The sequence below is a fragment of the Antedon bifida genome, chromosome 4 (assembly GCF_963402885.1).
Source record: "Antedon bifida chromosome 4, ecAntBifi1.1, whole genome shotgun sequence".
Taxonomy (NCBI): domain Eukaryota; kingdom Metazoa; phylum Echinodermata; class Crinoidea; order Comatulida; family Antedonidae; genus Antedon; species Antedon bifida.
Genome location: NC_136229.1, coordinates 23,880,494 through 23,934,810, shown reverse-complemented (window position 1 = coordinate 23,934,810; position 54,317 = coordinate 23,880,494). Strand labels below are relative to the sequence as shown.

The following is a 54,317-nucleotide window of genomic DNA, read 5'->3' as shown; positions in this document are numbered from 1 at the left end:
TGTTTAGTGGACGATTTGTCATTCATGTTGTACTCTATACCCCCAAGGTTATTTTTAGAAAAACCGGAAGTTACATATAGCTAAAATTAATAATCGAGCAGAATGATAAAGTGTCTATTATTACGAATTACAATGAAACACCATTTAATTAATACAAAGGAATTATTCAATGATATAAAAAAAACAACAGTCAGCACATATTAACATTGTTTCAAACAAAAGTGAATAAACCTCTCATCCGATCTCCACTTTCCAAAAAGTTTAAGTTACTGTTTTAATATAAACATTTTTAATATTTCAAAATAAACGGTGGGTCTTCGTCGTCGTCGTCAACCAGGAGGACTGTTCGAGTTATTTACCATGCATAAAAGTGTAATATTTTACATTTTACTGAACAAGAGACATGATGCTGCAACATACAATGGACACGCAACTTGCCACTTCTCTAAGACCAAAAAACCCTAAACATGTTTGAAAAGTAAACTTAGTCAAACTAGCTTACAAGGTAACAGTTATAAAGTCAGCATCGAACAATCTAAACTAAAAGATGAAAAATGAATATTAATAAATCAGACTTTGAATATAATACAAAGGAATCATTCAATGATATAAAAAAAACAACAGTCAGCACACATTGTTTTAAAACAAAAGTGAATAAACCTCTCATCCAATCTCCACTTTCCAAAAAGTTTAAGTTATTGTTTTATAATATAAACATTTTTAATACACGCAAAAAAATAAACGGAACAAGAGACATGGTGTTGCAACATATTATAATGGACACGCAACTTTCTCTAAAACCAAAAAATCCTAAACATGTTTGAAAAGTAAACTTAGTCAAACTAGCTTACAAGGTAACAGTTATAAAGTCAGCATCGAACAATCAAAACTTATATATTTATATATTAATAAATCAGACTTTGAATATAGGCCATTAACAAAAATAATTTTAACTTCTAAAAAGACAAAATAAATGGTTAAATTTAACCAAAAATCTGACAGACAATTTGACTATATTGTTGCTTTAAACTACAGTTTATCAGGTAAATAATTGTCAATCTTTGGTAAAAGTGAATAATGCCTAATATCTTTAAACGGCGGAATGTCCAAAATAATGATATCAATTAGACTTATCAGAATGGTATAGTTTTGGGTACGACAGAGCATATTAATTGGCAGAGAAAGAACCAATTAATGTACCTTAAAATAGCTACAATAAACCTATGATTAAAAATAGTCACCAACATAAAGTACAGTACAGGATGCTTAAGAAACCAGTCTATTCTGTTATTGTATACTTCTTTCAATAGCCCATGGCCACGTCAATCATTACTAAAAATATATCATATTTTATACGTTTATTCGTCAAATGTTTTAAAATCATATGATACGCTATAATTTAAAAGACTCAATTATTTGATGGCCGCCAGGCCTGACCTCTCTCCAGGACAAGACAAACACTATTTTCCTGCATAGAACGTCCAGGCCTACCTAAAGCTTGACAAACGTGATTTTGAAATCGTTTTTATTAATCAATATAATCAACTGTTACAAAAAATCTGGGTATAATTGGTTATTTCAACTTCTGAAATGGTAAGATTTGGTCAATAATTAGGCCAATACTTATTAGATTTAATTGTATTTCTTGGAAGTGGCCTTAAACACACACGATGTACAATTTGTATGAAAATATACTGGATGTTGACGTTTTGTGTTTAAATCGAGTGTGAATACCATTCCTCTTCGAAAAGGTAAACAAATTATCTATATAAATATTGAAAATTCAAGACCTTAAAATATTTTTTCCATGGTTATATATATATATAGGTCTATAATACGGCAATAATAAGTGAGGTTTGATAATAGTCCAGTTATATAAGTTGTTATTATGATCAGTTTTGTTGAGGCAGGCAGCGCGGTGAAAAGTTTCGTTGTTTCGACACAATCCGCAGTCACGGAGGATGTGTTTTGGAACTGATAATAGAGGCCTATATCGTACTTCAAAAAATTATAGAAATTAAAAGCATTTATGCCATGAAATTGTGGGAAATGCCTGAGTAAAATTATTTTCTTAATTTTACTCAATAATGTGTTTGTATGTTATAGAGTACCATATAGGCCATAAATTGGTTTTCTTTTTAAAAGTTTTATTTGATCATACTTTTTTTTTTAGGTTACCAACCTGTAGCCTACACTGTATTATCCGAAACGAATATTACAATTTAACTTAATTTATCAATATAAGCCTAAACAATAATAAATACACAATAACATAATATGTAATTTCATTTAAAAACAATGAAATAACATTATGTTCTTGTTTTTAAATAAAAAAATAATTTAAGCGATGGAATTAATGCATTAGTAACTTTTTTCCCGATAAGATGTTTTATGTGTTGCCGATTTCTGTCGCAAAATGTTTATATTTTCCGTTTCTTATTTATTCACGTCAATTTGAAACTTTACAATCAGAAACTTTGAGACTAAAATATTTCTATGTAGGCATAGGTTCAAGATTTTCAGTTGTTCTGTTCTTATTTTTTCCCATTTTTTATACTTGAAACGAGGTCCTTTGAATATCATGATATTGATAGCCCACTGGGCTAAACTGGAAGGGTTACCTCATTGATGATTAAAATAAAATGAATATTTTTAAAATAGCTGGTATTAACAAACTACGATTACATAAAGCAAATGAGAGACAAACGACGGTTTAGTAAATTATAATATACGAATTATTATTAAGTGTCAATTATAAACATTTGATAAAGCGCATATAACTGAAGTGTGCTTAATGAAATAATAATATAAATATTATACTAAAAGCAATAGGCCTAACAATTTTCTTTTGTCATTGACAGGAAGTGGGCATTATTAGCTATTGTATAGAGGTATAGTCTCAATAATAATACTCATTAAAAACGCGGGAAATTCATTTTAATAAAAACGATAAAAAGCGATAAAAGATTTTTTTCGTAGGCTATTTTTATTAAGGTGAAAACAATATTTTTTTAACTTAGGCCTTTTCGGCGAGATCTGTTAATAAAATATGACTCTCTCGATATTATTATTGATTTCAATCTAAAAGTGTTATTGTATACAGTAGTATATATAAAGTATACTTACAAGGCCAACTTATAACGTATAGCACTTCAACGTCCCGAGCGGCATCGCCTTTCGGCGGGTAACAACTTGCTTCTATCCTGGTACGAGTAGCGAAGAATGGCCTAGGAACTCGTAAAATTCAGTAATTCCGATCCTTCGAAAAAGAAGAAATCAGGCCCGTTAGAGTCTGTTAATTTGAATTTATATATATGTCAATCAGTACAGTTACATAACATTACACATTTGATATAGCACTCTTGGAATGAACCATTATCAAAAACGCTGTACATCGCAATTAGCCTATGTTCCATAAACTTGTTGAAAAAAAACGTTGATGAAAAAAAGGTTTCATATCAGTTTATATCAATTTAGATTTAGTTTGAATGTCATTGTTTATTGGACATCCAATCCTACATAAACAAAAATAAAGAATAAGAATAATTATTAAATAATTACATTTCAACGTTATAAATTATATAAGGAATGGCCTATATAGCATGGCCACTTTATGTCATTTCCAGAAAAATAATAAATATACTAAATTGATTTTTACAATATTGGAAACACATTTTAAATAAAGATGTATTTTCCCCCAAAAAAATGATAATAAAATCGGACTTTGAATAGGCCATTTTGTAGTTTTAATCAAGTTATTCACTTCTATTATTATAAATAATATTATTTAATGGTTTCACTTATAAAAAGACAAAAAATAAATAAATTTAACCAAAACTGACTACTTTTTGCTTTAAATTACAATTTTTTCAGGTAAATAATTTTTGTTTACGATTCAATTTTTGGTTAAATGTAATAACTAATTAATTAATATAGCATATTTATCAAAAAAACAGTATTATTGTATATATATAAGTATCAGTAGGCCCTACTCTGAAACCAAGTAGGCCTCCGAACGAATATCGGGCTTCGTGAATCAAAAAGATTTTCTGACACTTTCAGTAAGCTTATCAGAGGGGGAGTGTGGCACTGCACTGTAATCACAATGATTGCAGTTTACCGCCCTCTATAGTATTACTTTTCCAAACTTTAAAAGTTATTGTCGTTGGTGGTAGACTGTTGCTGCGAGGTACGGCGACCTTTCATCTTAAAAGGGCAAATGTATCCTGTCCAGTCATATTGTTAACGTTCGCAAAACACGTGATTATTTTCTAATTTGCTTATCGTCGATGCAAATCTAAAAGTTTGTTCGAAATCATGCTCGAACTGAAGAGGATGCTGGGAAACCAAATATGACACGTCAAAAAATTCGAATTAATTCTCAAGGAAGTTATCAATTGCTTTTTCTTTTCTATTTTTCTCTTTCATTTTAAAGGATCAAAAACAACAAAACAAACAGGAAAACGGCCACTTTCTTATATTACAGGAAATTCAACAATACATTCCTTTTGCTGACTAAATACAATTCGTTTTTACTAAATTAAGTTGGATTACATTTAAAAATAAGATTTGAAAACCATGTGATCTGCGCGATAAAAGTATAAAAACGGCTTAAGAACTGTCACTATAGGATGGATGCAACGCAATAACGCGCAAGGCGTTATATTTTGACCAATCAAACCCGATGGACCATCCGAACTTTCACTTGTGATTGGTCAAATACTCTCGTTGCGCGTATCAAGAATCAAGAAGCAGCATTTCATTATTATCATACACCAAACCATTTAGTTCTGTATTTTATCATTTTATTTTTGGGACTACGAAATATTTCTTGTCTTAAACCGTTTATTTATTTCTTTATGTTTAAATATTGGGTCTTAAAAAATATCGATTGCTTTACTTTAAATAACACTCAACATTGTATGTTTCACAATACCGTATTGGCATACTTTTGGTACAATACTTATCTTAGTGACCACTGACCTAGGCACATCGCTTTTGTAGTATATAGCTCTATTAAAAGTATTATTAATTTGTCTAATGCGTCATGGGTTGTTATATTAAATACACTGTACATACGGTCAACGACTTAACAATCTCTACGGAATATTCTCACTTTTAGCTTGTACTTTCTTTAGTTTCTGAATAAAACTAGTATTCCTATCCAAACTATACTAAACTCGTTTGAAGAACACATATGGCTAATGATAATATGGAATAATTCGGAGAGAACAAAAAAGTGATAAAAAAACCAATTGAAGTTTCCATACTTTCAGAAAAGATCCCTCCATTTTAAAACAAAAAAATTTCAAAATCGTTAATCATTTTACTGTTTATAACTGTACTGTATAATAGGTACTCTAGGCTAAAGATAATACGGAATAATTTGGGGGTTTTTAAATATTATTTTTATATTGAACCAAAACGTACAGTAATGCAACAAGAAAATGATTAGAGAACAATTGAAGTTTCTAGACTTTCAGAAAAAAATCCGTTACTCATTTACTGTTTATAACTATACTGTATAACTGTTTAGTTAAATTAACTCTTTCCTGGTAATAGGTACTCTAGGGTAAAGATAGCATCAATAATTTCGGTTTTTTTTAAAGATTATTTTTATAGTGAACCAAAACGTACAGAAATGCAAGAAAGTGATCAGAGAACAATGGAAGTTTCCAGACAAAAATGGTCAAAATTATTTTCTGTTTATAACTACTGTATAGGCCTAAGTGTTTAGTTTGTAATAGGTACTATTATTATTAATAATAGACCATATAATGTTTTCACAAACACCGATGGGGATCCTAAGCTTACAGGCATCCAGCTATTAATAACGATTTCTAATTTTGATAATTCAAAATGATACTGCTATTAAAAGCAATTGTGGTTAAAATATTAATCTGATCTAAATCCAATTGTCGTCAAAGCTCCTATCAGTGTTTTTACAGGTGTAATAAGAACAACGGTGTGTTAAATAGTGGCTAGCGTTACAGCTTGTTCGTGGGATGTTGGGATAACGCTAGGTTTGGAAAGGATCAAGAAAAACAGTGGACGGAAGGAACAATTGGGATTGAATGATCAAGTTGAACACTTACAAACGGTTTTGATTGTAAAATAATAACTGTTATTGAACTCTTGACATAGATTAAATGTAAATAACCTAAGAAAGATTAAACTTAGAGAAGTATTTGATTTTTTACAAATGTGATCATTGAATAGAACATTTTATTGTCAGATAATAGTTACATTCAAAATAGTTAAATGATAAAATAATAATTATAATAACAATGGTAGTCTTATATAGCGCCTAATACAATGTTTCTTTTTTACACACAAATAAATGATCCATCAAATATCCTAAGATAACCAAAAAGGAAAAATAGTACATGTCTGGAAGTAAATGGGTGTCTGGTTATATTATGTACCATACCCCTTTATCTTGTCTTTTTAGGCTATAAGTCAAATCTGTGAAATTTGTGTTGGTTTTTTTTTTCGGCGAAAGTGAATATTTTTTTAATGACTTACTAAAAGACTTTATTCATCCTTATAATTTCACGTTTTGAGGGAAAACCATTTTAAATGAATGATTTTTGATTTCTAAACTATCGCTTGTGATTGGTCAACTAACTCGCGTTGTGTCTATGTTGCGTTGCGTCCAACAACCAGTGGAAACCAAACTTTAAGAATATCAAAAAATATGTACGTTACAGAACTGTCTCATGCAACTAATCCAAATGAATGGCATTGATTTATATAGTGATTCATAGAGACAAACTCGTTTTAAATAACTTAATTTTAATTAGAGTTAATTTCAATGATGGCCAAAGTAAGTGCTAAAGGGGCGTCACTTGAGTTAGTTCTTACAGTATTTTCTATCATTGCTTTGTCAGTTACACAATCAATATAAGTTGGCAACTACTGGTACATGAGACAGTTTGAGAAAACTTAAGACTCAATCTCCCAGCCTCTTCCTTCCTTCATTCAAACGTGTTCCTGAAATTAGTCTTTCGGAAGATTTTAACTGCCATCTTTAATTTTAATATCCAGGTCTTTCATGTAAACTGACCTAGTTTAAAGAAACATATAACAGACATCTCTTTTTACTAGTCTCTCTCTATCCAGTGTGTGTAATTAAGTGTAATTACACATTTCAACAGTATCGGAGTTTTGTTGGAGAAGTTAATATAGACAGATAATAGCCAACAGTAATAATATTCAACCGTTAATAGTATTAATGTGATTTGATTGGGATTCATTTAAAATATCATATAAAAAATACAGTATATAAAGTACTTTAAACTACTAAATGAAATTTAGGAAGATTTTCCATGATAGCCCAAAACTTAGGAGTTATTTCCATCGGGATTAATGGGCTTGCCTTGCAATTCCAAGGTTCGATCCTGCTGACGTACCTGGTGCCAACTTTGACTTTTCCATTCCGCCCTTAAACCTCAAATCATTTATAAGCACGGTTTTAGATGTATGTATGTATCTTTCAATTGGCGAGTTATTTATTTTAAAAGAGGATAACCCGTCCAGTTATTTTAATTAAAAATATTAAATAAATAAACAATGATATTAAATAATAAATATTACTAATTCTGATATTAAACGTCAGTATTTTCCTTATATTTTGTATAAGATTTGTAACCTCGATATTATAACTCAACACATTTAAAAGTTTTGATTGAATGTTAATTATTAAAGCCATTCTCGGATTATCTAGGCCTAATAATGTTTAAAGAAAGTTAAAAGGACTTAATTCTCTATGGTTAAAATGTGTGGGAGAATGTTGTTATTACATTATTGCTTCGTAATTGTATCTCCATTAATATATACGTTTGACAGATGTTGTACTATCAAACAAAATTACATTTGAAAGATTTCGTTTGCGAAAATATTATGTTGACTGTTAAGTTGATTCACTATAAGAAGATGAAATATTAGTCTTGTTCGCTTTCTGTTGACTTAAATATTTAGTGAAAATGAAAAATATTGTTTTCAACACATGGGAGTTATATAATATATTAGTCATTTATGATCGTCAAATTAATAATCTGGTTTTTACAGATATCAATAGTGAGCAGCAAAACAACAAAATGGTAGGGCTTCAAAACAAAGGAAATAGCCCTCAGGGGAGATTTAAGTGAGTTAAAATCAGGAAATGATTCAGGTTTCTGCTGTTCTGAGAGCTAACCTGGCTTGCTAGACAGCCTGGCGCCACGTCAGCCATTGACGTTACCTCGGCTGTCAAGCACAAGTGAAGAGGTACCCTAAGCCAATCTAGGCCAATCATGACACGAATAGCACAAGTTGTCTTAAGGCGGGTATTTCCTGCAATTGAGATCATAGGAAGGCTATTGTTCGGGATTACCTGGGTGATATTTATATGGCTTATGTGAAAGGTTGTTAAGGATTGTCCCTAGAGAGGGGACATGACTAAGGGATTTCCTGCTGGTTCGGGTCGTAGGAGCAGTCAGATACCTGAACCCAGGCCAGGACACCGATCATTAATGATTACGTCAAAATGTATTGTAATGACATCCCAGTTCAAATTTTGAACCATTCTGATTAGAAATCAATGAGGGCTACCAACAGCTGGTATCATTTGCATAATTTCTAATTCAAAGCAAAATTGTTAAATACTATTTGTAACGTTCAAGTATAATGCAAAATTCAATTATAATAAACGTAATAAATTATATTTGTAACAGAACAAAACACAGAAAAATAAAGTTGGGTACACTTAAAAAACAACTCTAACTTTTCCCTTGTCGAAGAAATTACCGGTTACACAAACTCCATTGTTATTAGAAAGATTTCCTTGGTGGAAATACCATGTTTATTACTTCTTATTACATGGCCAAGTTAATAGTTGTTGCGCTACACTAACTTCCGCGAACAATTTTGTTTTTGTGATTTTATCTTACCCTTGCCGATTGAATCTTACTACCTACAGCAAGAAAAAAAACACATACTTCGACAGCCTCATCGGTAATACATATAAATGTTTTATATCTTTGTACGAATAAATGTAGTAGGCCTGCTTATTTCAACGACCCAAAAAAATAGGATGCACTATAGTAACAGCGTCTACAATATCACCTTTTAAAATCATAATTGGTATTTTTCCATTTCATTTATGTGAACATACCTTTGGAAAATATAATTAGGAGGTGGAGACGTATATTGCAAAAGACAGACATTTTCAAGCTACTGAAAATATGTTTTAAAGAGTAATTGACAGATTTTGAAGCTACTGAAAATATGTTAATTTAAAATAACTGATTTTGAACAAAAATTTCTTTTTGTTTTTAGGCCTATTTATATTCGTTACCATACATTGTATTCAATCAAACCAGGGAGCTGAACAACTTTGAAACCACTGATGTATAATGTTCTTAGTAAAAGATTTATTCAACAGTTGGAATATTAATCTGTCAATAAATCATTGTACACCTGAGAAACTCAGGTGAATAAAACCAATAAATCGGCTGAATGATCGCCGTTTACAAGGACAATTGAGTAATCCTCAATATAAGGTATTTAATGATGATGTAGCTAGCAGACGATGTAGTGGGTGCATGGTGGTGGGTGTGTGGCCCATGATTAAGCCACCAGCTATCCACCATCTTAAATGATTAAACTGATAATTAAAAGACAAGAGGTCCTACTGTTTCTTGAACAGGATTTTGAACATTCAGATTCACTTACTCATCATGTTTCAGGATTTGTGGTCGAAGACAATTTCAAAATAATTTAGATCTTTCAATCTATCATACAAAATATATGTACTGTATATGCTTTGTTGCAAACTTAGCTAAACCAGGGAAGAGTGAACATACATCCAAATGCTATTCTGCTTTTGTTTTAATGTCATTTTACGCTTCAACCTTAGCGAACTTTTTGTTATAAAGTTGTATGCAAAATAATGTGTAAAAAAATCTCGAAAAAACTCGGTTTCGTTATTTTGTTATGTTTAGTCAGATATATTAAAATTATAGTAATGGCATAAAATGTTTACTATTGGGTGGTATTTATAAATCTGCAAAATAGGTTTTGTGTTTTTTCATCAACTCTATTTTTTACTCTGTATTATGCTTAATTAAATTCAAATAAAATAATTCATTTCACAGGAACAACATAATGACTTAAGCATGTGTTACTAAGAATGTTTCAAAACGTCACAAAATGGGCGAGGCATGTTTTGAACTTTAATGTTCATTAATAGGTACAGGTAGATGTAGCCATCAATCACCTGCCGCTATCTTTTCATAGCAACGAGCATAACATGACAACACGAATCAACGTTAAATTCCCATTACCTCATTTTAGATTAAGAATAAGAAAAAAAATCAAAAAGGTTCACGTTTGTTTAAAAACAAAAATAGAAAATATGGCCTATAACAATGTCAACTATTCAAATCAACTTGGTTGACGAATCATCCGACTATCGAATGTGATTGGTTGAATATTTGAGTTTCGCGTATCATAGGCCTATCTTTTCTTATCTTATGTTGGATCGATACAGTGAATAAAGGTGGTTGGACTGCGAGGAGGGGGAGGGATAAAAATGTGGCCCACCCAAGCAGAATAGCTAATCTCCTTGTCCACGGAGGTCCTGTTTTACCAACATGCTCTGACTAACTGACCACAAACGACAAAAATCACTTTCGATGATCTGACTTTAGTTCTTCTTACAAATGGTAATCGATTTACTTGTAAATATTGGGATTTTTTGTACTCACTACAAAGCAAAAACTGACCGCCGGTTCATCATCCGGTCCATCATTTTCCGTCATCAAAGTACCTGCCGATCACCTGTATTCAAACCTGTTCACCATAATGTCTTAATTGCTTCAATGTGTTCATTGCAACCTTTCAATATTTTATCCTAACTTTATACTTGGAGCTATTTATTACACCGTAGAACTTTATCTTGATCATGATACAATTAATAACGACTATTTTGTATTAATAAGTCATTCATGTTTCTATTGAAAACATTGTAATAACAAATATTGTTACATTTTACGTCGGGGATCTGAATTTTGTAATAAGGCCGCGGTTGATCATCAAACTTCAATTCAGTTTTTAGTTGTTTTTTGTATTGTGTTATATTATATGTGAATTAAGACAAGAATGCTCATTATGAAACTACGATTAAAAGTTAATGATTATATCATTTTTCCCCTGAATATGACCGTTTTTTTAAGGGCATGTGGCCCTAAAATTTGATGAGAGGGAACACTTTTTATTTGGCCCTAATTTGCAAATTATTCATATGCTATTTGTATGTGATTCCTGAAGTCATTCTGCTCCCTATGTTACTTGTTGTGAATGTACAGCAAATAAAATTAACTAAAATACAGTATATCATATTAAGATGATTTTTTAAGGGCATGTGGCTAAAAAGAAAAACAATTATTTTTTTTTCATTCTGCTCCCTATGTTACTTGTTGTGAATGTACAACAAATGAAATGAACTATAAATACAGTAGGCCTACATTATATTAAGAAAAACTAAATTCCATAAGATATTGCAAACCAATAATAACCAATAATTCTCAATGTAGTTATGAATATGCCATAGTTTATGACGGATTACTGTTTACCAGTGAACCAATAAATTTAATTTGATTCCGTTTTTACATGACCTAATTTCAGATAGGCCTAAGATTGCTGTGTGCAATGAACCATTACGACTCTTAAAACAATAAATAAAAATGTATTATTAGATTGTTGATGATGTCTGATTATTAGGTTGATAACCTTGTCTGGGATATTATTTTTATCAACGCTCATTTGAATTGAACATTAAAAAGTAAATCACTTTTTAACATCCATATGAAGACGTCACTATGAACGTGCTAAAGTGAACTCATCAGCCTTAATTGCACTGTCATCATGTGGTATCAATTGTAATCAAAGACTTCTACAAGGCCTAGAAATATTTTGAATGTCATATCATAGAAATAATATTATAGAGTGTTAGACGAAACGCTGCTGCAACGCCAAATTTAGATGAAATACGACTTGGAACAAGATCTTATATGAAATGAATATTGTAATTGTTTTGTCTTTTTTGTGTTTAATATCAATCAGTCAATCATTTTGCATTATATTCATGTGATTTTGATAAAATGACAACAAATGGTTTACATTAACATAAAAAGTGATTCTTTTTATTTGTTGGGCTTGTTTTTTTAATTATGTTTTGGTCAACATTTTATAAAACATGATATACGACGAAACAAAGCTCTTGGAATAGTGCTATGTTACGTTTTAATTTTAGTCGTAAGCAAATTAAATTGTTTAACATTTTTCTCTCCTGTGTGGTATATCAAAGTATTAGAAAGTGAGTGTTTTTTACAGCGAGATTTTCTATTTTCTAAATGTTTTATCGCAATAATCCATTTCAATAAAACGAAATGCGTTCGTGTTTCAAAGGTGAACGATTACATTGCAAAACTGATGAACTCCTTGTACGGTCCAGAGAAGGAGTCAATCATGACATTTTAATTTTGAAATTTGTTGGTAACTAGACACTCCTAGTAGCCTCTTGATACCAGGTAACGACTAGCTTAAATCGAAGGTAGTTCAATGATCCGAAAAACCTAATTGCTCAGAAATAATTGCAGCGATCATAATTTTTTTATTTTCTTGGTTGTAGTGATTGACTTGGCCGTCCCTCGAGTAAATTCCTTACAAGCCTAGCCTTTGATGATGAGATATCGCGATGACTATTCGCCCCTGAAGCGTCGATGACCACTAATAACTGAAGCTTTTGATCATGATTTAATGTTTCAATCCTGCCGTCTTGCTTTAAAGTTTGTAGCTTTTATCATGCAGTCATACCAGGAGGTACCTCCCTCATACCGTATGACATAATTTACGGTGTGATTATCTAAAATCAATCGATAACTGTATATATTGTCAAATAAAACTCTTTATGTAGGCCTATTGTTGCTTGTTAATTGCTTAGCCTACAACATGCAAATAAACAAGCAAGTAACAACAACAAATCGGCGATACCATGTGAACAAATAATGTCTTCTCTCTGGTGGTACAACAATCAATGCTAGAAATATTTGAAAGAAAAAAAATCGAGGAATATACTCTGGCCTGACTATGACAAACCCATGATAGACATCCACGATTGTTTCCGTTGTCACTGCGGGTGTAAATGTGTTATTTCCCATTACATTATATCTCAGGAACAATTGTGTTTCGTTTGTCGATTTCGGTAAATGAACTTCTACAGAAATTGACAGCTGCGGAAAAAACGAAACCCATGTAAAGGGCAGGTTGATAATCTTTGTAAGAACAATAGTTGTTTGCTCGATGATATACAAAAAAATAGATTAGAAAGGATAAATCATAGTTTAGTTTTGTATGAGGCGCAACTTAATCAAATATTACTGATAGATTATTTGCTAAAACGTGGCGCCTCGTAGTTCTATCATCTAGAAATTTCAGAAAACATAACTGAATATGTGATGGGAATTTTTTAGAGATGCAAACTTAACGGTCTTAAGGATAGTCTACACTAGCACACAATTGTTTGTGAAGTTACCTATAGTGTAGACTCTCATATCATTTACCAAACTTTATCAAACTTTGGTTTGAGAATTTTCAAAGTGCAGACTAATAGACTTTCCAAAACTTTACCAAACTTTTGTCTGCAAAGCGGCGAGTTCGTTCGTGTTTTGCAAATAAAAGTTTTCTAGTTTTCTAAATATGTTAAAATATATCAAATTGTTAATGAATGAATTGCCACTTTTAAATACAATGGCGTTTAATTTGATTATTATACTCAGCTGTGATTGGTATAAACTGTCTAAAGTTAAAAGAACTTTTGCAATATCAGATCCAGTATAATTAGCCTTTATTCGAAACCGTTTTCCGGTGTTTTTGATATGAACCTTTAATGAACTCTCTGCATTTGACAAATTAAAACTTGCTGCTAAATACAGTGTTATAAACAAATTGTGTAACAAAATGTATGGCAAAAACTAAATAAAGTGTTTATTTCTACACACGTGGTTTTATTGACATTTTGTAGTATGACGTTTATAAAAGAGGCGCCAAGCAGTCTAGAGGCAGCTTTCGGGTTTTCCCTTTCAATGGTCTTCCCCAAAACGGATGGAGATTACAAGACTAATTGATTTCTGGTTGTATGTCATGCGTTAACCTCTATCGGTAATTACTTACATATCGTTGAATGTAGAAGCAGTTCTGTGGATTGGCAAGCAATGGAAATGAAATGCACATGTTTTACTTTCCCAGAGGACAAGTTCTATGACTTGAGTACTAACGACCTACGTACAATAATATAAAAATAGTGAAGTTGTCACTATTCTAAACGAAAAATGCACGTCATCATTGCTGCTTTTACTGCGTATACATTGCTACGCGTGATGAGCGCTCCTAATGCAAGGGAGTGAAATGCGGTTTTATAGTTAATAAACGCGTTAAACGCGTTTAAGCTCGGATAGTCACGGATAAACATAAATGCATTGATTTGACAGGACGTAGAAGCTAAACAGGACTTGAATCAATAAATTACAATAACAATGACAAGTTCGGGGATGCAAGTGTGTGTGATTGTGAATACGTTTTCAAATAATATGATTATGGTTACTGTAACAGCTTTGAAACTTTTTGTTTGTGTCAAACTTGAATAAAGATAGATAGAGTTCAGACCCTGAAATTATATTTGAGCGGGGCAAACAATTTTAACGAAAACGACACCTATTTTTAGAAATATTGAAAAATATTACATATGGTTTCAATAAAATTCTGTGTCATTCTTGAAATCTGTAATTACAAGATATTCACCGGATAAAAGTTAGTCGCTTGATTAATTTCATAACTCGTTTATGTCACAAAATCAAATGAATTGCTTAAAAACAAAAAACAGCCATATTGTGCATTGAAATAGAAGTACTATTCTTGAGCATAGGACTACAACAATATAACTTGTTTAATGATTATGATTATTATAGGTCATGATAACTGTGATACGTATCTGTTTGAAGATGACATCATGAATGAATAATTTAAATAGTGATATCAATGCCCACACAGCAAAATTTCAAATTCTTAGCAAGAAAAAAAAATCTTGTTTTAAGATTTATTTCTTGAAATAAGTAATTTTCTTCTTGTCAAGATTTAAAATTACTTAAAACAAGAAAAATTTTACTAAGACAGACAAAGTTTCTCGAATTAAGTCTTGCAATTTTACTTATTTTAAGAAATATTTTACTTAAATTAAGAAGTCATTATAAAACTATCCTTATTAAGATTGTTTTTGCTTAAAACAAGTTGTGCAAATTCTTGAAAATACTTATTTTCAGAAATATTTTACTTAAAATAAGAAAAAATATTGTACTATTTCTATCAAAAATATTTTTGCTTGAATCAAGAATCACGATATTCTTATAAATGCTAATTTTGAGAAATAATTTACTTAAAATAAGATGTCAATATCGTATACTATCCTTATCAAGAATATTTTTGCTTGAATCAAGAATATTTTTGCTTGAATCAAGAATCGCGATATTCTTGTAATACTTATTTTGAGAAATATTTTACTTAAAATAAGAGGTCAATATCATACTATCCTTATCAAGACTATTTTTCTTAAAACAAGAATCGAAATATTCTTGTAAATACTTATTTTGAGAAATATTTTTCTTAAAATAAGATGTTAATATTATACTATCCTTATCAAGAATATTTTTCTTAAATCAAGAATCGCAATATTCTTGAAAATACTTGTTTTGAGAAATATTTTACTTAAAATAAGAAGTCAATTTCACACTACCCTTATCAAGATAATTTTTACTTGAATCAAGATTCGCAATATTCTTTAAAATACTTATTTTGAGAAATGTTTCACTTAAAATAAGAAGTCAATATCATACTATCTTATCAAGACTATTTTTACTTGAATCAAGATTCGCAATATTCTTAAAAATACTTATTTTGAGAAATGTTTCACTTAAAATAAGAAGTCAATATCATACTATCCTATCAAGACTATTTTTGCTTGAATTGAGATTCGCAATATTCTCAAAAATACTTATTTTGAGAAATGTTTCACTTAAAATAAGAAGTCAATATCATACTATCTTATCAAGACTATTTTTGCTTGAATTCAGATTCGCAATAATTTTTAAAATACTTATTTTGAGAAATGCTTTACTTAAAATAGATTGTCAATATCATACTATCTTATCAAGACTATTTTTGCTTGAATTCAGATTCGCAATAATTTTAAAATACTTATTTTGAGAAATGTTTTACTTAAAATAGATTGTCAATATCATACTATCTTATCAAGACTATTTTTGCTTAAATTGAGATTCGCAATATTTAAAAAAAAACTTATTTTGAGAAATGTTTTACTCAACATAAGAAGTCAATATCATACTATCCTATCAAGACTATTTTTGCTTGAATTGAGATTCGCAATATTTAAAAAAATACTTATTTTGAGAAATGTTTTACTTAAAATAGATTGTCAATATCATACTATCTTATCAAGACTGTTTTTGCTTAAATTGAGATTCGCAATATTTTAAAAAATACTTATTTTGAGAAATGTTTTACTCAACATAAGAAGTCATAATAATACTATCCTATCAAGACTATTTTTGCTTGAATCAAGATTTGCAATATTCTTAAAAATACTTATTTTGAGAATGTTTTACTTAAAATAGATTGTCAATATCCTTATATACACACAACTGTAGAGCAGTTAGCACTTCAGTTTCAACTGATGAAAGAATCTGGGTAATCAAGCTGTGCTTTGAATAATGATTGCACTGCAACCTAAAGAAAATAATATTGATTTAATATTTTTTTATAAATATTCAAGTTAATATGCTTAAAAACTAAGTTGTGCTTTAGTTGGGGAGCTATGCAATGTAACAATGAAATTGGTCCAAAAAAATGCAACATAAACTTTTAGAGTGTATAATGCCGGGGGCCTAGAATAGTACCCAAAGTCCTATAGTTACTATAGGTAATAGTCTTGTATAACAGTACCAGCTAGGCCTAGGAAATAGACGTACGTATTTCTCTAATAAAAAATAGTTTAAAATGCATAATTGTTGTAATTTTGAAGTAAAATAGCTTACCTGTGGAATCTTGTTTCTTTCCTTTAATTTTAGTAGAAAGAAAGCAGTATTTTTTTTATACTATTATCTGCTTGTTCATCCTCTAGTTAGTAGGCCTTCTTGCTGAACATCAACAAGATCATTATATTAAATAATCATTAACAGTGAGTAACAATACTAGAATTATCGGTACTATCGTCAGTTGATAAATCATCCCTTTTTTAATTGTTGTTTTCTTCATTAACTTCGTCAGTCTCCGGGTCTAGCTAGGCCTAGTTCTACTTCATCCTCAATTGGCATCCTCGTTTTCTCCAGGCATACTGATGTTACCATCGTCAACTGCAGGAGGTTGCCGATTGTTATACTCGTCTTTAAAATGGCGTCTTATGACATGCTTGTAAAACGAATTGTAAATTCCAAAGCTTGCCGGGCAACCACCAATTCCATATGTTATTCGAAAATTCGGAATATTTCCATGAATTGAATTATAATGCCTTAGCAATAAATATAGAGTAGGCCTAGATAGGCGCGTTAAACGTACAATTCAGCGTACAACAAGTTGAACAAGACCACATTTTCTTCAATGAGGGCTAAGCAACCAGGCTTAGGCCTAGCCTAGCCTAGACCTGTTGTGATTGTATATACAGATTGGGAAATGTGTCATCATGATGGATGGGGAAAATTCCTCCATTATTCATAAATCAACAATCACAATACTGTACCTACTTCGGTTTACTGGCACCAACTTGTCGCATTTTTCGGACTGCCACAAACATGTGTCATTATTTATGTATGTCGTATTACTGTTTGTCCAGACGTTTTATAGATTTGCTTTAACGTTGAGCAGTATAATGACCTTATACATTCTGGGGTAAAGGCCAGCGATAACTTTTTGGATAGTTGAAACAACACTGTGTGGGGTCGATGACCCAGCTAGCTCCCGGATCATGGCCAACGGTTTTTTTTTAAGTAATCATTCAAAATCTAGAGTTTATAAGTAAAAGACACCTTTCATCGCAATTTATATATTCAATGCTTCAATAGTAAGATTAGTCTAATATAATGTCGAAGGAAGACGTTTTGTCGAAGATCCGAGAAATAGATGATGAAGTGGCCAACATTTTAACAGGTTCGTCAATAATAATTAGGCCTAGGCCTAGGCCTATATTTTAATAATATTTTTTTTTAATCTACCACTGCCAGCAGTCTAGGCCTAACCTAGGCCTAGGCGGCTAGGCTCCCTTCCTAGTTAGTTGGTCTAGCCTACTATGCCTGTACTGACAGGAGGTGTATAGGTATAGCTTAGCATTTTAGTTCAGACATTGACAGAGAGGACAAATATTGTCGGACCTAGGCTATTTCAGCTAGGTATATGGCCTAATATTAATAATAAATAATAGACTATAATGTAACAGTTATTTTGTAATGTAGCCATGAAATATCTACGAAGGATTTGTTTTAAGGTAGATGTATATGAATAACTAAGTGTTTAATTATATTGTATTTGTTTTGCCATTATTTCAATTAATGCCCTCATATTTATATACACATATTCCAATGAGAAATATAATGACATTTAAAAAAACCATTGTACTGCATAACTAAAATTGTTATATCAAATTTCTTTTTAAAAAAAACGTTATTTAAATTATTTTTTAGATAATTGAAGAAGTTCGAGGAACCAAAAACAAAAGAAAGCTTTTTAAAAAAGTGCTTAGCAAATTTGTCCGAAGAAGTGAATAATATAGTTTATTTTGGTATTTCAAAAAGAAACACCAGTCCTCCATCTGGTAAGTACAGTGTATGTTGTTATGCCTTTATCTATTCATAAATAGTTTTATAATGGTAATGAGGAAAATACGTGTACATATTGTGTACGTATTTAACAGCTTGGTTTCACCGTTCAAGCTAGTGTCATGCACTCCTCCCTTTAACAACTAAAATTAAATAAATGACTTATGAATAATAATTTTTGACAGATTAATGCTCTCCTGGCCAGCCCACCCTTTCCCCTTCCTTTTACCTTGACTACCTACAAAACTGTAGGCTACATTAACAATTTGAGCTATATCAAGTTTATGTCCGTACATTATTCCACTCATTTATTAATTTAAATAAATTTATATAATGTTTTCAATTTGTTATTTTTGTTTAGGTTCAAAGATAACCCATATATTGTCAAATCTGTCAAACATATTTGTTGGGAAAAAATCGTCAAAAAAAGTCTGCCGACCTTGTAGACAACCTGAAGGTATTTAGTGTTTTTAAAATTTAAAATAATATTATGTACATTAAAAAAAAAGTTGTCTTTAGTTGAAAAGTGTTTTTTAAAAATCAAATTTATCGTAGCTTAAAATTTGAGGTATATGTTTACAATAATTTATTAAAATCAAACAATTAAACAAAATTTACATTTAATTGTATGATTGTTATTATAAACATATTGATACGGAATAAAAGCATCAATCAGGATTGAGCACCGTTTTGCATATTGTCTTCCTAAATAGTAATATTAAAAATAAATTTAGACCCTAATTATTTAACTAAAAATAAGAATAATAGATATACAGCCAGGCCTTTCTTTGGGATCGGTATAAACAGGCAACGTTTGTAATTAAAAAATTCAAATGCATATTCCACCCACCCTTATGTCTTATAATGTAAAATTCTTCTTACCACTGTTCTAATATTGCGTCATGTTTTTGTGTTTACCGCCCCAGATATAGGACTCTAAAAACCATACCGTACCCAATTACAGTAATAGTTTTATAAATACTAAAACTATTATTAATCTCTTTTCATGTTTAGGAACATGAATGAAGATCCAGCAACCTGGTCTTCACGCCGATCAGGCAATATGCCGGTATTGCTTTTGGACACAGAAATGGCCTACATTAAAGTTGAGCAAACAATTCTAACTACAATGGAGAAAGCAAAATTAGATGAGGCTCTAGTTACTCTCCTCTCCACTTTTTACCTTCTGGATTTCGATTATCCAAAATGACAAGAAGTAGGCCTCACTATCCTTCAACAGTTAGTGATTGGTGATGAAGAGACACCTGTACACTTGGCAAAGGCTGTTGAAGCATCATTAATAGACATTAGTAAATTTAAAGACACCTAATAGTTTAAAGCCCAGGTGCGGGAGAAGAATTTTACGAAATTTGTATTTGACCATTTTAATGTTTTTAAGTTTTCTTTTGATGGCATTTAATTATTAATAAAAACAAGTTTTTTTTAAAGAAGTTGTATATATTATTGTACCTAATGTCATATTTGTACGTAAATTGTAGTTCTTAATGAAAATAACAGTATTGTTAATATTATGTTTTATAACATTCTTGAATTTATTTGTTTAAGTAAAATATTACTTAAAATGAGTATTCATTTATCGTTCTTAAATTAATTTTTAATGATTTATATTTTATAGAATTCTTGTTTCAGGCAATTTTTTTCCCAATATAAGTAAGAATTTATGAATTTTAAACAAGAATTCTACAAATAAAAATCGGAATATTCTTACTTATTTTAAGAAATATCTTGCTTTAAACAAGAATTCAACAAATAAAAATCGGAATATTCTTACTTATTTTAAGAAATATCTTGCTTGAAACAAGAATTCTACAAATAAAAATCGGAATATTCTTACTTATTTTAAGAAATATCTTGCTTGAAACAAGAATTCAACAAATAAAAATCGGAATATTCTTACTTATTTTAAGAAATATCTTGCTTAAAACAAGAATTCTAAAAAATACAAATCGGAATATTCTTACTTATTTTAAGAAATATCTTGCTTAAAACAAGAATTCTAAAAAATACAAATCGGAATATTCTTACTTATTTTAAGAAATATATTGCTTGAAACAAGAATTCTACAAATAAAAATCGGAACATTCTTACTTATTTTAAGAAATATATTGCTTGAAACAAGAATACTAAAAATACAAATCGGAATATTCTTACTTATTTTAAGAAAAATATTGCTTGAAACAAGAATTCTACAAATAAAAATCGGAATATTCTTACTTATTTTAAGAAATATATTGCTTGAAACAAGAATACTAAAAATAAAAATCGGAATATTCTTACTTATTTTAAGGAAAATTTTGCTTAAAACAAGAATTCTAGAAAATACAAATCGGAATATTCTTGCTTATTTTAAGAAATATACTGCTTGAAACAAGAATTCAAAAAATACAAATCGGAATATTCTTACTTATTTTAAGAATAATATTGCTTGAAACAAGAATTCAAAAAATACAAATCGGAATATTCTTACTTATTTTAAGAAAAATATTGCTTGAAATAAGAATTAAAAAAATACAAATGGGAATATTCTTACTTATTTTAAGAAATATATTGCTTGAAACAAGAATTCTATAAAATACAAATCGGAATATTCTTACTTATTTTAAGACAAATATTGCTTGAAACAAGAACTCTATAAAATAAAATTCGGTAAATTCTTACTTATTTCAAGAAAAATATTACTGGAAACAAGAATTCTGTAAAAAAAAAATCGGAATATTCTTACCTACTTTAAGAAAAATATTGCTTGAATCAAGAATTCTATCAAATAAATTGAGAAAAATATTGCTTGAAACAAGAATTCTATTTTAAAAAGTCGGTAAATTGTTACTTATTTTAAGACAGATACTGCTTAAAACAAGAATGAAAAAACAATTAAATTCTTGGTAAGAATATTGTTCTTAAAGTATTATTTCTTGGTAAGAATAATTTTCTTGATAAGAATTTGTGTGATTCTTGTTAAGAATTTTACGATTCTTGGTAAGTAAAAAAGTATTGAAATACGGACAAGTCAAAATTTACTTGTTTCAAGAAATATTTTGCTTGAAACAAGTTTTTTTTTTCTTAAAACAAGAATCAGAATTTTGCTGTGCAATAGTGACGGTGATAATGATAATGCAATTTACGACCGGGTATTGTTGACGATGACGACCGGGTATATGATATTGACGATGACGACAATGATGTTTTCTTTTACAATGCTTTTGACCAAATCATTGAATAAATGAATGAATATGCATGAATGAATGAAATTAATATGAATGAACGAACGAACGAACGAACGAACGAACGAACAAACGAACGAAAGAACGAACGAACGAACGAACGAACGAACGAACGAAAGAAAGAAATAAAGAAAGAAAGAAAGACAGAAAGAAAGAAAGAAAGAAAGAAAGAAATGACTGAATGAACGAATGACAAAATGTTATAAATGTAAAACTATTTTGTGGTTGGATTAGAAATATAATATGGTGTAGACATTACAATTATTTTTTTATTGACTTTAAACCTTAGGATTACTGTAGCAACGATGTTCTTAGAATTCTAAATAACTAGGAAGAAAAAGTCACAAGGTGACGTCAGTCAAGACGTTTTGCAACAACATAGGCTTCTTAATGTTCTACGCACTTTGACCCGTGCGTTCAAACCCTGATGAAATGGGACGGTTTTAGTACGCGCGCGTACACGTTGTGTCGACTACAGGTAATAGTGATGTTTTTAACTCGTGTAATCAAAAGCAATTTCGTTATTAAATTTAGATTTCAGACATTTTAGAATAATGTCTACATGTTTCCATGGCCTCTATTCATGTTCAGAATTCCCACGTCTATACCGACAAAACACTACGTGCTCTAACAGATGTGATTATGAAATTGAGATATCATACTTTTATGCAGTTCTTCGCAAACCTTAACATCTTTTAACACAGTTGTTAAGGGTATTAAAAACCATTAATATTCCAGTCGGTAGACATGTTGGCCTAAAAAGAGCGTGATCGCTACGTGTGATCACAAACATGAAAACATGTTGGCTCCTTAAGCTTAGTCGAGTTCAGAACTACTGTACGAGTAAAAAGATTTAACATTTAGTCCTATAGTTGATAGATGCATACGCAAGTCAACAGATAGCGAACCAAGAATAAATAGCGGAGCGAGAAAAATTGATCGTATACTGATCAGCAGGGAATCTAGATTGCTGAAACTAGTTTAAATCGAGATACTTTTTTCTTCGGCAGACGTTTGATTTGAAACGACAGGTTAAAGTAAACATTGAATACATATACCAACCTATTTGTCGAAGAGGCGCTTGATTTTGATTGCAAAGAGGCTGTATACATGCTAATATTATTGCTGAAAGTGTATAGGCTACAGCTAATATTATTGCTTGTCCGAAGTAATTACTAGACTGTTCTTACATCATTTCAACACCGTTCTCGACAACGGAAACTATGTAACTTCTCATTAAAATCAATAAATCATTTAAAATCAACATTATACAGAAATATTGGTAGGCCATGAGTTCACTATTAATCGGCGTAATCTGTCAGCTTGGCGGATGAACCGTTTAAAGACAGGCCTGTAATAAAAAAGAGAAATCTACTTTCTTATAGAAAATGGTACTTATACGCGCAAAGTTTCCCTAAATTAGGTCATGACACATAATTGTAATTTGAACTACTGCACATTTATTTGATAGTCCAAATTTTACGAGTGACTACTTTCTTTGAAAGCGGGACGATTCGGCCCGGGACAATTCGGTCCAAAAGTGGGCCGAGTCGTCCCCCAAAAGCTGGGCCGAATCTTTTGTGGGCCGAAACGTCCCAGATTCCTTTCTTTGCTACCGAAAGTTAAAAGATATTCAGCAAAAGGGCTTAACCTATTTAATTATTTCAGTGAGCAACATAACATGGTACTGTTACATGAGAAAATAAATAACGTATTCATTGTTAAAGGGACATTCGAGGCCAAAGTGCCATGCTGATCAGGTGTGCCTTAGATTTCTAATACTACGGTGTTGTATCAACATTAGGGAATTTCTTTTAAACATTATTATGCTAGTATATTCCAAGATTCTAATAAAAAGTCACATCAAGCATGGAGCAATTTGTTCTAAACTAATTCCTGTATATATCCATGTTGTGAGAGTTCAAAGGAAATTCAGTACTCCGGTTATTCCACTTTTATATCAAGGATTTATGAGTAACGCCATCAGGGACTTAAGATTGTATAAGCGAATAGAATCGTGATTTATAAGGTAACTATGATTTCCCAGTGTGATTAAGTCAATTAAACGATTACTTTTCAACAACAAACAGGTAAACAATTTCACATTGGCTGCTTTTTAGCAATGTGTTACAATTTCATATTTTATTATAGTTAACGGCACGATAGGCGCAAAGTTGAAGAACGCGTACAAAAGTCGTCATCATCATCATCACCATCACCATCATTTCTTCACAATACAACTTGGAGTGGAGCTGTGGCTTGGTGGTTATGATGCTTGGCTACCAATCTAAGGGTCCTGGGTTCAAGTCCTGTCATATTATGTCAGGGTTTTTTTCTCATGACAATTTACAACTCCACTCCCAAAGACTTAATAATAAGTCTTTGTCTATGTAGAGCATCTTGTGTATATGTTTGTCTTATATGTTCTAGTGCAGTATATGGAGAGCCATCTCGATAGTGCTTTGCACTCATGGCAATCCTCAGGGTGCTGCACCGCTGTGTTGTCATGTATGTGTGCCTGAAAATTGAATAAAATAAAAAATAAAAAAATAAACAGGGAGCTTTCGGTTGACGACCAGGATCGTACCTCATATTGTTGTGTCGTGCGTTAATCGTTGCCTTATCTTTCGCCAAAAGCCCCATTTTATACTACACTCGACGCAGAAATCGATTCGTCAAACCTTTATTTCTTAAGCTGAATGCACAGATTTACTCGCGTTAAGCTCTGTCTACACTATCAAATTAGTTTGACAAAAAAGTGTGATGTGCCCAAATATGGTAGTGATATGCCCCAATATGGTAGTGATATCATCATGTCCATATGAGCACATCACATTTTTTGTCACATAAAGTTTGATAGTGTAGACAAGCCTTTAGAGCGTATTCAACCGCTGCATTGACCACACTCTTCGCGATGACACGTGACGCTCTGTTTAGATCACAATAGTTTCATTACATCTGTATCATCTTTATAATCATAAACTGACAACCGGAACGCGCTAGCTTGATCAGATTAGATTGTTAAGAAATGTTTTATGAAATGTTATTAAATGTATCCTTCTTTCTGATTGTTATCATGACTTGACTCCAAGCTCAATCATGGTTATTGCTTTGTCATTTAGCTTTTACACTTTCAGTTTTCTTTTTATCCTGGGTGTGTTAAGATGATTATCCTCTTCACATAACTCTTCCATTAAGAAATAATTTGCATAATTCGTCAGTGACCAAGAAGAGGCACACTTGACGGTTACGTTCACACGATCGACCGATTCATCCGTAGTGTATCTTATTTTTTTCAGTATCTTTAGGATATATTTCCACGATACATCGGTATTTATTCATCACATGTTACCACTGAGGAACAATTGATAACGTTGGTTAAGGGTTGTGTAAAACGCTATATTGTTTTAGAAAATTGTATATGATACTGTGTCACACATTTGCCTGATACACCACTATCTTTCACATCGCCTATAGCAAAAATCCATTTACACACAAAACACGTAGGTGTTTCCCTATAGGTACGCACATGCGTGGTAAATAGAAGTGCTAACATATTGATCAATCGATTGTGGGCCTAAAAATGCTCAAAGTTATAGCTTTATGCGAAAACCTACTACAGGTGATGGGAGTGATGATACCATGATGGTACTGTAGGCCTAGCATTCTTAGACATGCCAAGTATGATACATGCCAAGTATATTTAATATACACACGTGGTAAATAGAAGTGGTAGTGACATATTATTGATTAATAATGTATCGATTGTGGGCCTAACAATGCTCAAAGCTCACAGATACAGAAAACCCACTGCAAATGATGAGAGTTATGATACCATGATACTATGATGATAGGCCTAACATTCTTAATCCTATAGGCCAACCAAGTAGGATGATCGATCATAGATTCATCAAGAACAGTTACTCGTCACTTAAATAAAGATCAGTGTGTCTATTTCTGTATTAAGATTAGTCATGGTTTAAAATCCCAAGACAAGGTTTGGAGGTACTGTATCTGCCTGAGGGAGAAAAAAGAATTTGCGGTACGAAACGATCTGAGAAGAATCGGTAAGATAATAATCAGCATTCCAATGGTTGTTAAGACCGGGTGTGCGAATACAATTCCAATCATTATGATTTAATAATTTTAAATACTATTAGTACCTGGATATACTTAAGCTCTGTCTACACTATCAAACTAGTTTGACAAACAAGTGTGATGTGCCCAAATATGGTTGTGATATACCCAAATATGGTAGTGATATGACATCATCATGTCCATTGTCACATCACATTTGTTTGTCACATAAAGTTTGATAGTATATATAGACAGAGCTAGAGATTTACAGAAACAGTTTTGACTAAAAGTTCAAATAAATTTTAAAAGGGTATGTAACAAATATTACCTTGAAGAATTTTACATTCTAACTATTAATTTCTATGGAGATTGTCTGGAAATTCTTTTTTTCTTACGGAAATTTTTTAAAATCTTTATTAGAGTTTTGTGGTTAATTTTTAAAATCAGTACTGAGAGTGATTTTTCATATTAAAATTAATGAGGAATTAAATAAAATAAATAAATGACTTGTTAATGAAAATACTACGGTACAATTCACACGTATGGTTCTACAAATAAAACAAAACATTGGTTACTTAAAGTGTTCGAACGATAGAGTGCGTCAATTGATACCTGGCATGGTTGGTAACTTAAACAAAAGTAAAGTAGAACACAAGAAATCTATCACGTATTCCGTGTGATAGTAACATATCAGTGTATCACTTGTTCATTAGGAAACGTTGATTGAATGTCATTAAAGAAACTGGCTGATGCGCAATTTCAGTTAGGTATGCAAGAAAGAATGTTAAAGGTGGCGATAAGAGGTGTGTTTCTTGGTGGATTTAGAAGATGAGAGCACACAACAATGAGAGAATCTTGTCTTTGAGTTTATGTACTATCAAGTTAAATCTTTGTTTACACATGGTACGTAATACGGGTGCGCGCGTAGACGCAACACCTGTGAGTTGACCAATGGGAAGCGCCGGCTCATCCAAGATTAACCAACGAGGCTCTCTCATTATTTTATCATTTTGTGGGCACTTTCTTTCTTGTACAATTTTAATAAATGCAAACGAAGCAACGTTTTTACTTTTAAATCTCATTTGCTTTTTGGGGTTTTTTTTTTCATTGTTTATATTTCAGAAGAAAGAATGTGTAGGCCTATGTTTGTTGAAATTCCTATAATTGCCGGCCACAGGTACACTTAAGTAATACTTTCTTAGCAATTGGCTAATACAACAATTATGACTTGTACTACGATTATTCCTAATTTCCGTTTAAAACCGACCTCGGTTTTAGAAACGAGGTAAAGCTGTACTCAGCAATAACATTATTAAACATTCATTGTCATGATTTTTGCAGCGGATTTTCTTCTAGATTATCTTTGCTAAGTTTAGCAAGTTTTCCTGAAGACGTACGTGATAGAACTAATTCAAAAACTTGGCATCACACAGAAGGTCAGGATAAATAAGATTATAACCAATGAGAAGTCGTTGTTTTATGATTAATAATGATCATGTTGTTTATTCCATCTAATCATTTTGATATGATCATTCAAACATCCTTCTCATTTCTTGAATAACTTGAAATAATCTATAAAACAAGAATGTGGCGTTACAACAATACTCTCGATTATGATAAGTCTTTTAAATAGAAAAAATATTTCACATGACTACATAATAAATTATATGTAAAATATAATATAATACAGACTTATACTGACTTAGTGTTTATAAAAGTTGGCGTTTAATTGAAAACAATGTTCAAGATTTGCTTCGTAAAAAATACACACTGTTAATATTATAAACATTTGTAAGTAAGATAATACAGTCTTTTCGATTTCACGACGCGCTACTGGACTACGCAGCTATCTATTTGAAAAGTCATTCTGTGCAGGTGTTCTGTGTATGCTTATGCTGACAATTATTAAGCGACAGTTTGAATAATATATCGCTTGTGATTGGTCAAATCACTTACGGTGCGTCTCTAGTGAGAATAAGCATCATATACTATTAAATATGAAGAAGTTTTAAAGAAAGAATCACAAACTCATGACTGATAATTTGCAAAAATATGATGTTTATTGAAAACTATCATCATTAATAAGCAATAGAAACTGTTCAATACTGTACTATATATTTACAATTATAAAGTCGACTAATTTTAACACGATATGTATATTTAATAAACGTTTTTTTTATGAATAATTCATAAGCATATCATAAATATTCAAATAGGAATAACAGATATTCAGCCTTTTTAAAAAGAATGTTGGGGAATATTTTAACTTTGGTCATTTCGGATTTGTGAATTTGTTTACAGATGAGGTAAACACTGAAAGACCTTTTTTAGAACGAAAACTTATTATTAAACTTTAAAGTGAAAAACCGGGTTTAGTAATATACAACTTGGAAGAAATAATTTATCCTCTATACACTTTTATCATTCACATAAATAAATTCTTACACTATTACGGATAAATGTAAAACCACTAATTGGCTTCAGGAAAAAGTGTTTTGATAACAACACTACGTCATCAAGGGTCTTCACCTTCGCTATGGAACGCGGATTACGCATTAAACTTAATCCCTGTGAAATTAACATAACATCAACTTGGGAACAGGTGTTCAAATGCGATTTTAATAATATATAAATAATATAAGATTGTTTAATAACATCGTATGATTCATCAAAGTCGGGGTTTATCCATTTTGTGGTGACTATTGTCTTCTTTTAATCGATAACTCGGAATGCAACATAAATCGATAAAACACTTTTTATTTGTTTTTGAAATCGACGAAGATTTTAACCATACCTGGTCAACCGTTGATTTCACAAATACAGTATTTCATACAATCATACCATCTACAATATGAAGATTCGTTTCCCAGTTGAGAAAATTAGACACTTTTTCGAGTCGAGCAAAATGAACTGCACCTCAGTGTATTAACGTCTAATTTTTGTTACTGGGAACCAAACAAACATAGTTCTTAATATCACTGTCAAATCTTTCTATAATACTTTAATCTTGTCCACAAATAATCTAACTCACTCACTTAAAAGTACACCAACAATATTCTTGAAAGAATTTGCATTGAATTTTCTAAAAGTGCATAATATGGTTCTGTATTTAAAATCTAATTGGTACTTTTACATAACGTAACATAATAAATAATTTATGATTCATATTTAGTTCATCAACCACGGCAAACATGTGGAGAGCAAGTGGTGAAGCCAACTGCAGTAATTTGAATAATTTGCAATGTATCAAAGTCCAAAGATACGGAAGAAGTTGGTCATCTTAAACCTTCTCGCTCGTTTGGTCTTCTTTTTACCTGATGTTCGTCTATATGGGAAAGCCCGGAAAACCAGAACCATTGTTTGGTTCCCACAGAGACGTAAGCGCAACGTAGGAATTTGACCAATCACAAGCAATAGATTATTCAAACTGTCGCTTGTCATTGGTTAACTCACTTGCGTTGCGTCTCTAGTTGGGAACCACGCTTAAACAAGGTTCTAAAACACCTTAGGCCAAACTGTGGAATAACTTGATTGTCCTTCTCCAGGGAGCAGAGATTATGATTTGACTATGAAAGCACGATTCTGATGGGCTTGCAGGTCCCGCTGCTGAAGCCTCAAAGCACATCACCGACAACTGAGGTAAACAACACGTCCACGTTTAGCTCTGACGTCACACCTGTAAACAAACAAAACAAAATTGTTACGTAACATTACAAAAAATTACTTCTGTACACATTTTTAAATAATTAAACAGTGGTTTGGATTATCACAAAACAAGTTTAGTTATTTTGTTTCAATAAATGTTCTAGTAAAGTATTTATTATGGAAAAATAATTTATATTAAAGATATTGTCTCCCTGAAAAACAAATTGTTTTAAAATATTTTTGTTGAATATGCTTGATGATGATGATTAATTTGTCATGTTTTGGGGGCCAATCGTAAATTGAGACGAACAGTTCTTAAAAGTTTGTGTTCCCGAGGAGCTGAGCCGAGGAGCAATTCCAATCAAAGATTTGACTATTTCAAATCGAGCGATTGTTTTCGAGGAAAATATCTGCTATAAGGAAACTTTTCATTACGACCAAACATGCTAAAAATGAACAGTTGGGAATAAAGTATCTTTATTTTTACTAAAACAATTCATTTGTTTAATCTTATTTTGTTATCACAGCGTTACATATAGTTGTTTTTAGTGGCCGATCGTTTCGATCTAACTGTCAAAACAACATTCAAAATGTACAGTCATACTAGCTGGCTTATCAACATCAATTTACTCAATAAATTGATCGCTTCTCGTTATAAACCCACGCAGTTATAGTTGTACATGCCTAGCACATTTCTTGATTTTCCCAGGGAAGAGGGGGCTTTTCCAAGGGGGCCTTATACTGAGCACCGTGGCAGTTACTTTTAATTTAATAATATTTAAATATAATTTATTTAATGTACCAGTGTTCAAATATCGCAGGTCTAAAGAAGATAAAATAAAGCGACGAACAGTCAGCTCAGCGCCTGAAGCAGTTTACGTTTAAACATTAACGCAAGCTATAAGAGGCCTAGCTTATTTCATAAACATTAGTGAATTAGTGAACATTTTTGGTCGAATCAAGGAAACAGTTCAGAAAGATCGAAACTGAACTTGCTGGGCAATCCTAAACCCATTTCCTATTTTTTACTGGGAAATAACTTATTCCCACGAATATGAACGTAGCTAGCCATATATACAACCGATGGAAAAACTGAAATCCACTTGTTTGTACTAGCAGAAGTAGTTCTTCCAAATAAACAAAACGGAAAATCAATCGAGATGCCAAAGTGATTAGATCACAGATGTAAGCAAGGCGTTGCTGTGTCTGGTGCATTATTTTTTAGCCAAGCTCGATAAACGCACTTCACTGCGATTATTAGTCTAGTACTTTTAATAGGCCCATATAGAAGTAATTTGTCTAGACAAACAAACTTGTCGCACCATGATTTTTAATTAAGGATGTTTTTATTTTATCTTGTAGTACAGTAGTAGGCCTACAGTACTACACCGAAGTAAACCATGTAGGGCCATTGTGTAAAATCGAAAGTTAAAAGCTTACTCTATCTAGGCCTACTTTTAAATCAAAAGGGTAAACAAAAATCGTCCAATTCGAACCAAAACATGTTTTGATTCTTGGCAAAATTCTTTGGCATTCCCAGTATAAGGAATTTATTGGATTTACAGTAGTCTCCTAATCTCATAATTATAGTTTGGAAATTAAAATTGTTCAGGTTATCTATGCTAAGCTTTCAAGATGGTGAACTGAGCTTCCGATGTCGAGCAGAGAGACTGCTTATTACAGCCATGTAAACGTTGAAATAATGGCAATGACAGTACAGATAGGCCTACATTACTTATTTCATGGAGGAAATATTAACCAATTCGTATGCACAGTTTTAAGGTTCTAAATGTATGTTTACTTGCATTTTATTATGATTGTTCAAATACGATATATTGACCAACTGTTTCTTAATAAGATGAGGAAACAATACAAATACACGGTACTGTGCATTTAATTTGATTTCCTTTGATTTTACCAGCCTATAGTCCAACAGGTGAGACAAACGGAAAAGTCGGCTACAGTTTGCCATCAAATATATCTTAAAACGATCAACAAAATTTAAAAATCTGAAGAAAACTTCCATCCATAGTATTCTAAAATATTTATTTTTAACAAATTTGTGGATATAATTTACACGGATGAACAAAGCGGCAGAACAGATATTCAGAAACGAAATGTCGAAATCTCAATAAATGTGTTTTGCCTCTTTGGATGTTCCCTTGTTTTATAATTAATAAAATGTCCATAAACTTTTCAAAATTGGGGGAAAATGATTCATTCGCCCTACCAAATGTGGAATTTCAATCATTATCACATGGTCCGGTTAACTATACTTTATAATTAAAGTTGCAAATATGTTGAATTAAAGGCCTATATATATATATAAAATATATATTATCATACTATAATCTTTGCCAATCTTTAAGATGAATTTCTATTGGTATTTATTATGATAATAGACAAATAAAGCATTTCAGTATTCAGTATAGTTATTATCGAATAGTAATAGAAAATTATTTATTTATTAAATAACTGCAGTAGGCCTAGGCCTATATATGGTATTCAGTAAGTGTAAACTATGATTTACAATACAAATGTTAGTTATGACTACCTTCGTGGTTAGCCTAGTGGTTACCAAAACGCGACAAAAATCTGGAAAAGTCTCAATCTTTAAAACATTTATTGATAAGGCCATGACTTTTAAAGTAGGACTTGGCCATTTAAATTAATATAGTTATTGTACTAAAACACAAAACACGTTCAATAACAATGACAATTGGAAATTACAGCTAATATGGAGAAAACAATTGAATAATTCATATTTTATTGAAATGCAAGGCCTTATCTTGTACCGGTAAGGAATAGCATCATGAAGATTAGACTTAATTTCATAGGCCTAGACCTACTTACTTACTTTTATATACTTGTCTTAAGTTTACTAACTGTATTGCGCTCGTTTACTATGGGCATTGGAGTTGTTTCAATGAGTAAAGAATAACATTATCCTGGCTAAGTAATTAATTAATGTTGACTATAATTGAATTACCTTATAAAATATAGGCCTATTGCTATTATAATAATCTATAGATCAGGGAAGAGTGAAATTAATTAATGTAAATATGTATATGTTTGTATGATGTAGTATGTTTAAGCGGATATTAGCCCTTGATGGCATTTGCAGCAATACAGAAATTGAATTGAATTTGTTGTAATTTCACTCTTCCCCGATATCTTCCCTAAATATTCTAACATTATTTATATTGCAAAGAACAATCGCAGCAGTGTTACTCCACATAAGAAAAAAGGAGGAATGAATCGAGGTTTATAATTTATATTTATCAATATGTTTTTTATTTTTAAATGAAAACAATGAGGATGAATATAAACAAAAAGAATACAACCATTAAAACCCTTCTTTGGGACAGCCCGATTTACGGAGCCAATATATTATAACCAACCCAACACTTATTTAAAGGACATCCCTATTAAGGGGACTCTTTGTTGGGTCTCCTTTTATGGGTTCTCTGTAAGATTATGGAGTCTTATTAGGCCTAAAGTGTTAGTTTGTAAAATTTCACGTAACATTGTTGAACATAGTTATAGGCCTAGGCCTAGAGTAGCTTTTATAACATGACTTTTAATATAAACTAATTGTCGATTGGTTTACTCTCGGTCAGATAACACTGATTATCATTTCAAGGGTCACGTGTCACCGTTAATAAATGTTAACGATAATTTGATGTTATTTTTATATTACATTTAATTTCTAAGCCTGAAAAATACAATTCACTAATAAGCTATGTCAGTGGATTGGAAATGTTTATCCGTCATCTCATGCTGTTTAACGGGGTTACTAATTACACATTAATGCCTTAACAAAACATTTCGTTTCTAATTACTGCTCGAATTAATCAGTACGGCTTATTAGGATGTTTGAATTCGAAATAAAATAAACTCATACATATACATAATTTATTACATTGAACATTACTAGATATCTTAAAACAATTCAGAAAGTTACGGGATCGAGATGTAGTCAATGGAATAAATAGACAGAGCGTGCAGGACCCACTATTGAGGACCCAACGCAAAGAATATGCGCACAGCGCAATACATTTGACCAATCACAAACGACGGTTTTTATAAACTTGTGATTGATAAAAGTACTTGCGGTGCTTGACAATATAAGTTATGTCCAGTAAGAACTAAGTGACAGATATTGCAATTCAGTGGCATTATGGTCACAAGTGATATGTAGCATGGTAAATAAAAATAATATAATGCATACAAAGAAATGGGTAAAAGCAAGGAAAATGCAAACAAAAAAATTAATTTATGACAAATGACATATTCTAAGGAGAGTTTCAGTAAATTAATTTTATATTATTAGAGTATTAGGAAATAAATATAGCGTAAACAAACAACATTGATGAATCAAATCATTGTTCTTCTAGATACTAAAATCTTTATCCCAGGTATATTGCATATAATAAAACTGCGATAAAAAGCCCAAAGGGCATAATTAAAGTCACAGCGTCTGATTGTCCATCAAAAGAATAGAACAGGTAACTTTGCTGCAACCTTCAAATAGATTACTTTCCCAGAGGATATAGGTATTCTCATGCTTCTTTGTACATGCCACACACACACCCCTAATCAGACATACGTCAAATTAACAAGTTTAACCGCGCACATGTAAATAAATCGTCCATAACTGCCAACGAGTAAAGAATGAATGACAGGGGATGGTTTTACCATGGAGGAATAATGATTTTTACATACCAAAACACCTGTATGAAACAATTCATTGCCACCACGAAGAGACATTTAAATCGACGCGCGCGTGCAAAAGTGCATATCGTATTTAATCAAAGTTTGTATGCGCGCGTGAAAAAGACTATTCCTCAGCCTAACCTCAATTGTCTCCGAATTACTTATATATACGGATGTATATCTATTTATGGTATCCTGGGTCAGATGAGTATAAACTTATAAACAGTAGACTGACAAGTTGCCCTCATTACAACTCATTTCTAAACTAATTGCGAGAGGGTCTTGTAGGGTTATAATTATGATTTATAGGACCCTTTCGGCTAATCTGTGTTAATACCATGATTGTTCCTTGGCCTACGAACTATCAACATCAGAAGTGTCATTAACATTTAACTAGAGTTTAAGCTACGGGATATATGAATGATTTGAATCAGCTATAGAGACTGTGGGAATATAATTTAACGTTATACTCCGATTTCCATTCCATCTATTAACTCACAAAGATAATATCTTTTATTTTGCTTTAGGCCTGTGTAAGGATATCTAATTAGTTTTAATACTATTTATTCTACAATAAAATATTTATTTCTTCATGGACAAAAGTTAAAACATTCAAAGGGTAACAGTGTAACACAGACTTAATAGTAGATGGTATTTCTTTCGCAAACATTAAATACTGTATATAGTTTACATGAATCTGTATACAAATTGTTGCTCATCTACTCCTGAATTAAGTTTTTAAAGTATTATGTCATCAACAAAACACATTTAAGTTCTTGATTTACAATAATACTCGTATCAAAATGTCAAAACAAATTGAATACTTCATCCCATCTTTCAATTTACAATACTGCCCCGAGGGAGAGCACCTTACTCCACTCATTGCTGAGAGAAAACAGCCCGAATTTACTTTTATGCAAGTTTCGATTACCGACTAGATCCTTACATAAACAACTATTACTGTCTGTTTGGTAGAAACGACATCAATGGCCTATAGCACATCATATTAATAAAACGAATAAATAAATATACTGTAAGTAGGCCTCAGTACAGCTTGTTTTAAGAAATAATTTGTAAGAAGCAGAATTTTATGTTGGCCCTATACGTTTCTATTCGTACGTTGGTGTATCTGCTTATTATTGCTTGAACATTTGTTTATCTTTTAAATACGATTTAATAATATCAAACACCAGATTATGTTTTAATGTCAGTTTACATAAACGAATATATAGATATTACATTTGATAAACTGATATATTGTTTCGTCATGGCATGTTTGTATTTGTTCCTAATTATGAAATAGGTTAATGTAGGAAACATATTCATTATTAAACGAATTCAAAATGATTAGTGTGTAGGGCCTAAATCCAACGAGAATAGAACATTGAAGAAGACATTGAATGAATAAATGGTTAATGCTTAACATTACCAGTACGCCGTACATTAATGTTATTATCATGTTGATATTTGTTGATAAAGGTGTATCATTTCAAAGCTACCGTGCCCAATTAAACCTATAATTACCCATTGGGCTTAACACAATAGGCTTATTGATATCATTTATGTTATCTTTCGCTTTCAGGTAACACAGAGTGGGGTCTCTACATATTCCCCAGTTAACGACCTACTAAAGTGTCAAAACAAACCTAACACAGCAGAGAATTTTTCTAATCCACTAATCTTTCTTACAAATAATAATTCTATCATGAGGAGAAGGAATATTCTACCTATTTGTGGAGCTATATATTAATTAACTCTATCTTATTACTTCGTTTGTTTTGCAACTAAAATGAATTAGCAAGGCCTAATAATTAATAATAAGTTATCTATACAATAATTACAACATGAGAAATCTAGTGGATCAACTTTTCCAGCAATGACAACGCAATTTTACAACTACAGTACATTTGTTTGAATAATACAATTATTATCATACACTTTTAGGCCTACTTAGGACTTTCTAAACAATTATTTTGTTGCTCCATATGTTTCGACATTGCTTTTATCTTTTATTTTTTCTTTTTATTGTAATCCTAATGTCATCTTTGAATAAAATGTAATGACAAAAAAACAAGAACAAATGCATGACCGTGTTATTCAGTCATTTATTCTTCAAAATGGTTTCATGATGTTTCCGAAACTTCGATTCTCTTTTTTTCACATTGATTGAGTTTTGCAAAGTAGGCTATATTAACGTTGTTTATTCGTTCACGATTTTGTTATTTAGGTTTTAGGAGATAATCACTGTACAAGAAATGGTTCGATTGGCATCACACATTGGTATTTTGAAATATAAATTTCAGTACTAGACCTAAAAAACTTAAAGTGGTAAAAATGTAAACAAGTGCCAATTTAAAGGTTGATGGCTTATATAGAACAAGGTTTAATTGGACAGGAATTACTTTAAATCAAAGCGGAAAACATCGTTTTTGTCAGTTTACCGTCAAGAAAATCTCCAAAAACAATTACAATTCTAAACAGTTTGAACTTATCTGTCAAATAGCATTCCAGACACCTCAGTCATCCAAGTTTAATTTACCAAAAAATGGTTAGTTTTGAGCCTAAACGTAGGTACACCAAGTTTTACGCGCGCCCGTATACATAGGCCTATAGTTTGGAACGTGGTATATCACATTGAATATTGATGGTATCATTAATAATAGTTAAAATGTAAACATTTTAATACTGTAATAAAACTTGGTATATTATAAATAACTAATCAGTAAGCCGGCACATTTCACAAACCATCATACCAGGCAGGAGGCCATAGCAGCGGGAGGGCAAACAAGGTTTACTACGGTATGCTTTGTAGGCTTTACAGATCTAGGCTTAGCAGTCTCGGCTGACTCCATTTGACCTAGTTCAGACGATAATTATTTTGTACATTGTTTCCTTGAAGGAATTACGTCTTAATTTTACAATTCAATCCTAATTCACTTTATCTTTCTGTATTTGTATTAATTTTGTTCAAGCTTATAACGTACTGTATTATATCTATGTTTTAAGTTCAAAACAAACTAGGAGTTACTTAACAATTGGATAGAAGATATCACCAAACCATAAGTTATGATGAACCATTTCCATAAACTATCTATTCTAATGCTAAATAATATAGTTTAGTACTTATTTATTTGTACACACAATGTTTTGACAAGCCTACTAGGCTAGGCCTACCCTTGCGATAACTTTTGTTTATCAATTCTATCACGAGGCTGATAAACCAACGTACGTATTAAAATACTTTAATATACATATATTAAATGTTAGTACTGTATATATTAGTAATAATGTTTAAAATGTTGGTGTATACCTACCATTTAAAAACAACATTATCGTTGTGCCATTGAATTCCATGCACCCTCCATCCTCCACACTGAAAAAGCATAGCTAAGTCTTTCGTGGGCTACATAGCTACAACTAGCCATTTTATTGTCCGTTTCATCGCTTCGTAAAACTTGGTACAAAAAGTCTATATACCGTGATGCAAGTTTCAAAGTTTGTATTTTGCTAAGTTTATCTGACGGTAACGTGGGAATAATCTTTCGTAAATTTGAGAAAGCATCGTTCAAAGATTGTGTTCGTTGACGTTCACGTACATTTGCCATAACTCTCTGCGTTTGAAGTTCTTCGTAACTTTGTCCTGATATTTTTCGCCTTTTTAAACCATTTTCTCCGCTACTGTCCGGACTTCCGTGTGAACTTGTTCTATCCTGGTCTTCGTCCTCGGAATCGTCACGAAATCGTCGTTTTCTCGACGTAAAATGTTGATGATAATTTGGATGTTTTGCTTTTGTCATCATACCGTCTTCCGAATGATGGCTATGTGGACTATGTTCTAAATCAAGTGAGCCCACTTCACCTGGTGATAGCTGTGTGGAATATAGATGATTGTCATCAGGGTCGACTTTAAAAATCGGCATGGCGGTTCGCAACATACAAGTAAAATTCGTCTGAATAATTGCAGCAGCAGATCACAATAGTAGTATTCCAATAAATATAAGGCCCAGTGTATGTGTTGTTACAATACCTGACAGAATAATAGTGTTTTATCCACGGTCGTCGTGTTTTTATTAATTTACGCATGGGTTTCTCAGCAGGTGTTTGGACGAATAAACTACTCGAGTTGGTTTGCCCCGCCACTATTTCAAAGTGGGCGGGACTATACGAGATCGAGTCAGTTGACCCCGTAGGCGCTCTTGTGCCCAATAGCTTTCCTCCCCGCGATGCTCGTCGCCGCTGAAACGTTGTACATGCGCGAAGTACTGGCAGATCGTGAACCCTACTGAGCAGGCGCCGAAATCTAATAGAGCCGTATATGATCAATGTTTGAAAGTCACCAGCTTTTACATTTAAGATCGTGATATCATGTTTTTCTATTGTCTTATTTTATAATTGCAGGACAATTTCATTACCGACTGAACGGTGGGAAGGCTAAAGAACATTGTATTATGGTTTGCAATCACTGCAGGAGCCGCAGACATTATTAATAACAATACAGATTATGATGTATAGACCGATATACCTCAAAATGGTATCGTGACACTAGATAAATGTTCTAACGTTTTGGAAGCAAAATTACATTTTGATGTTTCGAAATTAAATGTTTGTTAATTCATGTTTTTGAAAATACATATTAATTAAACACAATTTTGTATATTGATTTATCAAAATTTAAAAAACTTTTAGCAATAATTTTTTCATCAACATTAATGAATTAGACCTAATTCAAGCTGTGCTTTCTCTTAGGCTCCTCCACTTCATTTCTTTTGTGAAGCGAAGAAAAATGAAATGAAACTTTTAGTCCTAATTATAAAGATTGTTTTGAATAAAGAAAAAAAGTATACAATTTAATTCGATGCAAATTCATTTCAGAATACTAAAAGCAGTATGGAGAAAGAAGACTGCTATAGACCTGCTAAATGGCAGATGACAAGGTACGGTGGGTATAAAAGAAACACCAAATTACCGTATCATACGAAGACCTGTATCATAATATGAACTGTAGGCCCACTGCTACTATGTTTAAAATATACAAATAAAAAATAAAATTTTAAAAATAGAAATTCTCGATCAAAAATGCAGTTTAGATTTTGAAGAACGATAGACCACTGTAGACACGAGAAGATTTGTGTAATAAATTGTTTCTGTTGTTTTTAATTAAAACTTCAGTAACCAAAAACAGCAAATATTGAAATTCATATAGGCCAAAACTAAAGACAAACAAATCACAGAATATAAAACATTAGACTACAAACAAGTTTACTTTCTTTGTATTTAGCCTACAAGACCTAATATCAATTGGAGAATTGTTAAATTCAATATAATAAATAAAACTAGTTTACTTTCTTTATATCATTTTACCAGACCAAATATCAATTGGAGAATTATTAAAATGTAATTTAAATTCGTTTGTTTATTTTGTAAACGTTTACACACATAATAAATCTCGAAATCTTCGTTTATTCATAGTAATTTTTAGTTTTGTATGTTTTATATGAATAAACCCGTTTTTCGTTTTTTCTAATTTATTTATCCTTATGTTTTATTTATTCTCTTTATCCACTCACTATGCGAAACTTATACGGCAGTTACTGCACGCACTGTTTATTGTAGACTGCCTCATACATTGAAACAAACTAAAATCATACATTATTGCAGTAAATAAATGTAGTTACTACAGTAACTGCAGTATAATAATGTTGACATGATCCTTTATTGTAATAAAAGTTTCAAAAGACATAATGTAAACTTATTAAGCGGTTCCAGTCACACAGTAGCAGCTTACAAATATGATATCCTAAATATATCAATGCGGATGGCCTTGTGGACGTTATCTCTCATGTGATATTCGACCTATCTATAAGCCTCAGTATAGAATACATTTATCCTAATAATAATATCATATCCCTTGTTGTCATAGATCTTCATAAAAAGGGTTAATTTATTCATAATTTTTCCAAGACCTGGATGTGCTCAGTACAATAAATGATTCCTGGGGATTTCCTTTTAACTCTGTATGAATCATAATGATTTCACCTAATTCTACGTTGTGAATTGGACTCCCGGGAACAAAAGCGATTTGCTGTGTGACAGTCTCCAAAGGCCGAAAGTTTGTTGTCAAGTTAGGTTCGCTTGACTTTTTCAAACATTCGACAAAAATCCGATGGTCGACGGACCAATGCATGGGCGTCGTAGAGCGCACACCTGAAACTGTTCCCTCAACGGCGGTGCCTTGCGTAAACTTCGTATCTGGGTTAATTACATTGAGAAATTACAAAGAAACAGGTTATCAAATAATAATGAATATACAGGGACTGGAACTGTACAACTTTTCAGTAAACAAACAGCTATATTTACGTCCAATTTAACACCAGTGGGGAGCTCTTGTCTCTCTATTTTTATTAATAAATTTAAAACCTCAAAAATAAGCATTATACACCGATTGTTGGTACAGCGGGCATTCTCTGTCGCAGTCTATTTTTTTCCCACGTCTATGTCAATGTTATGACAATTGATAAGTTACGGCAATACGGTAGGCTACGCCATCACAAAATCAACAAAAAACGCAAAACGCGTTTATTGAACCTAGTGCCTAACGCTTTTGCGTTCCGGTATAGTTTTTGGATTATGATGTGTAAAGAATATAGCAGCTATAAAATACGACCAACAACCTAGCAAGCTACTTTGTAACGCACTTGAAAACACAATATCTAGGTTTCTGGATCAGGGTAGTTTTGGTTGTATTTCTAGGTTTCATTCAAGATCAAAATCTATTTAACTGTTACATTTGTATTTGAATAAATACTATTCATTGTTTCAACTTTTGAGACGAGTTTAGCTCACGATTTACTCAGCAGCGAATCACAAGGGATTCTAAGCAGATAGCAATCACTATAAAGGTATAGTCTCCCGTTCAATTACTAATAAATCGATCGATGAAAAGATAAACACGATCCACGATGGAGAGACGGAAGAATGCACACTACCTTCAAGTAAATAAAACTTGTTGAAAGCAATTGTTCTTGATAGTTATTACAATTCTTAAGCCTTTCTCCACTGAGGGAATTAAATGCGCGCAAATCGAACATTCTTGAGTTCTGATTGGTTGCGCATCAGAAAAAGTAAATGAAAATATGAATACGCATGCGCATAAACCAACGCTTTCAATTCGCGCGAATAAACTTGTCTGGTGTATAATGTTCAAGCAAAAGTTGTTTTTCTGATTCCAAAATAGAATGTTTTAAATAATTATAATTAACTCCCGTTTTTCGTTTTCATCTTAAAAGAAAGAATAATATATATGTTTTTATACTATTTTGTTTGAGACAACGTTTTAGAGAACATAAACAAAGACATGGCAGACAAAACATTCGATCAGTTTCGATGATATATTTTAACATTTTCCAAAAGAAATAAATGGGACAACCTATCTATCATTTTTATCAATCAGAGATGAATTGGATAATATATCGGTTACTACAACTATAACAATACATTTAGTTATCTATAATGTTGGCTAGTCCATTGGCGATAGATTGCTGCCCCATCCTTAACATTTTACGTGTCGAAGGTCATTAAACCACCAATGAAAGTCTGAGGACCACTTCATAGGTACCGAGACGAACCAGTTGTCATGTATGTTTGTATTTCTTGTGAATTTCCAAGTAAAATTAAGCTTACGGGACCCGTGTGGAGACACTGATTGGCGTACCCAACCACAATCATGTTTCCATTGAATCACAGAAGCAGACGACAAATCACGTACCTCCTGCTGGTAAATGCACACCGAAACAAAGGTGGGGCTGTTGTCGCACCGCAACTAATGCTCTAAATATAGCCTTATGGATCTAAAAATGACACTTTATGAAAATATGACTCATAATTAACCAAAGAACTGATTAAACCTCTTAATAACTTTTTTAGTTTAAAATTAAAATGAAGAATAGGCCTACACATTTTGCGTCGAGACGAGTGTATAAGCTTCCTGGTAATTTTCAGTAAGGCGCCACCGGAAACTTCGATTGTGGACAGAAATAGAACGTGCTTTTTCAGTACATGGCAGTTTTTGACATATTAATTTGCAGACAAAATGTACCCACGCGCTGGACGTCTACGGCCTGGGGTTATTTTTTTCTTTAATATAGTTATATTAATATTATCTTTGGGTTAACGAAATTCGGTGATAATACCATGGAGAATTGATTATTATTTTATTATTATTATCAAGCCTACTCCATGATATTATGTTAGGACTAGGCACAGTAAAACTGAACAATAATCGGCATAGCAATACCGTCTTGGAGGTTTACTGTGAAATACTGAAGCGTTTTGACTTTACTGCAGCAGCGGAAGGAGTAAGTCCATTATAAAGAATATCTGTATTACAGTATTTTGAAATAAGATCGCTTTCGTCGAAACTTTTTATTTTCCGAAAACAGAATGAAAATGTTCATTGTAAAACAATGTTGTTTTATGATTTATGATTGCGATTTAAATACAGTATACGGTATTTTTTTAAAGCGTTTTCAATAGTGTTTAGTGCGAGCTAATTTATTAGTTCTACTGTACTTTTTCCATCGTTAAGTTTAGCCTATGCACTACTTTATCAAATAGACTGGTGTTTAAGAATGGAAAGCAATCAAGTATAACTACAATATGTTATAATCAATATAATTTTTGGCATCGACAGCCTTCCATAGTATGCCTGAATAAAGTGTTAGATATATTATTGTACGGTAAATCAATCGTGTACTTTTAACAACGCGTCGGCCCTTGTTGGGTCTCAAGTAGTTGTATATTAAATACTTCCTGTGGTTTAAACTTGACATATCTTGAACATGACACATTTCAATCTCGGATTCATGGTTTTACAAATTTTGATGTCACTATAAACCGAAAAATAAATCATCATGACAAGTTTCAGTTGTGGGTAGCATATTTATAGCCTTATTTATATGTTATATATTAAGAAATAAGAAATAAGAGTAATATATAATTTTCAACAGGATGATAATCACATTTTAAACACTCGGTATGTTTGCAACAGTAACACACTCAAAGAATACGCGCGCATGCAATAATAGATAGTTTGGATGAGCCATTACTTGTGATTGGTCAAATCACATGTGCGTACATCTTGCGTTGCGTTCTAAGTTTTGCTATGAGCGGAGTGGTTTTCTGTGTACTTGACCACATGTATGTTTCATCGTATAGTGTAAACAGTTTTATGTTTTAATGTTTAAGTTGATTGAGAGTTAATATTTTAAAATAAAGTAACTGGGTTATTTGAATACGGTACGGTACTGTATAACATCCTGGGAAAGTTAAGTAGAGAGTTTAACTACGTCTTTATAACCACGCCCATTGCATCACTTACCAGTTAGTGAAAATATGAATTTGACGTCGTTCAGTAGTAGTAGGCCTAAAGTATTTTTAGTTTTCAACATCTAATTTCCATGAAATCGGGCCGGTTAGGCCTAGGCCTACTGCTACCTTGGACCCATCAATACACATGCGTACTGTTGAAATTGTACAACATTGAAACAATACAAAATAAGCATCTACATGATTGAACAAATTGGAATATGCAACAGGTAAATTCCATTTCTGCATTCTTCTCAATTATCATTGCATTAGAGTGATAGGTAGAAGGTCGACATGTCTCACCTGTTCCAATGTAACTTTGTTTACCTGCTGACGTCTGGTTGTTTTGAAGAATTTCTTGTACATTCAGATACAGATTCATTCAGAGTGAATTTTATCCCACAAAAGCTGCTTTGTTCATAAGGGCGGACGTACGCGCAAAGCAAGTAAGCTGACCAATCACAAGCGACAGTTTGGATGATACACGATACAATTTACGTGCGTTGTACCTAATGTCGGTGCGTTGCGTTCATGTGAGAACCAAGCTTTGTGACGCAACGCAAAACTTCCGTGCAAAAATTCCTTATGTTAAAAAAAAAATGGAAACATTGCTCAATAGGGTATCATATTATTTAATGATTAATTAACTATGAATCGTTATAACAGTATTAATTTATTGTTACTGTACATCGAACTTATACGTAGGCCTATATGCGTCGTCAAAAATATACACGGTACTATTACAAATTGGTGCGATAAAAACAAATGTTTTTTAAGTGAGCAAATTTGAATAACTTTTAATTCAATTGATTTAGACTACATCAAGTACCGGATATTAATCAATCTTTATTCGAATTGTTGACAATTTAACGTATAATTACGTAGATAAGTGACAGGGGAAGAAAACCAATCCAAACAACAGGACGTTGCTGAATCCTAGGCCTGAATCTGGCTAACGATGGTGATGACACGTGTGTCTAGTAGGGGTTGGGGAAACTGGGTTGGATTGGCGTACGGCCATTTGTCTGGGATAGTATTCGAAACGTACCAAGCTCGGAAAGGTTGCAGACCCTTAACAATGGGGATGACACCTGTATATAGGTTTGGGGAGACTGGGTGGGCTTATTTCATTTGGGCTAGTACTCGGGCGTACCAAGCCCAAAGACGTTGACTTACCCATCTGGTTAACAATCTTTGACACTTTTGAGGCAATGTATGCAATAAAGGAAGTCATACTCACTACGTTTCCTTATTGCATTTGCCCATCAAGTCCCTCAAACAATTCTCAAGCATAAAACCAAGAAATAACACCGATGTAGAATAAACAACGGTTATTTTCCAAGTACCACCACATTTCAAAGTGCATTTGTAATCACATGGTAATATAGAAAAGTATGAATCTGCTGATTAATATGGTTACCAAAAATAGAGATCCTAATTGAAGACCACGTTTTGCTAAAATTCCAATAATTATTTAACTTTGCATAACAGATAACATCAAACTAAAAACACAACCGCAGAAATAGTCTGAAAACATGTTGTATATTCTGGTAAAAACTTTTCTATTTTCTGACATATGTTCTAAAAAGTGCAGTGTTAATCAATTAAGAAAGATTTGTTGTTTTTTGTTTAGTTAATCTAACTTTTTTAAGGGTAACTCACAAACAGTATAAGCTGCATGAGGACCTCAATGTAGTTGCTCTCAAAAGTAGTCTAGTTGCTTTCAAAAGTAGTATGTTACTGACAGGCCTACAGTATATCGTTAGTAAAAAAAAATCTGCGTATGAAGATTGCCGACCCGGTAGTCACCCAAAGGTATACAAATAAATTATAATAATCGACTCATTAATTGAAAAGGATGAAATGCAGTTATTTGATTTTTTTTTTACTTTATAAGTTCTTTAAAAACGAATAAGTGACATCGTCGCAGATGTTCATTTTCCTCATTTCCTGTGAAATAAGAAAGAATTTCCTCTGACTGGGGGAAAATCTCAGTTGGTTCCCGTTGGTGGAGGGGTCGATGAACCAACAGGGCTATTATATAGGACATGATGTCTGTTGACTCACCCTGAACTACAAGTCACCCTTGCAATTATTACCGTTATTCTTGACAGCGGCAAACACAACTCTCTATTCCTTCAATGATTCATCTTAAAGTCTTTAAAACAACTTATCGTTCTCCGAGTTAGTTGAACTTTGAAGACAATATCTGATTTACGACATCTTATTATTATAGAACTATAGGAATGGTTCATAAGCACAATTTATGTGGATGTTTCACTTGAAAATGACCATTAACATCACTGTTACCTTTCCTGTGATAGTGCAGGCCTACCATTGTTACGTACCAGTCCCGTGGTATCTTACCTATTATTGGCGTACCAACTAGTGACGTAATAACGCGCGGGTACAATGCTTAAGCTTGGTTCCCACTAGAACGCAACGCAAGAACGTAACGCAACGAAAAGTGATTTGACCAATCTCAAGCGATGGATTATTCGAACAGTCGCGTGTGATTGGTCAACTCGCTTGCGTTGCGTCTACGTCCTTGCGTTGCGTTCTATTGGGAACCAAGCTTTACAGACAATGCCACCTCGCTAAATATTTCGCTGTTTAATACCTATTTTGGGGAGTAACATTACATATAAACGTGGTTTGGGAAATAGAACACAGGATATTTTGATTTTCTTATTCCCCATTCGACATATTGGAATGTTAATTGCATTTTCAGTGGTTTAGCAGTATCTGTTGTGATTTGAATTTTCAGGTGATGGAAGTTAGTATATCAATGACCTCATTTTCATCATAACATTGACACATTTAGACCAAGACCAACTTGGAAACAACATGAGCTCGTATGGGCAACACAAATTAGTTGACCAATCACAACCGACAGTTCGGATGGTCCATCACGTCGTGATTGGTCAAATTATTTGCGTTGCGTTTACGTCCTTCAGTTGGAACCAAGGTTTATGGACGCAAACGCAACGCAAGTAATCTGACCCATGATGATCCTGCCTCCACTTGTTATTGGTCAAATCACTTTGCTTCGTCATTGCGTGCGCCCTTCTGTAGTAAGAGTACTAAATCCGGTTAGATTAAAAACTCAACTCAAAACTCAATTCAAATCAATTCCACCAAAAGTGACAAGATAACAAAAAATGAAAATTGAAAACTTCTTCTTTGAGATGACGTAAAAAATCAACAATAGGCTAAAGATACTGCCAGAGGGAGTGAATATGGAATGCCTATTTATACTGACAGAAGAACGGACCACTAGACACAAAGGTCAATCGCGACAAATTCTCAGGTCAAGTTGGGAGGATGAACCGCGAAATACTAGCGTTATGCCTCGGGTCAACTAAAAAGGCGACCAAGCGCAAAATTGCCCACATTTCAGCCCAAAATTTCCGCTTACAATTTACGGTTAATTTCCTTAAACAATTGATGACTTTATTGAAATATGCCAGGGCTGGGATGAACCGCTTGACAATTCTCCTTGTTAGTATATCGATGAGTTGTATGAGAAACAAAAACACTTTAAGTTATATGACGTCACTAATGGAAGCGCGTGAGTCCAGACTGAACCGGAAGACAACAATCATTATTAATCAGTTTTAATGGAAAACGTTTCATTAATATTTCAATGTTTAGTAAACTGACTATTCTATTGATTAAGGCGGTGACAGATCGGGTTATAATAGTTAATAGATTCATGTACCAGAACCACAGTATCTAAATGGATAGGCGTATCTAGGCTACAGATATCAGACAAATGATACTTTTTAGCAAAGAACTAGGGCGTATATTTGTAAGTTGTAAATTTTAACCCACGAAATTGGATATGAAAGTTTGGTTAAAGTGTTGGGTACCGCGTGAAAATGTCCACATTACTTACTAGTGTTTAATTTAGCATTTAAAAACACGAAACAAGTAAAGCTTCGTTCCCACTATAGGACGTAGCACAAGGACAGAAGCGCATGAGTTGACCAATCACAAGCACAGATCGAATAATCCACCGATACGAATAATTCTAACGTTATCGGTATTAATTGTCGCTAAATAGTAAATTGTAGAAGAATTCTCTTCATTCCCACCATACACAATAAAAAAAACTTAGTGCGGCGTAAATCTATGTTTATTTTGAAGAATCGTTCTGTTGAATAATACAATCAAGTTACATTAAACGTGTTTCATCTTCTATCGATGAAAGATGTCCTAAAAGTTATATTTGTTAGTTTTGTGATTTTAATGATCTGTAGATGTCTTTAACATAGCTGGATCTAATCAATTTTAACGATTTCATTACCGTGGCAAAATAATTAAATGAAGTGAATATGAACATTAATCTACACATTACGCGTATAGTCGAGTTATGAATAAGAATTGCATCTTTATAGTATGAAAGCATAAAAACATATTATAGTTACATTAACTAGTGTTTCGTACACATGGAGACTTACTTTCGATTCCTTGTTTAAAAATGTTTATATCAATCAGATGCATACGCACGCGAGATTTGCAAGTATCATAATAGAGGGCGTAATTTTGTAAGACGAGTATGAATGCTATAAATTATAATTAAATCCCAAGTATTAGTATTACAATCATTCAATGTTTATTTATTTTACGAGGATTTACAAGGTCTTTTTAAGTGAATTAATTTTTTTATAAAAATATTTCGTCTATTTGGGCAATGAAATCAAATAATTGTTCATAGACAAAATATTTTTTTTTAGAAACGAAAGCGAAAACACGTTATTAATTCATAAATCTACTGTATACCATACCTCCTGTCAGAAAACAAAATTGATTATCCACTTCTGTTTCTCAAAATCCTCTCCAATTTAGAAATGAAACAAAGAATACATTTGACTTAGTTTAATTCTTTTGAAGTTCCGCTTCACTTCCTGTCAACAAAATAGTGCACTACATATTTGTGTGTAGGCCTATAATCCTTTTTACAAATCTTTTTACATGCCGTTTAATTATTGTTCTTTTTTATTAAAAATCTGACAATGTTTAATGTTTATTATCGAATATTATTTAGTGAGTGGCGGCACAAAGGATACGTACAAGATTTAATACGTGCGCGTTCAAACACTGATGCTAATGGTACACATTTTGTACGCGCGCGTTCAAACACTGATGATAATAGTACGCATTTTGTACGCGCGCGTTCATGTTTTGTTTCTGAATACAGAATGATTATCAAATGTTTTTTTTTACTTTTTACTATAAAAGTTTTCTTCATAGGTTTTGGAAAAAAAGAAATTACAACAAACAGAAAGTCTGACACAACATGTATATTTCTTATTTTTAATTTAAATTCGCAAAGTACATTTATAACAAATTTCCGGAAACACCTGAGTTTAACCAGTTGTCAAAGGATCACAAGCTGATTACGACAGGTGTTTTAAACCAATCCCCTGGGAAGCCATTATACAATTATACGTTTCCAGGACCTGTTTCACGTCATATCGCGTTTTTGAATGAAAAAAGCCAATTAAAACTCTTTGTATAAATATCAGCATGATCTCAGTGTTAGTCGTTGCGTCACACCTGTATACATTGCGTTCATTAATGTAGTTATTATAATAATATTTCCACTATATAGTACACAATCGCACCGTCGGCCTAATCAGCCACTAGCTTTATGTTTACTTTTTTGTAATTGATACGTTTTCTCGCCAGGTACCAGAATATCCTAATTAAGAATAAGATAATATGGCAATATAATGAAGGTATAATAACTACCTTGTAATCCAACGACAACTGGAAAATGTTCAGAATATATATGCAATTCTCAACAAAGACACGTTTATTTCATTTACTCTTGTTTGTGATATTTATTATTCACAATTGTATTATTTGTAAATGTCTGACTGTTAGGCCTACGCTTGGTGCTTTATTTTATATGGCTCGATCTCGACACAAACTCATGCACATGGTAATCTCAACTACCAGAGAGTGAAGAAAGAATTAATTGGGAACTTTTTTACGGTGAATGTGTGATTAATATTTATCTACTATTTATTTTATATATAGGCCTATAATCAGTGATTTGAATAAATATGACATGCCTGTCATATTTCAGTTAGTATCTTACTTTAATTGTATACATAAAAATAACATTATGTTCTTATGAGGTTTCCTGTCCATTTAAACGTGTAAATATACAAATAAATTATTTTCATAATTTTACTTGCGAATAATAGCCTAAGAGGTGTATATTGTTATGTCACACGTTCCTTCTCCCATTCAAGCGTGTAATGCTGTTTTAATGTAGTAAATTATAAATACATTTTAATTCATTATCACATTTGTTTGAGGATGAGTTATTAAATATAGGCCTTATTCGTTCATACTTTTCTATTAATTGTCTGCATCAGGAATGCACAGAGACATTTTAAATTTGTCGAACATCCGAATTGCTTAAGTGATAATGTGGTGATGATAAACGCAATTATGTCAACAGAGCTATTAATTTAGTTATAACAATTGTTTAGTAAAAGTGATAGAAAACAGAGAACTGATATGAATGTACAGTACCAGGCTAGCGTCAAAGAGTGGTTTTATTAGCGCCGGGAAACGGATTGTGTCAGGTGTTAGGTACGGAACAACACTTCCCTTCTAAGCCGACGCAGCAAAATCCAGCGCACAGAAGTAAAACCAAAATATTGGTGGATGTAATTCGATTGACTGTACCCTAGATAGTTGAATTGCCTTCGGGAAAACAGGGGGCTTTACCGTATCCGACCGGTGATAAATTTCTCTTGTTGAACACTTTTGAATATGCTAGGTATGGTACACTCTCGAGACCGAGTCGTGTACGAAATTCTCACAAAAAATGCTTTACGCTGCCGCCTTCAGCAGTCACCTTCACGAAACAGTAACACTTTAATTTGTTGAAAGATAGAAAAAAACAATGATATAAATAAATTAAAACAGTACAATCACCTTCCCTTTTTTTTTTCAAACGACCTAATTCACCTGACAGTCTTAAATAAACCAATGGTCTCCATATAGACAATCTTTTGTGAATATGTTGAAATTAACATCTTCTGTAAAGATCTTGTTAAAATGGACATCTTCTGTAAACATATCGTTAAAATAGACATCTTCTTTGAAGATAAATTTAAAATGGAAATCTTTTTTGAAGATGTCTGCAGATATCTTTAAAATGAACATATTCACAGAAGATGTAAATTTCAACATCTTTACAGAAGATGTCACGTTCAACATCTTTATCAGAAGATGTTAATTAATTTGAACATCTTTAAAGAAGATGTAAATTTCAACATCTTCACAGAAAATGTCAATTTCAACATCTTTACAGAAGATATAAATGTCAACATCTTCACAGAAGATGTCAATTTCAACATCTTCACAGAAAATGTCAATTTCAACATCTTTACAGAAGATATAAATTTCAACATCTTCACAGAAGATGTAAATTTCAACATCTTTACAGAAGATGTAAATTTCAAAATCTTTAAAGAAGGTGTCATTTTCAAAATCTTCACAGAAAATGTCAATTTCAACATCTTTAAAGAAGATTTCAATTTCAATATCTTTAAAGAAGATTTAAATTTCAACATCTTCACAGAAGATGTTAATTTCAACATCTTTAAAGAAGACTCCAACAGAAAAGAAGCCATGAATCTCAAATTTGTTATAATCATTTCAATATTTTATTTGTTCATTTAAATAATAGGCCTAAATGTTCAAATGTTGTCATAAAATCTATTTAGCCGGTGTAATATGTAAAAACACAATATTAGGATCACTAAATGAAACTTGAATGTTGACATCATGAATGATGATATAAATCAAAAAGAGGGTTTGAAAAAAACTAATTGTTCATAAACTATCACCAAGCTTTTTATTTATGCTACAATTAGCAGTTCAGCTCATACTGAGTTTCCTTTTGAGAAAACCAAATGATCCGTGTCTGAAAACATCAATTAACCGCAATACTACTTAGTTTATATACACAACATATTTATTTTGGCTGTAATGATATTTTCCTAAAATGTGTTAAAACCTTTTAATAGATTCTATCGTCTGCCGGTTATCGTCTGCCTAATTTTATAGGCCTCAACGGTGTGAAGGGGATAAACAAAAAAGTACATGGGTCAAGGTGTTAATAAACGGAGTGTAATTTCACATCAACCAGGTTAGCTAGAACAATGGTTTTTACTTTAATAATTTGCCTAATCAATTTTGAATTCCGGTTAGAAGAAAATCTAGTTGGAAATTTCATAAATAGTAATAGAATTGTGGGTAGGTCATGTGTAAAAACATTTTAAGCAGATACTTATAAACTCGGTTGTACTAATTTAGTTAGTGAGTCTATTCCAACGACTATAAATCAAGTAACCACACTTTTAAGTTGTTTACACATACTTAATAACGAGGGAACTAGTTTGCTACAACAGTACATTGACATTACAAAATGTACCCTCAATTAATGATTTGTTTCATAATTATTCTTCCAAAAATTCTTAGTGAAATCTTGTGAAAAGGAAATAATGGAGGGCCTCCTTTATGGAAGAGCAACACATTCTTTTGGATTGGTTTATACTTAACGATTAATTCTCCGAAATGTATTAATTACCCTTCTCCCAGATCCTATGCCTTCTGGTGGCTCCTCTTTTTAATTACTGGTAGTTCCACCACTTCCAATAATTCGGCTAGGTCGCATCACGTAAACTAAATATATGATCTAGATCTATGATATATAATATGATGAATGTAAACATAACTGAAAACACTTTGGGTGGAATCAAATATTTGCTCATCTATCGCACGTTAGTTTTATGCCTCGGTTATTGAGTGGCTTATACCTACAACTTGCGAAATATGTCAAGTCAGCGCACTTTCTACAAGTCACTCTCCCTGTCCTCATTGCATTAGCCACGTTTAGCTCAAACACGAAAGCTACAAATTTACATAAAAACACCTGTCTATCGATAGGTGGCGCTCATTTGTTAGTTTTTCAAATATCAATATAATCAAATGATGTTAGTAATTATCAATACAATTGTCGTATTTTATACAAGAAAGTTGCATGAATTGAACATTCTAATACACGTAAAAGTTCCTAATTTTTATGTAACTATATTTATTATACAACAGGGAATAACGTTCTTGTCGCCTAATTATTTTGTCCTTTTAGAGTTCATTTTTTGCAATAAAAAATTCCTTCCGGTTTTGCGGTATACTCCTCGTCTGTACAACTTTCAAGGTTTTAGACTGGACTTCTTACTAAGAATAATTACGAATATCGCTTAGCAATATATCTTCATTTAAAGTGTTAGAAATGTAACACACTTTTACAAAACAACCGTTGATCTGTATCGACAAGTGTGGCGTTGTTGCATCTGTTTAATAAAGTTCAGTTCAGACTCTTTTCGCGGGGAATACACGAAGTTAACACACGCGTACCTTCTCATCATCGTTTGACCGCGTGGCAGTTCGGATGTCACTAGCATAAAAGACACGTACTTAACACGCGCGTAGTTTTCATCACCATTTGAACGCGCGCGTGCATTTCTGATATCTTTTCGCAGGAACACACAGTTGAAAATTCACATTTCACATAGTTGACGCGCGCGTACTTTTCATCATCGTTTGAACGCGCGGTAGTATTGAATGCGATCTTCTATAGAGTTTACAAGACAACCATGATTTTATATATCTGATAACGATCAATCATATATTAATATTTTAGTAAAATAAGTAGGAACCAACTTATATTAAACAGTAGCACTAACTTTCCCATATGGTACCATCCCGATGGTACCATCCCGATGGTACCATCCCGATGGTCCTGCTAACAAGTTTACAGGTATCCCGAAAGCTGCTAAAAAATAGGCGTGCATCACTTTGGCAACACGCTTAAAAAATCTACAATTCCGTATGTACGGCACATCATAAGCTTTTCCATACATGAAGTACGAAAACCAGCAGGAAAAAAAAGGATATTTTAGTGTCGATTAACGGAGCACGTACATCCTTCGATCAATTGAATGTGATTATACCAACTTCCCTACGGGAAGGTTACCATTGTACTTTACATTGAAATCGAAAGTAACTATGTCATTTTTCTCGAACTTTCCCAACGACATTGTGACCCATATTATTACAAATTGTACCTATTGTTATACAAAAATCACGTTGTAAAGTTGAACATTTCCAGCAGGGGCGCCTTATTGTCACGCATGTGCATGTGTTTATATGCGCATACATTGATGTTGTACCGTAAAGACATTCACATTATTAACTAACTAAGAATTGTATTTATTTTCTGAAGAAGAAATTAAATAAATGTTATTATAAGTTGTATAAG

At 32.2% G+C, this 54,317-nt stretch overlaps 1 protein-coding gene and 2 long non-coding RNA genes across 5 annotated transcripts; 1 reads left to right on the top strand and 2 right to left on the bottom strand.

Annotated features, from left to right (window-relative positions):
- Positions 1 to 8,119: 8,119 nt before the first annotated feature.
- Positions 8,120 to 17,932, bottom strand: LOC144840460 (uncharacterized). 2 transcript variants are annotated; one of them, XR_013611919.1, is made up of 3 exons: positions 17,844 to 17,932; positions 17,082 to 17,644; positions 8,120 to 8,130 (listed from the first exon to the last, which is right to left on the bottom strand). It is a non-coding gene; the product is annotated as an uncharacterized LOC144840460 (long non-coding RNA). The 2 variants fall into 2 exon arrangements; XR_013611918.1 differs by lacking the exon at positions 8,120 to 8,130 and adding an exon at positions 16,536 to 16,839 and having other exon boundaries at positions 17,148 to 17,644.
- Positions 17,933 to 18,063: 131 nt separating this feature from the next.
- LOC144840459 (uncharacterized) lies at positions 18,064 to 20,064 on the top strand. 2 transcript variants are annotated; one of them, XR_013611917.1, is made up of 4 exons: positions 18,065 to 18,255; positions 18,786 to 18,916; positions 19,282 to 19,377; positions 19,935 to 20,064. It is a non-coding gene; the product is annotated as an uncharacterized LOC144840459 (long non-coding RNA). The 2 variants fall into 2 exon arrangements; XR_013611916.1 differs by lacking the exon at positions 18,786 to 18,916 and having other exon boundaries at positions 18,064 to 18,255.
- Positions 20,065 to 28,317: 8,253 nt separating this feature from the next.
- On the bottom strand, positions 28,318 to 38,782 carry LOC144840050 (twist-related protein 2-like). Its single transcript, XM_078695685.1, has 2 exons — positions 37,915 to 38,782; positions 28,318 to 29,915 (listed from the first exon to the last, which is right to left on the bottom strand). The coding sequence occupies exon 1, from the start codon at positions 38,533 to 38,535 to the stop codon at positions 37,930 to 37,932; it is 606 nt and encodes a 201-aa protein (XP_078551811.1). The 5' UTR covers positions 38,536 to 38,782; the 3' UTR covers positions 28,318 to 29,915; positions 37,915 to 37,929.
- Between the last annotated feature and the right edge of the window lie 15,535 nt (positions 38,783 to 54,317).

Coding starts and splice junctions, on each gene's coding strand:
- LOC144840050 (XM_078695685.1), bottom strand. CDS start 38,535: ATGTTGCGAACCGCCATGCCGATTTTTAAAGTCGACCCTGATGACAAT.